This window comes from Cannabis sativa, chromosome 4 (genome assembly GCF_029168945.1).
Source record: "Cannabis sativa cultivar Pink pepper isolate KNU-18-1 chromosome 4, ASM2916894v1, whole genome shotgun sequence".
Lineage (NCBI taxonomy): Eukaryota > Viridiplantae > Streptophyta > Magnoliopsida > Rosales > Cannabaceae > Cannabis > Cannabis sativa.
Genome location: NC_083604.1, coordinates 15,522,199 through 15,594,287, shown reverse-complemented (window position 1 = coordinate 15,594,287; position 72,089 = coordinate 15,522,199). Strand labels below are relative to the sequence as shown.

The 72,089-nt window shown below is 31.7% G+C and overlaps 3 protein-coding genes across 4 annotated transcripts; 1 reads left to right on the top strand and 2 right to left on the bottom strand.

The window, feature by feature from the left end:
* Positions 1–922: 922 nt before the first annotated feature.
* On the bottom strand, positions 923–4,122 carry LOC115712274 (UNC93-like protein 1). 2 transcript variants are annotated; one of them, XM_030640532.2, is made up of 3 exons: positions 3,786–4,122; positions 1,630–2,834; positions 923–1,332 (listed from the first exon to the last, which is right to left on the bottom strand). In XM_030640532.2, exons 2-3 carry the CDS (start codon positions 2,802–2,804, stop codon positions 1,098–1,100), a joined length of 1,410 nt encoding a protein of 469 aa, XP_030496392.2. In that variant the 5' UTR covers positions 2,805–2,834; positions 3,786–4,122; the 3' UTR covers positions 923–1,097. The 2 variants fall into 2 exon arrangements, with proteins under 2 accessions (XP_030496392.2, XP_030496393.2); XM_030640533.2 differs by lacking the exon at positions 3,786–4,122 and adding an exon at positions 3,143–3,215.
* An 18,139-nt stretch (positions 4,123–22,261) lies between these two features.
* LOC115713384 (L10-interacting MYB domain-containing protein-like) lies at positions 22,262–22,951 on the bottom strand. Its single transcript, XM_061113555.1, has 3 exons — positions 22,892–22,951; positions 22,535–22,708; positions 22,262–22,447 (listed from the first exon to the last, which is right to left on the bottom strand). Exons 1-3 carry the CDS (start codon positions 22,949–22,951, stop codon positions 22,262–22,264), a joined length of 420 nt encoding a protein of 139 aa, XP_060969538.1.
* Positions 22,952–43,936: 20,985 nt separating this feature from the next.
* LOC133036808 (uncharacterized) lies at positions 43,937–46,678 on the top strand. The gene is made up of 3 exons (XM_061113554.1): positions 43,937–45,461; positions 45,747–46,324; positions 46,472–46,678. Exons 1-3 carry the CDS (start codon positions 43,937–43,939, stop codon positions 46,676–46,678), a joined length of 2,310 nt encoding a protein of 769 aa, XP_060969537.1.
* The last annotated feature ends 25,411 nt before the right edge of the window (positions 46,679–72,089 follow it).

Sequence of the window (72,089 nt, the reverse complement as noted above, 5' to 3'; positions counted from 1 at the left end):
AACTTTCAGATGATAATCAAGTTGATGCATTGATTTGCATATCAAAGAAATCATATTATGTATCAACCTTTAAGTCGATAGATGGCTCACTTCGAGAGAATTTTGTGAAGAGAATTATTAGAGAAGTTAAATATATTCAGTGATCTACTTATGAGAAATTTTATTTTAACTTGGTTTATTTAATTATCTAGTTGTTTGATAGTTGATAATTGATACATTATTAGTTTATGTATATTTTAGTTATGTGAACTTATTAATATTTTTAAAAGTTGATTGGGTCAAAATTAGAATGAATAAGCATTGAGGTAAAATCAAATTAGAATCGGGTTAATGTTAGCATCTCATATGGTATGAAATAATATTTTTTATTTAGATTTTAATTTTCTAGTTAATAAAATAAAATTGCCTATCAAACATAGTTTAATTTAAATTGAATAAGCTTGTTATTTATTGTCTAATTTTTTGGGAGTAATTTATTTTGCTAAGCATGTCTTTTGACTAAACAATTGGTTATCCTTTGAGAATCGTTAATGTCTACATTGTGTGTTTTTAAAGTAATTCATATCATTTCTGAAAAAAAAAAAATATAGTATAATTTAATATGTTATTTTTTAATAAAATTAACTCCAAACATAGTACTCTATAAAAATAATATTATATCATACAATTTAGTTTTCCATACAATACACATAAGGGTACTTTGTGTGGCCTAAATCGATTAATTCAAAGTTGATAATCATACACTCCTCTCCATAATTATACATCAATTTAAAATTGTACTATAATTTTTCCCATATTGGATTAATCAAGTTGAATGTGATAAAATAAAGAAAAGTGAATAAGTTAAAGCAAAATGTACAACAATAATCTAGCTTGGGAGACATATGGGCTAGAACTTTTGATTTTTAACTCTTGCTAGCTATGTAAAACCTTTTGATTTGTGTGGTTCATTAGTAAAATTACATCACTCTTGTTTGTATTAAAAGTTTTCATAACTTTTGGCTAACATGGTGCAAATATGTGTAAGAGGTAGAAAATAGGAAAACAATGAAAAATCTATGCTAATAACATGAAAATTCCTCAAGGTTCCTTGTTTGTCAATGAACAAGAATGGCCTTATTGGATACAGGAGTGTCAACTATGGCATCTCCTCCTTCAGATTTATTACCATCTTTTACAGCAAAGAACACCAAAATAACCAGAAGTGGATAACTCACTGTAGTGAGTGACCAATTTACAATCAATTGGGATAAGAAAGAAACTTTGTGTGTATCAACTTGCCAAGCAACTGCTGCCCCAGCACTCTGTACTCCCTTATAAAACCCAACATACCTGTGGAACAAGTGAATAAACAAAAGGAAAAAAAAAACAAAAAATTGTTATTTTCTACTTTAAAAAGTTTTCAAAATTTAACTCAGTACTACCCTATTGAAATCACATGAGTAACACTATGTTAAGCTATGACACAATATTGAAATCAATGCCCTTGAAGCCATTATCACATAACTCAAGACTATCTGAATTACCCATGTGCCTTTGTTTATCAAATATAGGTTGCTACTTACTGTACTACAATCTTATTACTGATATATCATAATTTTAAATATAGAATTAATTATATTGTGTTACCTGCTCAGGGTTTCAGAGTCATCAGCCAGAGTTCCAATTATCCAATAAACCATACTTTGGTACATGGCATCCAACAAACCATAGCTAAAATACAGGACAAATGGTCCTGCGAAATCATCACCTGACATTTTAAAATCTAACCGGTTAAACTCGTCTTTGGCTGCATCTTCTCGGTTGTACTCGACCTGCTTGGCAAGCCCTCCACCCCAAATCACAGTGCTAAGAATTGCAACCACTGCAATTCCAAGAAAACCCCTTGTCCTCCTACTCTTGAAGCTAAAATCCATCATGTAACCAATTCCAATTGAGCCTATCATTTGTGCACCCCAGTAGAACACATTGTTCAATCCTCTAGTCCTCAAGTTAAACAACACCCCATTAACATTATTGAACTGATAAGTGTAAAAAAAATTACTAGACCAAGCAGCAGGAACTATTAGAAGCATCTTCCAGTTCAAGAAAAGCTTGATGATCTCAACAAACTCAGTTGAAACATTGGAGTACTTAATGTTACTACATCTAGTTCCATCATCACGGACAACTTTATTTGGGGGTAAAATAGCCAAGGAAAGAAGAGCTCCTACGGTCATGAAGCACATGAAAGCTATGTAAGTAGCATCATTAACAGAAGTAGCCTTAGTTCTGTGGTAGTTTAGAATAAAAGGAATTAGACCACCAATGACACCTCCCATGTTGAAGATGCTCCAAAAAATGGAGATGTATGTCCCTTTACGATCAGGTGGGGGATAAGAAGTCATGATGGCACCTTGTCCAGCCCACAAAAGGCCTGCACCGACACCAAGAAGGGCCCCGGCGGCAATGGCAAATTCCTGGTTCTTGTGGTGATTGTAGTAAAGGAAAGAGCCTGCATAGAGAACATATGTCAAGCAGGCAGAGAGTAAGGTGAGATGGGGCCCTAAGATATTGTATATGCCACCGCCGAGTATGCCAAAGATGGCGAACGTGGTGTAGAGAGCGGTGAGGGCGTTGTCTGAGGCTGTGGGATCAACTTGGCCTCCACCTCCCATGCCTGAGAGGGCATTGAACATGCCAGGGCAGCAAAAGCAAACCAGGCCAATTAAGATTATTTGCACCAGGGGAGAGTTGTATCTTAATAATGATTTTGTTGGAATATCATTTTGGGTGGATGATTCTTGGTCTACTTCAACACCCATTTAGAATTTGTGCCTTTTGCACCTAGCAATCTGTAGACAGCAAAGTTGATCAGAACAATTCGAATGATTAATTAATGGCTTGGGAGTTGGGATGTTATTCTATTGTGATAAGAATATCTAATTATAGAAATTTTACATGGAAGTTAACAAATTTCAACAAAATTTTGTTGGTGTCTTAACCAGCAACTATTAAATAATAATAAAAAAATCAACTACAAGCCAATAGGCTATTAAAAAGAAAATCAACCAAACTCGGCTGACAAGTGAAAATCATAACATTGGCTTTGTTGAAAAAAATATATATGTAAATAAAGTTAACAACTTTACATAGATAGTACCTATTTGAACCACACAAATTTAGAATGAAGTTGAGACAAGTATTGGTGCTTAAAGTGATCAGTCAGTCCCCACAAAAATTGAAACAAAATAAATCAAAGGGACTTTTATTTATACTCCATAAAATTTTAAGTTAATATTAAAAAAAAAAATTAATTAATTTTTAAAAATTATTTTTAATATTTTTTTTTAAAAAAAATTACATTATTTTCTCTTAATATCAATAGTTATTTTAATTTTATTCACATTCTTTTTTAAAAAAATTATGTATATTCTTTTTATTTTTTTTAATAAAATTTCATATAAATATTTATTTTTAATTTTTTGTTTGAATATTTAAAATATTTATTTTATTTTATAAGTATATTTTTTTAAGAATTTGTGAAGGAAAAAAAAATTAAAAACTAGTATAATTAAAAATATATATTTTATAATATAAAAATTATTCACACACAGTGGGTGTGGTTGTGAGATGCAAATAAAACTCTTTGTAAATCAGTTTCTGCAACAGATTTGTAAATTACAGAAAAATCGCATACACAGACGAAAATATTTCGCATAAAATTTCAATTACAGAATGTCAAACTTCCAATTTTTTTCATGTTAAAAAAGGAAATGCAATGGAAAAGAATTCACTCAACTTACCTTTTGCTTTGAAGACAAACTGGGTTTTGTTAGTTCTTCCTTACAGCCTCTGAATTCAGTCTCACTACTCACCTCTCTTTTCAACCAAAAAAAATTAATAACAGTGGAAAAAGAAAAAGAAAAAGTAAGCTGAGAGAATGACAACTGATCACTTTAGAGAAAAAAGATAATAGTTAAAAGAAAAATAGGTAGGAAGGAATCTGAGTGTCAGATTCAATGGGTGTTCATATAATCTCTGCGAAATGATAATGATGATTCCCTTTTATAGAATTCCACATTTCCACCTATAGATGGGGTTGACTATTTTCACTATTTTTTTATGACTTGATTATTTATTATTATAATTTTGTAATAACAGATAATATGGCTCAACTATATAGATCAATTATTATTCCATAAAAAAAATAAAAATATTTAATATATGCCTATTATTCCGAATATTTGTTTGACCAAATTATCACTCCCATGACCAAGGGAGAACCTCATAAAAGATAGTATATTGTTAATCTTGGCTGAGATCTCTAAATGCTAAGTAATCTCCATATATAATTTGGAATAATGCTACAGTACATTAAAAAAACGACTTATATATAGTTATTTTTTTTTTTTACATATGTGTTTGTTTTTTCATTTTATGTACATTAAATATTATTTTCATATTTATCTTTTATATATAATTATTTGTTAAATTAAATTAAAAAAATTGTTAAATTAAATACATATTCTGTTTTTAAAAATATAAATAAATAAATATACATCATTCTGTAAAAAAATGTGCACAATTTACCTAATTAATATGCATTACAATTTGGTCCACATTAGTTATGATAGACTAAACATACTAATTAAGGGTGATTTATTAAAAGATATCACATTAGATGAATTTTTTTTATCTCTGAATGATGTTTAAAAAGTAGAATGACTAAACGTATTTTCTCTTTAAGGAGAAAGCATGCAACCAAACCACTCGAAATGGTACATTTAGATATTTGTGGTTCATTGAGACTAAGTCAAATAATAATGCAACAAAAAAAAAATTGATCGATGTGATTTGAGAGAAAAGAGATATGCATAAGTTTTTTTTTTGCATTGTTTTTTGACTTTGTTCTTATTGAACTTTTGAGTCTCAATATTTATTTTTCTTTTAAAAAGAAATATCAAAACCCTTAGTTTTAATTAAAGTTTTGGGTCCTACTTTAAGGAACAACTTTTAATTATAGAGCGAGAAGGGGAAGAAAAAAAAATAAAGTGATGAATTTTTGACAAATAATTATAAAAAAAGATAAATAAATAAGAAAATAATATTAAATATGAATATATAATAAAACAATGACACACTAAAAAAAAATAACTCTACATATCATCCTTTTTAATACATCTACTTGAGTATTATTTTAAATTTTTAACTCTTTAATTTTATGAACAATTTATTAAGAGATATTATATGATAATAATACCTAATCATTGTTAATGTTTATTTATATACAACCATTTTTATAAGAGATATTGAAATATTTATATCCATACTGGACCCACTACCAACTAGAAATTGAAAGGATTGTTTTGTGATTATATATTAAATAATTAACAACTTTTCTCTCTAAATTTTTAACACTATTTGATCTTGCCTCTTAAAATATACAACTTATTAAAATATTTCTCTAAGATATAACAGTTATATAATCACGCCTATTTTGTTAAATTCTGTTACTTTAATCGTTAAAAATTAATATATTTACCTCTTAATTTTTAACCGATTTCAAAATTTTAATTTTCTATTAATTTTGAAAAAAGTAAAAAAAAAAAAATCTAATAAAAGTGTTAAATTATTTCTAAAAAAGTATTTTAAAACTTTATTTATTTATAAACACATATTTTAAAAAATCAAACCAAAATTATTGAAAAGTCAATAAATAATTTAAACAAACAAATATTTTGTGAAGAGAATAATCAAACTTATTTGTGTTTATAAATTCATATCCTAAAATATAAAGAAAAATAATTAGAAATTCAACTAAAACATATAATTAAAAAAAATAGAAACTATACTAAAAATATTATGTTTATTTAAATAAATTTAGATTTTTGGAGTAAAAATACTCAAATAATTAATTTTTAAATCGCTTTATTTGTTTAAAAATTTTGATTTACTTTTTAATTTTCTTAATCATTCAAAATGTTTATTTTTTTGTAAGATCTAAATTAATATTTTAAGATATACAAAAAAAAATAGTGAATCTTTCTCATTTTTATTTAGAGAGTGTACGATTTAATAGTTATCAAAGTTTAAGTGAAAAAGTTACTAATTTATAAAGACATGTCAACATTTAAACAAACAATAAGACGAAACTTAATAGAAGAACTAAATTTGAGTAAATGTAAAAAGTTCAAAAATAATTTTTAACAAGTTATATATTTTAGAAGACAACATCAATAGTGTCGAAAAATTAAAGAGAAAAAATTACTAATTATTCATATATATTTGTATGAACAAAACACTTCTCAAGGTCTCAACTCAACGTTCACATAAGAAAGTAATTCATAGTATTTTAAACAAGAACAAGAAAACGACACCATAATAATTGACGGACTGCAGATTACTTAGTAAAATAAACAAAACATAAGATTTTATTATCTATTTTGAGTTGTACTCTATTTGACAAAATACGTTGGCAATTTATGTTTATATCATCATCAACTAGTCTACCATGCCGGCCTAGCCGGCTGCAAATTTATTGGTTAGAAATATTATGTGTTTTACTAATAATATATGTACACATTCTATTCTCCACTTTGGAATATAAATTTGTCTACCTCTGATCTTGCTTTTTTTTAATTTTTACTATGCATGGCGTCCACTTTGGAATATCTAGCTATTCTTAGCAAAAGATGTATGTTTACATATAAAAATAATTGGTAGAGATTTTACTACAATCAAATACAACCAAGAACTTACTATTCAATTATAATATAACAATACAAGGACCAAACAACAAAAGATTAAATAAATACAATAGTATTACGTGCATTAATTTTTAATTTTTATTTTAATTATAGATATTTTGAACTATATATATATATATTTTTGGGGGTTTTTTCATTTTTACATTTCAAAATATTTTTTTTTTACATTTTTACAGAATTCTACATAGAAACTAGGGGTGTTCACTAAGTATCCGATCCAATCCAATCCGCACGATCCAATCCAATCCAATCCGCAAAATGCGGATATCCGCACTTGTGCGGATTGGATTGGATTGAAAAATCTAAAATCCGCACTTGTGCGGATTGGATGTTATTTGACCTCAAAAAGTAACCGATCCAATCCAATCCGCACTTAATTATATATATTTTTAAAAAATTATAATATATAATATATATTAATTTTCTAGTAATATTAAAAAAAAACACATACTTCTAATTTATTAATCTTTTTTAGTAATATATTGAGTTAGTGTATTTTATTTGTTTTATAATAAAAAACACTAGAAAAATTATTTTATTCACATAGACACATACACACAAATTTAAATATATATATATACTAACTTATTTATTTTAGTAATAAATACATATATATTTTAGTGTAAATTATATATTGAGATATATGTATATGAGTTTGATTTATATATAAATGGAGATGGAAATAGATTATTATTGGAGATTAAGAAACAATAGTCTTTTTTTTTAATTTTTTTCTATGAAATATTAAATAATTTATTATTAAAAAAATAACCGATCCAATCCGCACTATTGCGGATTGGATTGGATCGGATTTAAACTATTATGCGGATCGGATTGGATCCAAAATATGAAATCCGCGCTTAGTGCGGATTGGATATTGTTTGACCAAAAAAGTGCGGATTGGATCGGATGAACACCCCTAATAGAAACCTCCTAGTGTAGCTAGCGCTGCAACCTAAATTGCAACAAAAAATCGTATAGAAACCCCTATTGCAACTAGTGCTGTAACTAGAGATGGAAATTGGTCGGTTAATGTACGGGGAATGCAATCCCCGCCCCCATCCCCGCTACTTATTTATACCCCCATCCCCGCCCCATCCCCATCTAATAACCAACGGATTCGGGGTAGGGGAATACCCATCGGTTATGGGGAACCCATCGGGTATCCATTAAGGTAAAATGAAAAAACAAATTAATTTAAAATAATTGAAAAAAATAAGTTAAACCAATATTCTCACAAATATTTATTATGCTTTCATAATTCATAGAAGATAAAAAATAAACCTACTTAAAAAAAAGCATAACCTAATAGAAAATAAAAACTAAATATGTGTCAAAAAGTTTGAAAAAAAAACAAAAAAAATTATATATATCTATATCGGGGTCGGATATAGTGCGGATAGTATTATCCTCGCCCCCGCCCCATCCCCGCTTCGGGTATTGAAATTGTCCCCCACCACCGCCCCATTAACCACTAAGATGGGGAATCCCCACCCCATTAGGGGCGGGTCCCCGCGGTTATCCATCCCCGCGGTATAAATTTCCATCTCTAGCTGTAACCACTTCAGAAACTCAAACAGTAAATTTGAAAAAAAGTTAAAAAAAAATAGCATATGAGATAATTCTCTATTTTTTCAATAAATAATTATTATTTTTTATTAAAAGATCTTTAATTTAAGCACTATTTATATAAAAAGTATAACAATATTTAAAATTTGTTGTTAATTATAATTTCAGTTTAATCCTAATATTTAAAATTTTATAATATTATTTTAGAAATATCATACATTTTTTTTATTTTTTTAAATAATAATAAAAAGATATTTTTTTAGTAACGACAAAACGATATCACAATAGTGATTCTTTAAAAACATAAATATTTTTTTTTATTTTATTGTTTTAAAAGAAATAATCATAGAAAGATATCTATTTTAGATATGTGGATTGGGCAAAATAATGAAAGAAAAATATTTTTGAAAAATATACAATGAGTTTAAATTTGAATTGTAATAATAAAAAAATTATAACCACATTTTATATAAGATAAAAGATAAATTGGATATGTGTATTGACTTCAAATTTGAATTGTAATATTTAATAAAAAAAAAACACCACTTTCTATTTTATAGCTACATTTAATATAACACATATATATAAGAAAAGCAGAAGGAAAAGATTACACAAATTATGAGCGAGTTTGGCACAGCTGTGCTGTGGTAAAAAGCAGCTGTAGCTGTGCTGTGAGAAAAAGCAGCTGTAGCTGTGCTGTTAGAAAAAACTGTTAAGTGTTTGGTAAATATGGAAGAGGTTTCAATGGTTACATTTTTATTGTAACCATCATGGTTACATTTTTTTAAGCCATTGGATTAATATTAAATGGTTGTGATTAATTTGGAAATTAAATAAAAATAAATAATAAATAACTTGTAACCTGAAAGTGACCTAATCATTTATTTCCTTATAAAAATTTAATTAAGATTAATTATATTTTAAAATTAAATTAATTATAATTATTAATTAATTTTTTACAATTTATTACTATATAAGGCTCTTTTAACAATTTATATTTTATACTTAAATTATTTAAAATTTTATAGCAAAACTTTTTATAATTTAAAATTATACACATATAATTTCATAATTTAGATTTTATTATACTTGTAATATTAATTTTAAATTGTTACACTTAATTATTTAATTTTTTTATTTAAATATTTAAAAAGTTAAAAATAAAATAAGTTGAAGGATTTTTTAGAAAAAAAATGGCTGCACTTGTTATCGATTGATTAGCTTGAGGCCTCATACTTAGTTCATATAATTGTAACAAAATAATTAAATATCATTTAAAAATAATTAATTATTTGAAAATTTATTATAAGAAGAGAATTTTAATTTGTGTCAAAAGAAGTTTAATTTTTGTAAAAAAAATAAATTTTATTGTAAATATTATAATTAAATGGCTTAATTATTAAAATAATTCAAGTAAGGATTTAAATATAAATATTAATTGCTAAAAGAGTTCTTGTTAAATATTTAATTAATTATTTTAAAAAAATAGTTAATTATAATTAAATAATTCTAAAAAAGGAATGTCTATTATTTAATTAATTATTTTAAGAAAATAGTTAATTATAATTAATTAAATCTAAAAAAGGAAAGTCTACCTATTAGTAACCTGCTATTACAGGTTAAAAAAAAAATGTAACCATATAGTTACAATAAAAATGTAACCATTGAATAGTCACCCGGTAAATATATGTTTAAAACAGTTGTGAGTTAAAAAATTGTATATAAGTGTTTGGTAAGCTAAATGATTGAATAGCTGTTAAATATACAATTACTAAAATAGGTTTGATATTTTTTTTATCTAATTTATTTGAATAAATTCATACATATTAATATATCTATAATTATTTTTTATTTTATTACAAATTACCATAATTATATTCTTATAATATTTAATTCTTTAAATATATATAATAAAATAATTAGTTAGACTTTTACTAATAATAATAATATAAAAATCTACATAAATATTATCTATTAAATATTTTTAAATTATTATAAATTTTCATCATAACAAATAATTATTTAATATGATAGAAGACAATATAACTTAAATAAAACAAAAAGAAAAATACATGAATATATTTTAATTATCTCCTATTAAACTTGCAGCAATCAAATTTCTGATATTGTCCATTTCATTTAAATTTGAAGCTCCAGTTGTCTCATCTTCATCTTCAATATTAGTTTGATCACTTGCACAATAATTTGCATTGTCTCTAATTTTCTCAAAATGTCGATCACGTTTTGCGTGCCTTCGAATGTAATTATGCAAGGTCATTGATGCAATCACTATTTTTACTTGCTTCTGGTACGGATAACTAGGCATATCTCTTAATATTTACCATCTTTTCTTCCATACTCCAAAAGTTCTTTCAATAACACTTCGAAGAGAAGAATGTGCCTGGTTGAATACCTCTTTATAACCAGTAGGTTTGCTACCTCGTTGAAATTGTGGAAGATGGTATCTTTGGCCTTTATATGGTCCTGAAAAACCTGTAATTTGTGGGTATCCCGCATCCACTAAAGAATATTTTCCTGTCAAATAAAATATAAAAACATAATTAAAAAATTATAAAGACTTTAATAATTTATAAATGTGTTTAGATGGCAACCTTGGGGTGGTTTTAGAAAATTTGAAGTTGAATCACGTAAAGCTGAATAGAAAATTCTTGTATCATGAGCAGAACCTTCCCACCCAGCATATGCATATATAAATTGCATATCAAAATTACATATTGCCATAACATTTTGAGTTGGTACCCCTTTTCTACCCGCAAATGGTACTTGATCTTCAGGTGGAATTACGGCATTTACATGTACACCGTCTATTGCACCAATACAGTTCTAGAAAAAGAATACTAGCTAGCTTATAAAATTATACTCTACCTTGAGAAAACAATAAATAAAAAATATCTAATTTTAAAGTATGATTTACCTTAAAATGAGGCATATATCTAGAATCATTCAATATCTCTTCAGGAACATCTTTAAATTCTGGGTCTGGTGCTTTTAATACATCTATACTCATATGACATAAAATATCTAAAACTTTGTTGAAATATCGATTAACTGTCTCGCCTGAGTGTTGGAATCGCTCTTGTGTTAATCGGTTTCCAGCGCCGTGACCTAATGTAAATAAAAACATGCCTAATATTTCAAGAGTACACATCCTTTTTGAACCCTCAAATCCATAATTAGCTTCCAATTCTGTAATATCCAGATTAAAATAGTATTTAATTTTTTTTTCTCTCCTTGGGATATTAATTGTGTGAGGATAATTATCTTATATATTTGTGTTGTTAGTGAGTTGAGATTGTTGCTTAGATTATTGTACCAATTTTCTAGAGAGAGTTAAAGTTATATTAACTACGAAAGTAAAATATTATGGTATTTTTACAAGGTAGGTAATCATTTAATTAAAGCCCAATATGAAAGTTTATTAGGGTTTTATAAATTATTTAGTGGATTTTAATTAATGGTATAAGTGATATTAAATAACATTATTATAGAATTAATGTTAAAAATTCGTAGGTTTGGATAAATTCGCAGGATTAAAAACTGTTTTACTAAAACGATCATATCTAGAGTTCTAGAGCTCGGATTGAGGTGATTTTAGTGGCGTTGGAAAGATAATTCAAAGATCTATCAATTATGTAGAAATAGATTTATCGTAATTTTAACTTTATTGGGGTCAAAATTAAGGTACAAAGTGACGACCTGTTAAGTTTAGTATAGAAACCCTAAGTTTTAAAATTTAAATTTAAAACTTATATCTAACAAATAAGATTTTTATTTAATTATTTTATTTAGAGTTAAATTAGCATCAGATATTATAGGGGTTATTTTATTATTTTCTTTTATAGATTTAATTAGATTGTAAAACCTAAATCTATCACATTCTTGATACATAATATGCAGAGTCTCTAACCCTAAGAAAAATAAAACTCAATCTCAATCTCTTTCTTTCAGCCTGAATACAATTCTTAGAGAAGACACTCATAAAATCCTATACCCTACAAGTTATCCATCTCGCTATCTATCAAAGATTTATAATTTTCCTTCTTGTTTCATTCTCTTCGCCAAACAACTCATGATTTTCATCAACATAACATTGAGATCATCATCACCATTCTAATAATTTGAAATTTCAAGATCTAGCACTGATTAAGAAGAGTCATCAAGAGGTAAGAGAGTTCTTCCACTTATTGTTGTGAACTTTTAGGTTAAACTATGAAATCTCGTTTTTTATTTTTTTTCTGAAAATTATTGTCTTAGTAAAATAGTCATATCTCTCTCAATATTGATCCGTTTCCAGCGATTTTTATATGTTAGAAAGCTTATTCGATGGTCTAAAATTTTTATGAAGAAACTATTCACCATTTCGGTGATATTCTATGTCGAAAATTATCATCTTTCTGATATTATTGTAAATCGTTTTTTTCATATTCCCAGAAAAAGTACTTTCACTTAAAATATCATAACTCTCTCAATTCTTGTCCATTTTTAATGATCTATATATGGTTTCAAAGCTTATTCAATTTTCCATAAGTTTCATGAAGAAACATTTCGTGAATTCGGAGTTATACTATGTCAAAAAGTTAGTTTCCTTCTGTATCATGTAATTCGTTTCTGGAATCTTGTTCTTCCAAAACTGTTTTGGTAAAATTGTAATATCTCTTTGAATATAATTCCAATTTCAGAGATTTTGGTATCATTGGAAAGGGAATTTAATTTCCTAAACTTTCATGAAGATGTTATCTTCTAGTTCTGAACCTTTCAATGCAAAAAGTTTATATTTTTGCTAAGTCGTATAATTCGTTACTCCATATTCCTTCTCAGAAATAGTTTCAGTAAAATAATCATAACTCTCTCAGTTTTAATCCATTTTTAATGATCTTTAGATCATTGGAAAGATAATGGAATTTTCTATAATTTTTATGAAGACAACTTTTACTGAATTAGTGTAGTTGTTGGTCAAAATTAGTAATCTTTCTGCTGTACTGTAAGAGTACGAATTTTAATATTAGGGCCTTGACCCATGTCTTATTATAGGTAGTAGTGACGAGATAACAACTCTTAAGCAGCGTGATTTGAGGTAAAGAAATTAGATAGTTTTGTATGTGTTTATCTGCATAAATTTAAATTCCTTATGTATTGAAATATGATTTATGATTTGTTATTATGAATATGTATATGGTACTGAGAATGTGTGGTATGGACACAATATGAGTTTGTGAATTGATACATAGATTATGGTTGTATGACTTGTATATGTTGTATGTTGTATGTTGTATTTGTATGTTTCAGGTTGTATGTTGTATGATGTATATGTATGTTGTATATATTGTATGTTGTATTTGTATGTTGCATGTTGCATGTTGTATGTTGTATGCTAACGTCTCAGGTAAAGTGGGGGACCATGGTGGGGTATGATACGAGATAAGGCCGTTGAATGTAGAGATACCCTACCCTGCATTTTACTGAGTCGTGTATGAGATTGTTATGGTGGGTATGATACAGTGATGTTACTGTTGAATATAGAGATACCCTATCCTATAACAATGGTAGGGCTGCATAGGCCCATGTTATTATATGGGCATATTAGGCCCAGGATATTGTAGGGTCAGGCTAGGCCCGGGTTATGTAAGTAATGGCTATGATATGTCAATGTTATGATAATGACATTATTATTTATAGTATTGATATAATTATGTTATGAGTTATGATCTCTGTATATGTGTACGGTGTGAACAAATAGTATAGACTTGTATGATAAAGGTTTCCATATGTACAGTTATTTGGTTATAGTTATAAAAGAGCATGTATGATATTGCTAAAACTTAATAAATACATTAATGGTATGTGTGATATTATATGGTATTGTTTGATAAGCATTTCCTTGCGAGCTTTTAGCTCACCCCCTTACTTTCCCCCTACAGTATTAGACGGGGAAGTATGTATAGTGAGCGGGAGTCGGTTCACAGTACGTATACTGTGAGCGGCTATGGGCGGACAAACGATCTAGAACGCCGGGGGTGCCTTAGTTTTATTTTAAGCAGTTGATAAATCTAACACAGTGGAAATGCATTATTTAAAATTATTTACTTACTGTATCTTGTTTTACAAATGAAGGATCCTTCTCTGTTGCATTTTGATTTTTTTAAAATCCACTGTTGTATTTAAATTATTTTTTTTATCTTTTCAAATTATGCATGAAAATAGTATTTTTGTAAAATAAGGCAAAATATCGGGGCGTTACAGTTGGTATCAGAGCCAGGTTCGTCCCTTAGCCCGAAGGATACTCACGGTATACATACAGAAGACTGAAAAAGATCCCTCTCACTATTATGTAAGTGTTAGTTTTAATTTTCTTGGTATTGCCATTAATAGTTTTATATGTGATACATAGATTTTTGTTAAAATATGTTTCCTAGAATTAGTGCCTCATCTGTAGTGGGTGCTTAGAGAAATTAAGAGTATATTACCTGTTATGATTGATTACACTTTTTATGAAGAATATGAATAGGTTTTATTTTTCTTTATTGTCTTGAATTGAAACTAGGAAGGACAGTGTTCCTTTCTTGAAAATTTAGAATAAATTATATTAGGAATTCATAAGACTTTGTTTGATAAATAGAATATTACTAGTTAAGCTTGACAACATTAAGTTTAGATATATTCATGGAATCTTCTCTCCCTATAATTGAACTCTTTTGTTTCTATTAAATTAACCTTTCTTGTAAGAGCTCACACATGAAACTAGAAGATCAGTTAGAATCAATGTGAAAGGAACGACCAATAGAGGTGGGGGCTAAGGATGTGTGTTCCGTTGACCCACAGATGGTTGATGTTCCAGAAAACCCAATAATAGTTAAGGCTAACGATCTAATAGAGGTATTGGAAGGACTACGAGCATGACTAAGACAATTTGTTGAAGAGTTTTCACAGGCTCAGCAAAATATCACCAACACTAGTAGTGGAACTTGAAGCACATAATGAAATGTACCAATAGCCAACTAAGTACCGACGCATATATTTTCACCTATCTATGAATGGTTGAAGAAGCGGTCTCTACACCTAGCCATGAATGGAAGCCCAACATATAGGAAGTAGGGATGACTTAGAATAGTAGACGTTATACCAGACTGGGACAGTATAATTTACGAAACCTACTTATTAAGAAGGATGAAATAATAGATCTTTAAGGAGAAGGTACTATCTTGTTGGATATTCTATAAGTTACACACTCCTAAGTTAGATGGTAAGAAGTATGAGTACTGTATGCAAAGACATTGGAGATAAGTATGTTATAAAAATGAGTCAGGAGAGGACGATCCCATCATATAGAAAGGAGTGTAGTGTGCTGAATAGAATCCAAAATGAGAAGTTAGAAAGAGACATGATAAAATTACTAGAGGTAATAATTTATGAAGGTATCTTAAACACTAAGAGATAAGCAGAGCATCAACAAATATTAGATTACCGAAGGAAATTTGTAAACTTTAAACTCAAGGTCATCTACTTGGTGGAGGAGATAATAGAGAAAAATGTGTATGGTTTCGACAGAGACATTTTCAAAGGAGAAAGACAAAAAAGGTCCAGGCACGGCTAACAATTTGGGTACAACATGAATGAGAGACAACTAAGAGGGTGACTACTCGGAATTGATCACAACTACACAACTAAGAGATTGTGGATGCAGCTTTGTGGCGGGTGTACAACAAACAACTATAGAGAGTAGATCGCAAATTCAAAACTTGAGAAAGAGGAGGAATTAGCATTCAAGGGTGACATCCCTAGATTCCAAATACTCACTGATACAACAACAATGGTGTGGAGTATAGCTCAATGAGAAAATGTTAGGAAAGCCTCACTTAGAGACAGGAGAAAAGTGAGACACAATTAGGACCAAAGTAACATATATTGAAGAATGTCATGGCATGTCAAGGGCTATACAAGTTTTTGATAAGTGTTGGGATTAGAAAATACACTCATGAACATAAAGGAATTCAAGGCACAACGTAAGCAAAGGATACTACAATCCAATTATGACTTATATTATGGGCAATAGTATAAGTATGTTGGAGTGTCATCTAATGAGAAACTAAGAGGAAAACTCACAAAGTCCAGCCCTGCTGAAAAGAGATGGTGTTTCTAGGCCCTATAGTGCCCGAGAAGAAAATGACTATGGATTTGTCAAAAGCTAAAATTGTTAAGAGCAAAAAAAAAAGGAAAAATATTAGATATTTTTCTCAATCTAAAAAGCCAGTAATAGAGATCTTTGGAAGGACTCTCTCAAGCTGACAATAACTAACTTATTGCACACTACTAAGTCTTGTCCAATTGAAAGTGCAAAAGTTAGAAGAAGAAAAAAAAAACAAGATAGGTATTGATAATTTGGTGGCCTTTGGATGTAAAATGAGACGCTTGAACGAATTATTGACTTGTGCTTAAAGGTAGTATGGGAAGTAAGAATAAAAAATTCCTGACTAAGGAATTATAAATAGTGAGTCTCCAGTAATAAATCAAATACAAGTAGGGGTATAGGAGGTATAATAGTGATGGACAGAGTAAGGTCTGTTCGGCATAGTTTGCAAATTATATATATAGTATCCTTACCCTGATAACTTGGATGATCAATACATTATGAGATTGGTATGGTTGACTTATTGTTAAAAGTCAACAAATAATAAATAGTTGGGCTACAATAAGCTATGGTAGGATTGAACTTATTTTAAAAGGGTTATTAGTGTGCTTTCTATGTTTTAATACATAGATGGTATAGTATTAAGTAAATAATCAGTATTGTAATGTATGTTTAAGAGATTTAAAAGTTTTAGAAGTACAATTAAGAAGTTGAGATATTTTTTTTGGTGAATTAAAGAAGGCTACAATATACAGGGCATGAATATGGCTGGAATAATCAATGCTATGATAAGTATGAAATTATGTGATACCTTAGATGGCTAGTATATAGAAGAAGCAATCATTGAACATAACTATCAGAATCTATCGGCATTACAGATTCAAAGTTCACCACTATAGCAAGATAATACCAAAGTAGATAAAAGTTAGTATAGAAAACTAGCTAATCTCATAATCAAGTCAACTTGATTGAAGGGGGTAATGGAGGACCAAGCACCATAGGAGAGATTAGCAAAGAAAATACAATATAGTGATACAAGAAAGAGACTACAAAAGGAACCGACAGTGGTTACCTAGGAAAATGGGAAGGCGTGACAAGTGCAATGAATACATGGATAAAGGATATCAAGAGGTGAATGTTAGACAAAAAGGTGGTCAAAATGGATCATTAAATATTTATATATAGAAGACCTTTTAAAGAGCTTAAATGTTTATTTCCAAGAGTCATGGAACAAGTGTCTATCGATGAGTGGGTAACACCTATGACATTGTAGCCTTATAGTAGAAAATCAAGTAGAGAAGTAAGATTTTTATAGGTAATAACATTCAACTAAAGAATGGGAATGATTAAAGACAAGTTTGCATAAGGTCTTCTACCCTACTCTTTGTGTTTGTTATTTTGTATTGTATAATGTGTTCTCAAGTGACATGTAAGGATGTTCATTTAGAGAATAATTAGTGTTACTTTAAATGGCATGTAAGGATGCTCATAGAAGAATAAATAGTTTCACTCTTAATGGCATGTAAGGATGGTCATAAGAGAAAGAAAAACTTTTCATATATTACGAGCATGTGATTGCAAAACTTAGTATTTAAAGCATGTATATGTAAGTTATTATGATGGAGTACATTTTGGTATTTAAGTAATGTATAGAGAAATAATAATACTTAATTAAGTTGTGTATATTTTATGTGTTATGGAATGACTGATAAGACATAGGTTAAATGCATGTTTATTGGGTCCATATATATTGTAGATAAGGAGGTAATGCAGTAAGTGGTGAAAGACATCAAGACTCAACACCCCGAGTGTTGGGTAGTTAAATTTCGAGGACGAAATTTCTTTTAAGGAGGGTAGAATGTAATATCCAGATTAAAATAGTATTTATTTTTTTTTTTCTCTCCTTGGGATATTAATTGTGTGAGGATAATTATCTTATATATTTGTGTTGTTAGTGAGTTGAGATTGTTGCTTAGATTATTGTACCAATTTTCTAGAGAGAGTTAAAGTTATATTAACTACGAAAGTAAAATATTATGGTATTTTTACAAGGTAGGTAATCATTTAATTAAAGCCCAATATGAAAGTTTATTAGGGTTTTATAAATTATTTAGTGGATTTTAATTAATGGTATAAGTGATATTAAATAACATTATTATAGAATTAATGTTAAAAATTCGTAGGTTTGGATAAATTCGCAGGATTAAAAACTGTTTTACTAAAACGATCATATCTGGAGTTCTAGAGCTCGGATTGAGGTGATTTCAGTGGCGTTGGAAAGATAATTCAAAGATCTATCAATTATGTAGAAATAGATTTATCGTAATTTTAACTTTATTGGGGTCAAAATTAAGGTACAAAGTGACGACCTGTTAAGTTTAGTATAGAAACCCTAAGTTTTAAAATTTAAATTTAAAACTTATATCTAACAAATAAGATTTTTATTTAATTATTTTATTTAGAGTTAAATTAGCATCAGATATTATAGGGGTTATTTTATTATTTTCTTTTATAGATTTAATTAGATTGTAAAACCTAAATCTATCACATTCTTGATACATAATATGCAGAGTCTCTAACCCTAAGAAAAATAAAACTCAATCTCAATCTCTTTCTTTCAGCCTGAATACAATTCTTAGAGAAGACACTCATAAAATCATATACCCTACAAGTTATCCATCTCGCTATCTATCAAAGATTTATAATTTTCCTTCTTGTTTCATTCTCTTCGCCAAACAACTCATGATTTTCATCAACATAACATTGAGATCATCATCACCATTCTAATAATTTGAGATTTCAAGATCTAGCACTGATTAAGAAGAGTCATCAAGAGGTAATAGAGTTCTTCCACTTATTGTTGTGAACTTTTAGGTTAAACTTTGTGAACTTTTAGGTTAAACTATGAAATCTCGTTTTTTATTTTTTTTCTGAAAATTATTGTCTTAGTAAAATAGTCATATCTCTCTCAATATTGATCCGTTTCCAGCGATTTTTATATCGTTAGAAAGCTTATTCGATGGTCTAAAATTTTTATGAAGAAACTATTCACCATTTCGGTGATATTCTATGTCGAAAATTATCATCTTTCTGATATTATTGTAAATCATTTTTTTCATATTCCCAGAAAAAGTACTTTCACTTAAAATATCATAACTCTCTCAATTCTTGTCCATTTTTAATGATCTATATATGGTTTCAAAGCTTATTCAATTTTCCATAAGTTTCATGAAGAAACATTTCGTGAATTCGGAGTTATACTATGTCGAAAAGTTAGTTTCCTTCTGTATCATGTAATTCGTTTCTGGAATCTTGTTCTTCCAAAACTGTTTTGGTAAAATTGTAATATCTCTTTGAATATAATTCCAATTTCAGAGATTTTGGTATCATTGGAAAGGGAATTTAATTTCCTAAACTTTCATGAAGATGTTATCTTCTAGTTTTGAACCTTTCAATGCAAAAAGTTTATATTTTTGCTAAGTCGTATAATTCGTTACTCCATATTCCTTCTCAGAAATAGTTTCAGTAAAATAATCATAACTCTCTCAGTTTTAATCCATTTTTAATGATCTTTATATCATTGGAAAGATAATGGAATTTTCTATAATTTTTATGAAGACAACTTTTACTGAATTAGTGTAGTTGTTGGTCAAAATTAGTAATCTTTCTGCTGTACTGTAAGAGTACGAATTTTAATATTAGGGCCTTGACCCATGTCTTATTATAGGTAGTAGTGACGAGATAACAACTCTTAAGCAGCGGGATTTGAGGTAAAGAAATTAGATAGTTTTGTATGTGTTTATCTGCATAAATTTAAATTCCTTATGTATTGAAATATGATTTATGATTTGTTATTATGAATATGTATATGGTACTGAGAATGTGTGGTATGGACACAATATGAGTTTGTGAATTGATACATAGATTATGGTTGTATGACTTGTATATGTTGTATGTTGTATTTGTATGTTTCAGGTTGTATGTTGTATGATGTATATGTATGTTGTATATATTGTATGTTGTATTTGTATGTTGCATGTTGCATGTTGTATGTTGTATGCTAACGTCTCAGGTAAAGTGGGGGACCATGGTGGGGTATGATACGAGATAAGGCCGTTGAATGTAGAGATACCCTACCCTGCATTTTACTGAGTCGTGTATGAGATTGTTATGGTGGGTATGATACAGTGATGTTACTGTTGAATATAGAGATACCCTATCCTATAACAATGGTAGGGTTGCATAGGCCCATGTTATTATATGGGCATATTAGGCCCAGGATATTGTAGGGTCAGGCTAGGCCCGGGTTATGTAAGTAATGGCTATGATATGTCAATGTTATGATAATGACATTATTATTTATAGTATTGATATAATTATGTTATGAGTTATGATCTCTGTATATGTGTATGGTGTGAACAAATAGTATAGACTTGTATGATAAAGGTTTCCATATGTACAGTTATTTGGTTATAGTTATAAAAGAGCATGTATGATATTGCTAAAACTTAATAAATACATTAATGGTATGTGTGATATTATATGGTATTGTTTGATAAGCATTTCCTTACTGAGCTTTTAGCTCACCCCCCTTACTTTCCCCCTACAGGTATTAGACAGGGAAGTATATATAGTGAGCAGGGTCAGTTCTGGTACGTATACTGTGAGCGGCTATGGGCGGACAAACGATCTAGAACGCCGGGGGTGCCTTAGTTTTATTTTAAGCAGTTGATAAATCTAACACAGTGGAAATGCATTATTTAAAATTATTTACTTACTGTATTTTGTTTTACAAATAAAGGATCCTTCTCTGTTGCATTTTGATTTTTTTAAAATCCACTGTTGTATTTAAATTATTTTTTTTTATCTTTTCAAATTATGCATGAAAATAGTATTTTTGTAAAATAAGGCAAAATATCGGGGCGTTACAAATTCATTGCATAATTTAATAAAAACATATTTCTCCATCCTAAACATTCTATAACATCTACTTTCATTTCCTTGTAATATTTCCATCAACCACATCTGACCAGTTTGAGAAGAATTCATACAAGGAGTCTTTTCAATGTATGTTGTATAATAATGTTGAACAAGGTATGTAGCTACATACACCAATTGTAACTTAATCTCGTCATCGGTGTTTGCCATTATTTTTAATTTAAAATAAACCTGTAAATATAAAATATATATATATATGAAATAGATATCAAATAGCCATAGAGTCTACATAGCAAATACAAGTTTAAAAAATAATAAAGCATATTTATTTTAAATAGTGATAACACCAAGTCTTGAAAGCAAATACAATTGAAGAAATAACATAACAAACATATATTAAAGTCACAACACAAAGTTTAGAAAATAAATACTACTATTCAGAGCTATTTAAGCATTATAAGTATTCCAGAGTATACTCATTCTTGAGCCAAGTGAGCATCAACTCAGGTTCTTCCAAAGAAACAAACATCTCTCTCTTCTCTTTCATGATAAACAAGCGAGTTGCAAATAAATACAAGCTGCTCCCTTTTTTGATTTCAGGCAAAGAATTTAATATTTTCATAACTTCGGCAATACTATTCTCCTTTATAACTATTTCAAAATTTTTACTTCTTGTCTCCACGGCATCAGCAAGGCGACTAATTTGTTCAAATATCATTACAGGCCTTGTCTTTTTCATTTTTCCTTTTTCATTTTTCACCTTTTTATTTTGTTTCTCAAGTGGCTCGGTTGATCTCTTGCTAATTTTCTCTTTAGAAAATCTATCAATATTAGGCGTCTCTAAATCATCATCACTACTCTAAAGTTGTTCATGTAAGGTTTCAGTATCATTAAAAGGTTTTTCAGACTCAGATGGAATTATTCCAGATGAAGTTGTCCAAGCATGCTCTCTTGTAGCAACAATGTTCATAAAAATCCTATCTAATTTTTCCTCTACTTTTGGTTCAATTCCCCGAATGCGAAACTTTGCAGCATCAGGATGAGTCTACAAAAGGAATTTCGTTAATTAAATGTACCATGTATAAAAAAGTCTTTTAGTTTTATATAAATATTTTACAAGATTATAATGTACCTGTAATTTACTATCCCACCAATCTTCAGTTTCATCAATTGCATTCTTTTGCATACTCCATCCTAAACCAGTTTCTTTTCCCTTGAGTTGCTTCCAAAGCTTCCATTCATTTTTCAATCCATCCCACTTATTTTTCAGTTGGGCTCTAGTGTAATCTCTTCCAGTTGCTAAAATCTAAAAGTTGGTGTGGGCCAACTTTAAGTAAAAGCTATAATGAATTTCACGGGAAGCTAAAATTTGGGTTTAATGAATTTTTTAGTTGACCCAATTACCCTCATTCAAATTAAAAAATTATCATTTTACTTATTTTTTTTTTCATTCGTAAAATCAACCTAGAGATAGATTGCGGCTCCTCACCCTCAATCGTAGGAGTCTTCTCCATCCCCGATCACCCACGCCGCCGTTCGCCAACTCCATCATCAACAACTCCTACACAATCAAGGTTTATCTCTTAACTCTTCCCTTCAATGCCATGAAAATATTTTTTTTTATTTTTTTCTCCTGTCGAATCAATTTTTTTCTTCAATTTCCTTAGTCTGGTGTGTAAGAGTCAATTGGGTTCTATGAGAAACCCTCCTTTTTTTGCTTTTCGCGTGTTTCCTGATCTCCACCACTGCAATACAAGTTTTTTCCTATAAATATATAAGCTGGGCGCACTCACTTTCCGTACACTGTTATTATTGAGAAAGAAATTTAGGTTATAAATACATATTGGGATTAGGGGTTTTATCTTGTAAAGACATGGATTAGAAGTTTAATTAACTTATTTTTAAGTTGGGGATTTTAGTTTTATTTGTCTCAGAATTATATCAGGCATTATTTATACATAAGGTGCAAGTAATGTTTAGTTGCTTGAGTTTCTTGGATAGAACAGTTTTGGGTGGAGAATTAATGTTTAAATCTTGTCTAAAGGGCTCTGCTTAGATATAATTATGTGTACAAGTGGGGCCATCATGATATGCAAATTATACATTACATATGTTGCAAATTGTAGCTAAAGCCAACAGTGAAGCTAAATTTTAATGGAGTGTGCTTTTTGCAAGCTTCTGTTTAAAAAAAAATCGGCAAAAAAGGAATACTGGTATACTAGTATTGGTCTCAAAAAAATCAGTGTCTCTGGTATACTGGTATTGGTATTTTAGTGAGTACAGTTTGTGCCAATTCAAATTGTTTAGTGTTACTGCTTACTTTGTTTATTTTCTTTGTATTGACAAAGTCATATTGAGTAATAATAACAAACACTTTAATCCACAAAAAAAGAATACTGATATATCATATCAAGTGTTTACATTACTTTGGTCACTCTTTAAAATTTTTAGGTACCCAAATAGAATAGGATGATGATGATGCTTTCATCATAATTATTGTATGTTTTTCGTGTTAGATTAGTCTTTAGTTTTATGACTGATTATTTTAGTTTTTACTTCTTAATAAAACTTATTATTTTAATTTAATTAGATGGAGAAAGAAAAAAATATTTGTACTAAAAATGATGTAGCAGTACCACGAGGTAAAGCAATATTCATAAATAAGACATAGTCTAATTTTAGAATTATAATTGATTAATTAAAATTAATTAACTGAGTCTTACAAGTAGTATTGTCTCAACTAGTGTGGGGATCATGGGCCTGTATAATCGAGCTTCTAATAAGTAGATCTAGAATTTACCAAGTAAATTCCCTAACTTATTAATTCATCCTGCACCACTATAGATTTGGAATTGCACTCTCAATTATATAGAGCGCTCTATATGTTCCACGATATAGATACGCTATGAAATTATCCATCGTTCTAATTCTAATAATCAAAGATCATCTATAGATGATTTATATCGAGTAGGGATAAATTTACCATTTCACCCCCAAATATATTTTATCCTTAAAATACTTAGCTATAAATGATATTTCAGTAAACTAATATAATTACTGAAATAAGAGCTCTTGCCTCTTCCATTTATCTCTATAAAGCCAAGCTCGAAGGAAATCATCATTTCACTTCTATGTCCAAATAGAAGCTATAGATTACATATCTATGATTAGCGTTCCCACTCAATTGTATTATCATGTTCCCAAGATGTATGTGTTACCCGAACCAATTAGTGCATGCTTTTAATTTCTGTCACATAGAGATTGTTATATGGATGTTATATGATTTTTCTAGTGAAGTTTGAGATCAATTGGTTTAGTTTGGAGCAAGTTTTGGGACTTTGAAAACTTAAAATTTTTTAGTCCCTACTGTTGTGAACCAGAATTTTGAATGGTACAAGGCTGTACCAACTGGAATTCTATTTGGCAGTAATCGAGAAATGGTGATTTTTATATTTTGGCTATAACTTTTCACTCAGGTGTCCATTTTAGACTTTTTATATACCGTTTTGAAGCTTCGAAAGAGCTCTAAAGTGTGAAGTATAAATTAGAGCCAAAATATATAATTTATTATAGGGTGTTTTTACCACGAGATTCAATAGAAAATCTTAGATTGTTTTATGTGAGTATAAGGAAGTGTTTTAGAATAGACACTTATCAGTTTACCGTTGTTATGGTATAGGGCCATGATTTTTCAATGTTTCTCCACTTAGGTTGGCCGACATGTATGAATCTGGATTAAAGGTAAGAAAAATATATTTGTACTATGTAGCATGTTATGTTGAGATAGGATTATTATTCATTGTGAATTAATTAATATTGAGATTAAGATACGGTAATTACTGTTATGTAATGTAAAAAGGGTTGTGTTATTAGACAATGATAAAAAAGATTGTCTTACTAAACGATGATGTAAATATTGTCTGATTTGGCAATGAAAAAGAGGGGTTGTTTTATTAGGCAACAATATTTAGATACCGAAGGATTAAGTATCAAAAGTGATGACTATAAATAGGAACTATTGTTAGGTTTCCTACTTATCAATTGTTTGATTAGATAATGATAGACATATATGGATGCCAGGTTAGGCATCGACTTACTTGATTAGGCGATGTGATATATAGGTGCTAGGTTAGGGCACTGACTTGTCTTATAAGCAATTTAATATATAAATTCTAGGTGAGGACACTGAAGTTATCTTATTAGGCAATAAAAATGATGGTTAATTTATAAATTGATAAATATGACTTGATATGTTATATTACTATTAGAATATCGTTATTTAAATATATTCTTAATTTGGATATTAGGTTATCAATTCTGAATATCAGAGTAATTTTACTAAATAACCATAAGTACATTAGTATGTCAAGTGAGGTATTGAGATTACTTTGATCGATAAGTAGCAAAAATAATTACTTTATAAAGTAATGTCTATAGTTATTATTGTTGGGCTGGTAATTGTATATCTTGTTGGAAATTATTTTACCAGGATCTTAGATCTACTCACAAGTATGTTGATTTAACAACCTAAATATGAACTTCTAAAACGATAGGAAATTAAACACATAAGAGTATCAGAAATCTTACAGTGATTTCAGCGGAATATATGTCTCCTCCCACTCAGATCTCTAACCCTTGATTCCTTTCTGTACCAGAGTATAATCAAGATCTGAGCCCGATAGTCCTTCTTTGTTGTTTCTGAATTCTACACAGCCTTCCTCACTATGATTGAGGTATTACTTGAGGTATTACTTATACATTTCGAAATAGTGAAGGAAGAGAGAGAGAGAGGGTGGCGGCTCAGAGAGAATTTTCTGAGAGAAAATTCTTTCAGAATAATATTGTGAAAAGGTTGTACAGTTGTGTTCAACTCTGAAGCCTTTGCCTTCTATTTATAGAAGACCACCAAGGGCTATGATTGACATTTGGAATTGAAAAAATCAAAGAGAAAAGGGAAGCTAAGTGGCCGGCCTAGGCATTGTGGAAACAAGGCTTGCCACTTTTCCAACTTTCCTTTTCCTACACTGATAGTTTCCTGTTTTGTCAAAAACTGCCAATTCCTTTGTTCAACCACATAAATGTCAAATCTAATTATTTAATAATTAAAATTAATTATCAAATAATATATTGTCATTTATTTTATTAATAATGAAACTAATTAAAGTTTCCTAATTAATAAATATGCCCTTCAAAATCTCTATTTACTGTTTTGCCCTTAATAAGTGATAAATTCTCAAATAGACAAGTCTATCTTGAGAATTTTTAATTGATTAATTAAAATCAATTAAATGAGTCTTACAAGTAATATCATCTCAACTAGTGAGGGGACCATGGGTCTATATATCCGAGCTTCCAATAAGCAGATCTAGAATTTACCACTTAAATTCACTGACTTATTAATTCTTCGTTGAATCCACACATAGAACTCAGAATTGCACTCTCAGTATATAGAATGCTCTATATGTTCCACCATATAGACACATTATTAGTTATCCATTTTTATAATCCTAATGTGATCAATGATCCTCTATATGGATGATTTACACTGTAAAGGGACTAAATTACTGTAACACCCTACAATGTATTTTATCCTTAAAACACTTAACCCTGTATAAATGATATTTCAACTAAGTGAAATGAGTACTCAATCATTTATCTCGTTTGGTTAAGCTCGAAGGAAATCACCCTTTGCTTACTATTCGCCAGATAGAAGCTATAGATTCCATATTTATGTTAGCGCTCCCACTCAATCGCACTACCGTGTTCCCAAAATGTATGTATTGCCCAGATTAAAGATTAGGCTTAACTAACAAATCAAAGAACACGAATAATACTCTTGAAATTGAGCCTAACCATATCAGGATTTCGATCATGTGATCTAGGATCAACTTATGATATTGAATTGAATAGATATTTACGGTAAGTTTCAAAATCTAATTCAAAGTTCAATATCGGTCCATTCCAATGCATACTCCATGCATCCAACCTGAGCTTTACTTTAACCTATGTTCTGGAAAGAACATAACATTTCTCCAAATGTAAGTAAACTCTGTTGTAGATTGTCATATCAGTAAAACCCAGTGTTCTGATAAATCTAGGAATACTTTATTCACATAGTCATGTTTATTTTCCACTGTGTTGACAACACAATAAACATGATCAAGTATGTGAAAAGGGGTTTGGATGAATTTATAAATCAAATAGACAAGCAATTGATTAAGTGAACCAAAACATACACAAGTGAATGAAAAATTACTTCTGTTACTTTATTGATATTGAATAATCTGGATTACATTGAAACAGAGTTTTATTTAGGGCATAAAACCCAACATATTTTTATATTAACATTCAATATTTTTGAATATTTGTAATGATTCAAATGTAAATATGTGAATGATATACGGTTATTTGATTCTAACAATGTGAGTTTACTTGTTGATATTGTGTGGTGAATTATATGATTATTGTTACTACTTTTCTTGCTGAGTCCTTGTGACTCGCGGGTGCTATGTGGTACAGGTAATAGGTAGAGATGTTTGGACAACCATGAGTCAAGAATCTTCTTCAGTAAATGTACATATTAGCTTACCAGCAAGTGGTGCTGAGTTGTGAGGAATTGTATTTCAAATGTTCTAAACTTTTAAATGTATTTTATGTTAAAATTGTAATGGCATGTTTTGTAATATTTTAAATAGGGGATTCCCAATCATAAATGTACATATCAGTAAATGTACTGATATGTTAAAACTGTATTTCATGAGTCAAGAATCTTCTTCAGTAAATGTACATATCAGCTTACCAGCAAGTGGTGCTGAGTTGTGAGGAATTGTATTTCAAATGTTCTAAACTTTTAAATGTATTTTATGTTAAAACTGTAATGGCATGTTTTGTAATATTTTAAATAGGGGATTCCCAATCATAAATAAGGACTATGCCATAATTTTATTATTTAGATTACTTAGTAAAATTTTATTAAATTACATTTTATCTAAACTGCTATTTATAATTATAAACTAGTTTATAAACACACACGTGGTGTCCCTAAGGGTTAGGGTGTTACAAAGGAGATGTAATGGTAAAGAAGGTTGATATTGAATACAACCTGTCAGATCTTATTACAAAGATAATAGTACATACTACACTTAATCTGGACATCAAGATGATGAGATTAATTGAAATACAATTTTAGTTTTATATTAGTGCAAGTGGGAGTTTATTGGGATTTTATGCCCTAAATAAAACCCAATTCAATATAATCAGATTTACTAATTAATAAAAGATCAAAAATCATTTTATATTGCATGATTCACATAATTAATTTTATGATTATATGTTTAATATATAAATTTTTATTAAATCTTAAACATATAGTTATTCATGATTATAGTGTTGTCTATACACTGGAAAATAATCATGATTATATGCTTCAAACTATTTAGTCTTATAATTTATCAATGCACTGGATTTACATTGACGTGATAATCAACAATGTGATTTACTTACACTTGTATAAGTGGAATGTTCTTTCCAATGCATTAGCAAAGTAAAGTAGTATTATATGTATCGGCTATACATCAGACTTGACCGATATTGATAGTAGAAAAGGTATCATAAACTTATCGTTATCTCTTTTTTTTAAGTCAATTTCACTTAGTTGATCTTAGATTAATTGATCTCAATCTTGAGATGATTAAATTCTAGCTTAATTTGACTTGTTTATTATAGCTAACCAATAGGATCAGCCCAATACTTGCATCTTGAACTCGGTAGTTCAATTGAGTGAGAGTGTTAATCATAGATATGGAATCTAAAGCTTCTATTAGAAGTAAAATGATGGTTTCCTTAGAGCTTGGTTTAATGCGATAAATGATAAAGCGCTCATTTCAATAACTATATTAGTTTATTAAAATATTATATACATGTAGCTAAGTGTTTTAAGGATAAAATACATTGAAGGATAAAATAGTAAATTTGTCCCTACTCAATGTAAATCATCTATAGAGAATCATTGACTATTTAGATTGTAACAATGATAATTCATAATATATCTATATTTGGTATATAGAGCGTTCTATGTAATCAAGAGTGTAATTTCGAATCTATAGTGGAGTCAGAAGGAATTAATAAGTTAGGAAATTTACTTTGTAAATTCCAAGATCTTCTTATTAGGAGCTTGGTTACATAGGCTCACGGTCCCCACATTATTTGGGATAATATCACTTGTAGACTCAACTAATTGATTTAATAAGTTGATTAGAATTCAAAAATAGCCTATGTCTTATTTGAGCATTGTCACCAAGTTTGGGTATTTTTTAGAAGAAAAAAGAAATAAGGGTTCATTTGTTACTTAGTACAATTGGTGGGTCTAATTAATAAATATAATTAAATTGTATTTTATTTGACATTATTTATAATTATTAAAATAAAATTGGTATTTAAATAATTAGAAGAGAAAAGTGCTAAAATTAGAAAAGACACTTTTATTTCATTAGTTAAAATAAAGTGGTAAAAATCTAACTCCAAAGCTCATATGTATATTCGACCCTAAGAGAAAGATTTAGCAAAAGTCTTTATTCCAAGTGTTGGGATTTTATGCCCTAAATAAAACACATTTCAATCTAATCTGATTTGTTATCAATAAAAGATTAGAAGTCATTTATGTTTGCATGTTGTTTTCACGTTTGTGGTTTAATATATGTACAAAATCTGTTAAGTCTAGAACATATAGTCATTTACAATTACAGTGATGTCAACACAGTGGAATGTGATTGTGATTATATGCTTCGAAAGACAAAGTCCCTGTTTCATCAGTGCATTGGATTTACACTGATGTGACAATCAGCGATGAAGTGTACTTACACTTTGCATAAGTGTTATGTTCTTTCAAAACATTGGCAAAGTATGCTAGCTTCGAATGTATAGAGTATACATTGGACTGGACTGATATTGATCTTGGTTAAGATATTATAATCTTACCGTTGTATCTTTCTGAATCAATATCACTAATTGATCTTAGATCAAAAGATCTTAATCCTGATACGCTTAGGTTCAATCTCAGGAGTGCTATTCATGTTCTTTGATTTGTTAGTTAAACCTACTTTCTGGTCAGGGTGATACATACATTTCAGGAACATAATAATATGATTGAGTGGGAGCGCTAAACATAGATATCGAATCTATAGCTTCTACAGGTACTTAGAAGTGAAACGATTATTTCCTTCGAGCTTGGCTTAATAGATGTAAATGGAAGAGCTCTTGTTTCAGTGATTATATTTTAGTTCACTGAAATATCATTTACAGGAAGCTAAGTGTTTTAAGGATAAAATACATTGAGGAGTGAAACGGTAAATTTATTTCTACTCTGTGTACATCATCTATAGAGGATCTTTGATTATTGAGATTATAACGATGGCTAAATGTGATAGCGTATCCATATGGTGGAACATATAGAGCATTCTATATGACTGAGAGTGCAATTTCAAGTTCTATGAGTGGATGCAACAAGGAATTAATAAGTTAGGGAATTTACTAGGTAAATTCTAGTTCGGCTTATTGGAAGCTCAGTAATATAGGCCCTGCTCCCCATTCTAGTTGAGACCATACTGCTTGTAAGACTCAAATAATTGATTTTAATTAATCAATTATAATTCTAAAATTAGACTATGTCTAGTTTATGAATTTTCACTAAGCAAGGGTTAAATTGTGAAGAAAAGAGATTCTAGGTTTTATTTATTAATTGGAAGACTTTATTATGTCTAATTAATAAATACATTAAATGAAAATATTATTTAATAATTTATTTTAGTTATTAAATAATTAGTTTTGGCATTTAAATGGTTAAAATTGGAAAATTGGCATTTTTGAGGAAATGGAAATAAAAATTGTCAAAATTGCAAAAATACCCAAGTGGGGCCCATTAACCCATGGCCGACCACTTTATGAGGTTTTTCCAATTAATATTTTCATTATTTTAATGTCTAGTAATTCCTAACCTAAACCTAGTGGTTACCTATAAATAGATAGTGATGGCTCACACTTAAAGAGAATGAAATTAGATCAATTTTTGCCTTCAGAAAAAATTAAGCCTCCTATCCTATTGTCTATAGCCGAACCTCTCTCTCCCTCTTTTCTTCTTCAATTTTTTGAAACCTTGAGTGATAGAGTGAGTGCCCACACACATCAAGTGGTATCTCAATCATAGTCTGGAAGATTGTGAAGAATCCAAACTGAAGAGAAGGACATTCGGGCTCAGATCTTGGTGATACTCTGCGACAGACAGGATACAAGGGTTAGAGATCTGAGTGGAAGGAGACATATTATTCCGCTGCACCCAATGTAAACTTTATATGTGTTTATTTCATTGTTTTAGAAATTCATATTAGGATGTTAATGAAACATACTTGTTAGTAAATCTAGATCCTGGTAAAACATATTCCAACAACTAGCCTCAGAGCCATGGTAATGATTTACTTTCATGAAATATGAATTAAAACGATGATTTGCATTGATTTGGATGGTTTCATGTGGTTTATGTGCCTATGTGATGATAGTTTAGAAATCACAATGTATGGTACTGAAATATTTTTTATTTCGATCTAAAATTATTTTTACTGGAAAGTAGACAAAAAATTAATAAATTTAGGCTTTTACAAAACCTAATTTAGATTTTTTATGAATTAGATATGATTTTTTGAATTTGAACGAAAATATTAGGATTTGAGTCACACACTCGCGCGCACGAGCCTTGGAGCCGCTCGGACACGCTAGCCCATTCAGACAGAATTGGCCGAGATTTCTCGAATACACCTCTATCTAAAGAGGCTGCATGCGCCGAGGTTACTCGGCCACTGAGGCTGCACGCAGCCTCGTTTCTCGTCTGCTTCCTTGCTTCCGCGTGCACAAGGGTATGCATTGCATACCCCTCAAACTTGTTTTCTTCATATCTTTTGATTCAAAAATCGTTTTTCATTAAAACAAAAGCCAATTTTTGGTAGAATTTTGTGTAGAATCTGATTTTTCAATTAAAAATCTACTTGTCAGAATAAAATTAATTTTTTTAATTAATTAAAATTAGTTTTAGATATTAGTAGGCTTTGAATTTTGAAAATTTGATTTCTCACAAAAATAGTCTTATGGTTAATTTTGAAATTTTAGATTGTTTTATTTATTTTAATTATAAGATCAGATATTATTTTTTAAATTTGAATGATCTTACTTTGATATTAAAATATTATCTTTTAATTAATCTTGCTCAAATTTTCAAAATTTCCTAACATATCATATCTTTTTCAAATTTGTTATTTTTAGAATCTATTTTATTAATTAAAATTATAAGATTAGGAATATGTTAGGTTTAACAGTTTATCTTATTAGATATTTTTTTATTAAAATTATATTTTGGCAAAAAAATAACATGAAATTAAAAAAATTGGTTAGCTTAGGTTTGAATAGAAATTTTAGGGTTTCAAAACCATAAATTTTGAAACTTGTTTTATTTTATTATTTTTAATAATATATTCTAACCATACTAAAATATCTATTTTTTTCAATTAGTTTATTTATGTAATATTTAAATTTATTAAACTATAAGACTTAGAATATAATATTGAAATATCTAAATTTAAATTTCAAGATATTTTATTATATTATCTTATTAGAAATTTTAAATAAATTTAAATTTTGAATAAACTTGAAATTTAAAAATTGGTTAGATATTTTTTTTATATTTTTTGTTAGAATTTAGGAAATTTAGGAGTTTGTTAAATTTATGAATTTTTTCAAATATTTACTAGCAACCTAAATTTGAATTCTAGTTAAGTTATTTATTTTAAAATTTAATTTTTTTAAAATTTTAAAATTGAGATATTTTAGCTTACTTTCCAGATATTCCAGATCAGTTACTTGTTTGTTTTTATTGTTTGATTATTATTTTATATTTTTTAAAAAAAATTTACAAACCTATTATTTATCTGATCTAAATTGCTATGATTAACTTGTTCACAGATCCAATGATCTGATTTTAATCACAGTCTAATTGTCAATAGATTATAAATAATTTGTAACAGGTAAATTTTGCATTTCTTTCATCTGTGTAAACCTAGTAACATGATAGGGCCCATCCAAATTATTTGACCTGTGTGAGCCTATGTGTTAGCTTATTAGGCTTAGATGCATATAGGAAGCCCATTTAAGTTTTACTAAGTAAATGGACTAGGTTGCTAAAATAAAATTTCACTTAGGTAATTTTATTTAGGCCCAATTAGAATTGGGCTTATCAATTAATAACAATTGTTTACTTAAAGGTTACATACCTCTCCTTTGGGCCTTGTGTGAGAGTTAGGGGGCCAATAGCAGTGAGTACGACATACTGAACCCAACCCTCCCTCACATGAACCACCCCAATTATGAAGGCACATTTGCCTTATTTGAATAATTGTATTAGGTTAATTATATTAGTATAACCTAATTAAAATTGAATTAGCAACATAATTAACTTTTAAAATATATGAAATTTATTTTTCATTTTAATATTTTAAAGTTAATTTTAGAAAAACACTTAGTTAATTGAAATATATTCTAGATAGTTATTTCTAGTATTATTTATTTTAATTAATTTTGGACCAACTTAATTTTTTTAAAAATATTTTTCTAGTATTAAATTAGAATTAATAATTAACTTTCGCTCATACTTAATTATTTAATTCTTGTATTTAATACATTTAATTAAATTGAAGATTAAATATTTAAGTTGATTTTCATCATGATACTTAAATATTATAAATTTCATGAAATTTAATTAAATAAAAAATTATTTTAAGTTGGATATTTTTTTTTAAACAAAAAACAACTTAAATTTGATTAATTTTCAAATATATTTTATTTTATTTTGTTAATCATTATTTTCGAAATAGCATATATTATGCAAGAAATTTTGATTTTTTATTTGAAAAATAGATTAAAGTTGAAAATTAATTATTTATTTTAATTAATTTTGGACCAACATAAATCAATGATTTTTTCATTTAATGATTAATTAAAATAAATGAACTAAAATATATTATAATTAGAAAATTAATTAATTAGTCAATGAAAGTCTAGATAGCTATTATCTGCTTTGCTTAAAGTATTTTTCTAGTAAGATTTAATTAAATAGAAAATTAATATTTAAGTTGATTTTCATCATGATACTTAAATATTTGAATTTTTATTTATATTTAATTAAATAGGAAAATTATATTTTAGTTGAAAATTAATTTTATTAATTAATTTTGGACCAACATAAAATTAGAATAATTTTTTCAGGATTTATTTTTATTTTATTTTAGAGCATTTTCGAAAATTGTATTCTTATATACTTTAATTTTTCGAAATGCAATATATATATTTATAGAAAATTAAATTTGAGTTGCAAATTAATTTAAATTAATTTTGATACAACTTAATTCGAATAATTTTCTAAATATTTATTGAAAATTATTACTAAGATGGAAATAATTTATTTTATTTTCTTATCCATCTATGTATAATTTTATAAATATTAAATTAAAATTTATATTTAGAATTTTATTCTAAATTTGAAATTTTAATTCAATAAATATATATTTAAAATAAATAGATTAAAATAAATATTAGAAGAAAATACATTTTAAATAATGAGTTTTATTATTATTAGGGTATTCGATCTCCTTTGTTGGTTCTACATAGTTATTGTTTTAGTGAGTAATCGCCCCTAATGGAGGAACGTTCATTAGCAATTTAACGCCGTAGAATCTCGAAAGATAAGTATTTTTTGAAAGTGTTTATTTTTAGTATGGATCACCCTAATGGTGGTGAGTATTAATAGGGCTTATGAAAGTATGAAACAATGGTAGATGCTCATAAGATAGAATAGCCTTGACTCTCGCCTAAACGGGACAACGCTGAATTCTCATCTTGATCAAATAAAAGGTTGCTAGAATGTTAATCATTTTAGATGAGCTGACAACTCTATTCAATGGATGGTAACTTTGACTCTCGCCTAAACGGGACACTGATATCAGTTTGTTGAAAACCTTGGAAATTATTTAGGATTGTATGTTTTAGTATTTTCGCTTGACATTCCTACTTGCTATGTGGTAATAATTTCTTAATGAGATTTTGTTTTGAACCTTACTTGATTTCTATTTATTGTTATTTGTAGTATCCAACATGACAATGACCAACCCCATGGTGTCACTATTGACTGATAATAAGCTGAATGGATCTAACTTTCCCAAATGGAAAGAGAATATTAATATTGCTCTCATTGGTGAAAATGCCATGTTTGTGTTAACTGAACCGTCTCTTGAGCAGTCGGGTGATAATGCAACCAAAGCTGTAAAGGAGAAGTACGAGCGTTGGCAGAATGCCAACAACAAAGCTCGATACTTCATGCTTTCCAGCATGGTTGACACCTTGAAAACAAGGTTTGACAACACTGACACGACTGCACAAATCATGAAACAGTTAACTGACCTATTCGGGATGGCATCAATTCAATCTCGCTTTGAAGCGACGAGGAATTTTATCAATGCCTGGATGAACCCTCATCAGAACGTGCGTGATCACCTTCTCCAAATGACAAGTTATTTCCAAGAAGCTCAGAATCATGGAGTTGTTATGGATCAGACAACTCAAGTGAGTCTAATCTTGAATAGTCTGACTCCAGCCTTTCTGCCTTACACTTCAAATTATGTCATGAATAAGAAGGAACAAGACTTTCACGAGTTGGTTAACGACCTTCAGACATTTGAAAATTTGAGGACCGCAAAAGAAAGGATCTAAAGCCCATTAATTCTGGAAATGCTAATGGGGCGGCTAAGGCCGAGGCAAACTTTCCCTCTACTTCCAAACCCAAGAACAAGAAGAAGTGTAATAATAGCAAGAAGCCTGTTCAAGCTGTGAAAACAGTTAAAAAGAAAAAGGTTGTTACTCCTGGTGATACACCAAAAGGAAAATGCTTCTATTGCAATGAAAAGGGCCACTGGAAATCCCAATGCCCTAAATTTCTAGCAAAGAAACAAGCTATTTCTTTTCATATAAACTGATGAGTTTTAGAGAATTATTATCTACTTCGATTATTAATTCTGGACCTACTAACCATGTTTATTTGTTTTTCTTCTTATTTCAACTTCAGCTGCTTAAACTCGGATGCTATCTTAGCGAGTTGAATTGGATGGTTGGACAGATGAGTGGAGCTAGTCCAAGATGAAAATGAAGCTCAAAATCTTCTTCTATTATTTTTTAATTAATTGTTTTAGTTTAAGAACAATTTGGATTTCAATTATTAGTTTGAGATTTTTATTCTCTATTTTTCATATTCTTACAGACAATTCTTTTTTTTTTTGGAGAATTTTATAATAAAGTTTTCTATTTTGAGAATGAATTGTATTTATGAATTGAGCTTCATTTACTTTATCTTGTGTATGCCAGTACCAATTATATTTATATATTTTATTATTTATATGTGTATATGTTCTATTATTGACAAAGTTCTATAGTATATTCAACTCTGGAAAGAGTTAATACTACATAAACACTTAGAATCTTAATTCTATGTTTATGAATAATTGTTAATTCTAAAACAATTATTAAGAATTTGTTTGATAGAAAGATCTTTTGATCTGATAGGGGTGGAAAAAGTTAAGAATAATATGTAGTTCAACGATCTTTCATATCTATTGAACTCTGGATTATATTCATAACTCCACATGATCCCTATAACACTTAGGGATGGACCATGATCTCTATATCCCTTAGGGGTGGATCATAATCTCTATATACTTAGGGGTGGACTATACTATTGAAATATGTAGTTCATTTTGAACTCTGTACTATACTCAATACACCACAATACTCTTTATGACACATATTTTAAACATGGATGAAATATAATGAATTAGCAAATTATCAGAATATATTCTTGATCTTGATTTATGTTCCATTTAATATATTACTGTTGTAATAAAAATTGATACCCATAATTTTCTTTAACGTTGTATCACACTACCTTATTTCAGTGGTAGAATTTTAAAATTCTAAACCCATTTTTATTTGGTTGACACTTGTGATAGGAACTTTAGAACACAACTGAGAAAGTAAATCTAACCATTCATATGGATAGAAATAACTTATTAGAATTATGAGAATAAGATAGTAGAATTCTTGCAAAGTCTATTCGAATGACTTGGAAAAAAATTCCTAATCGTCAAAAACTTTTATGGTATCTCTATTGATTACTTAATCTCTAGCAAGTATTTTACACTCAATTTAAAATACTAGATTGCTATGTTGATGACTTAGTCTAGAAGGAACTTACAGTTTCAGACTAATATGTCACAAGTAGATATCCCTCAAACAATAGTAAGAGGTTAAATGTACTTTTATGTATGAATTCAACCAGACTCCTACTGTTGAGTGGGAGCCATCTAAGATGTAATCAAACAAGGAACATTAAGGGACAATTAAGAAAGATTTTATGAAAGTGACCTATATATTAGATAGTAAGAATGTATATATTAATAGTCCTTATATCTACACCAACTCATAAAGTATCTGAGGTGGTGATTACTCTGGGGGTGGAGGAGTTATTCTAGAAGAGTGTAAAAACCCATTTATAATAATTCTAGCTCCATCAGTACAGATATATAACTTTGTAAATTTGAAATTACCAGAAAGTTATTCAACTGAAGAAAATTCTACACTGTATTATCTCTATTTCATTCTTTAAAAGAATGAGAGATATGTTTTCTGTTTATTCAGATATACTTAATAAGCAGTAAGGATTTCAGTATCCCTTGATGAGTAATGCATATAGTAAAGGATGTTGCATAATGTTTTCTGCTCATGGTTCCAGAAATTTAGGTTGAGTCAAATATACTACACTTGATTTGAAGATCAATACAATAGATTGATTGAAATGCACAACTTATTTTATGTTAGTGCAAGTGGGAGTTTGTTGGGATTTTATGCCCTAAATAAAATCCATTTCAATCTAATTTGATTTGTTATCAATAAAAGATTAGAAGTCATTTATGTTTGCATGTTGTTTTCATGTATGTGGTTTAATATATGTACAAATCTGTTAAGTCCAGAACATATAGTCATTTACAATTACAGTGATGTCAACACATTGGAATGTGATTGTGATTATATGCTTCGAAAGACAAAGTCCATGTTTCATCAGTGCATTGGATTTACACTGATGTGATAATCAGCGATGAAGTGTACTTACACTTTGCATAAGTGTTATGTTCTTTCCAAAACATTGGCAAAGTATGCTAGCTTTGAATGTATGGAGTATACATTGGACTGGACCGATATTGATATTGGTTAAGATATTATAATCTTACCGGTGTATCTTTCTGAATCAATATCACTAGTTGATCTTAGATCAAAAGATCTAATCCTGATACGCTTAGGTTCAATCTCAGGAGTGTTATTCATGTTCTTTGATTTGTTAGTTAAACCTACTTTCTGGTCAGGGTGATACATACATTTTGGGAATATGGTAGTATGATTGAGTGGGAGCGCTAAACATACTATAGCTTCTATAGGTACTTAGAAGTGAAACGATGATTTCCTTCGAGCTTGGCTTAATAGATGTAAATGGAAGAGCTCTTGTTTCAGTCATTATATTTTAGTTCACTGAAATATCATTTACATGAAGCTAAGTGTTTTAAGGATAAAATACATTGAGGAGTGAAATGGTAATTTTATTTCTACTCGGTGTAAATCATCTATAGAGGATCTTTGATTATTGAGATTATAACGATGGTTAAATGTGATAGCGTATCTATATGGTGGAACATATAGAGCGTTCTATATGATTGAGAGTGCAATGCCAAGTTCTATGAGTGGATGCAACAAGGAATTAATAAGTTAGGGAATTTACTCGGTAAATTCTAGTTCAGCTTATTGGAAGCTCAGTAATATAGACCCATGGTCCTCATTCTAGTTTAGACCATACTGCTTGTAAGACTCAAATAATTAATTTTAATTAATCAATTATAATTCTAAAATTAGACTATGTCTAGTTTATGAATTTTCACTAAGCAAGGGCTAAATTGTGAAGAAAAGAGATTTTAGGTTTTATTTATTAATTGGAAGACTTTATTATGTCTAATTAATAAATATATTAAATGACAATATTATTTAATAATTTATTTTAGTTATTAAATAATTAGTTTTGGCATGTAAATGGTTAAAATTGGAAAATTGTCGTTTTTGAGAAAATGGAAATGAAAATTGTCAAAATTGCAAAAATACCCAAGTGGGGCCCATTAACCCATGGTCGGCCACTTTATGAGGTTTTTCCAAGTAATATTTTCATTATTTTAATGCTTAGTAATTCCTAACCTAAACCTAGTGGTTACCTATAAATAGATAGTGATGGCTCACACCTAAAGAGAATGAACTGAGATGAATTTTTGCCTTCAGAAAAAATTGAGCCTCCTATCCTATTGTCTATAGCCAAACCTCTCTCTCCCTCTTTTCTTCTTCAATTTTTTGAAACCTTGAGTGATAGAGTGAGTGCCCACACACATCAAGTGGTATCTCAATCATAGTCCGAAAGATTGTGAAGAATCCAAATTGAAGAGAAGGGCATTCAGGCTCAGATCTTGGTGATACTCTGCGACAGACAGGATACAAGGGTTAGAGATCTAAGCAGAAGGAGACATATTATTTCGCTGCACCCAGTGTAAGGTTTCTTAAACTTTATTTGTGTTTATTTCATTATTTTAGAAATTCATATTAGGATGTTAATGAAACATACTTGTTAGTAAATCTAGATCCTGGTAAAACATATTTCAACAACCCCATCTCTTCTAAACATAACCCTATGTGAATACCTATGTAAAGAAAGAGAAGAGAATTGAAAAAGGCTAATGTCACTTCTTCCTCTTCTCTTGATTTTTGAATTCACCATGAAATTTCTCTCTCAAATTTGTTCCAAAGGTAATTTGAGTATTAGCCCACACTATTCAAGGTGATACTCAGGCCTTTGTGGAAGACTGTAATGAACACAATCAAAGGAGGAGAAAATCCAAGTTTAGATCTTGATATTATTCTATTACAGACAGGAATCAACGGCTAGAGATCTGAATAGAAGGAGTTATATTATTCTACTACCATCAATGTAAGGATTTATTTATCTCTTATGTGTTTATTTATCATTTTTAGAAATTTCATATTTAAGATGTTGGATTATGGAATTATAGTCAACATACATGTTAGTAAATCTAGATCCTGGTAAAATAAGTTTCCAACAGCAGGTTCGAGTAATTTCAGCTACTAGGGATTGGATTAGGTTGCTCCATATTTTCGTGGTACAAAATACTAAAAGATTGTGAGTTGGATTCAAGTTATTGAAGTCCAAACTTCCATCCCAGAGCTTTTGAAGTCAAGGGCTAGGGTCCTCTGTAATATCCACTTTATATACATATATTAGTATTTGGTATATTAAGTGTGATACAATTATATTGTTATTATTATTATTATTATTATTATTATTATTATTATTATTATTATTATTATTATTATCATTATTAATAATATTTTATTGTTGTTGTTGTTGTTGTTGTGCGTGTGTGACTGGGAAAAAAAAAGAAAAAAAAATGATATATATATTAAATAGTGAGATAAATAAATAGTGAGGCATTAGATTAGTTAGTTTAAAATTTAAAATTTAAATCAGCATAATTTTATCTGATTAGTTAGATTTTTATTTTTAAATTTAAACCTATTATACGATATGTTATATACGTATATACTCTAGAACCCTAGCAGCCAGATAGTATCGTATTCATTTATTCTCACCATCTCTCAATTTTTTTTTTGATCCTCTCTATTGCACCAAATCAATTGTTTTAATCTTAAGAGCTTCGGGGTCAGCAATCAACCGATCATCGTTCTGTGTCTTCGAAATCTTCAGGTAAAATTCGTAGTTGTTTTTATTTTCGTTTTCAGAGAAATAGGCTTTTATAAAACTATCATATCTCTCTCCTCGTAAGTCCGTTTTCAGTGTTTTAGGTACCATTTTAAAGATAATTTAATGATCTATATTTTTTATGAAGAAACTCTTTCCTAATTCTGACAATTTCGATGTCAAAAAATTCATGTTTTACACTGACTGTCGATTTACAGTTTTTTTTTTCAAATTTCTTTCCGATATTGCCTTAGTAAAAGTGTGATATCTCTCTCGATATCTATTATTTTACAGTGATTATTGTACTGTTATAAAGATAATTCAATAATCCATATTTTCTTTGAAATAACCTTTCCCTAGTTCGGAGTTCTTACCAGTCAAAAGTTAGGATCTTTACTCGGTTATGGTATTTCGTTTTAAGTTTTGTTTCAGAAAAAGTGTCTTCAGTAAAAATTCAATATCTCTCTCACTTTTGATCCATTTTAAAAGATCTTTATCTCATTTTAAAGCTTAGGAAAATAGCTACATTTTTTATGAAGAAAGTATTGTCTAGATCGAGGTGTAACTATTTTTAAAACTTTTATTTTTGGGCTGTATTCAGAAATCGGCATGATTCAGGATTTTAAAGAAACTGTTTTGAGAAAACATGCATAACTCCTAGGTTATAGCTCCGATTTTGATGATCTTTATACCGTTAGAAAGGTCTTTCAATTTACTAAAAATTTTGTGAGCAGTAGGACTTCTAATTCAAACGTTTTATAAGTCAAATTCTAGGCTAAAGTTGCTGTACAGTAAGAGTAATAAATATATTGAGTTTATCGGTGGACTAAATGTTATAGGGCCTAGAAGGTATCGTAGGAGTTAATTACAGCGGAGTTGAGGTAAGGAAAAACAATTATACTTTATACTTGCTTTTTATATGGTTTGAGTACCTAGTATGACTGCTTGAATAAATTGTATTGAAACTGTGGAATGTGATAGTTTCGGTAAAATATTAGTGTTTTGTCGATGGATTGTATATGGATGTTTAATCATGTTCCAGGTACTTGGAAGTAGTTGGAAACCACACATGTATGGTGATGTGATAAGTGAGGCAGTGTACGTAAGGGTGCACTGGTTATTGGTACTGCGTTCCGGTTACGAACGTAAGACACTCCAGATTTGTATGGAAGCTGGAGTGTGAGTGTGTGGTATTTCAGTATTTGTGTGGCTGCCTCTATTTATACTTATGATTAGTTTGTTGTATGTTTGATGTATATGTTTGTGCTATGATGTGTGAATGCTGGTACATGGTATTTTGTTTTTCCTTACTGGGCTTTGGAGCTCACCCCTTATTTACCCCCTATGTGCAGATAAGTAAGCCTGTAAGCTTTCGGTGACAAGTTGAGCCTGGGCAGCATGGGGTGTATCTCGTGTGATCATGTAACTGCGTGTGGTCTTGGCCATCTTCCGCTGAAAGTTTTTTTTTTTTAATTTATTAAACTTATCGAGGATGTTGTCGTTTAAATTTTCTATTACTTTTCCCTAAGTGGTAATACTTTATTTTCAACTGGGTACCCATGTTTTGAAAATTGTTATTTTTTTTAATAAAGGCAACATTAGTATCTTAACGCCAGTTTATTTATGGCATCTTATTTTACATAAGTAAGGGCGTTACAAATGGTACTAGAGCCACAATTACATTGATCTTGAATTCACGCGACATGCACACCATCGCTGCAAAGGATCAACTTTTCATCAAGTATGTATGCTTTATATATGTTATGTCTTATATGTTAAATTTAGTTTAGTCTTTATCTTTTGATTTTCCTTTAGTTAGCCAGAAGTTTAGTGGATGGTTAATCGAAACAATTAACTGATTCTTCGGAGTTAGAATTTTAGTATAACTCAAACAATTTTCTTATTAGTGTAATTTTTTTTTATGAGTGAAGATTATTTATTTATTTATTTATTTTACATGGTGAATTGTTGCTTGATGATTTACGTTTTTTTTTTAAGTTTATATAATTTAGTGTATATATATTTCCTTTTTGAGCGAGATACATCTTTCGTTATTTTTCTTACCGCTACCATCTCCTTTCTTTTGAAGAACAAGTTAAGGGATTTGATGGAAAACGGTGAACCCAGAAGATCAACCTGGTTGAATGAAAGAGCGGCTGTAAGAGACCGAGCTAGAGGTCGGGGGCGAGGAGGTGCTCGCGATCGAGGTCGCGGTCGAGGCAGGGGAAACCAGCATGTCCCTACCGAGGCGGTGATCCAGGAGAATCAAAATGCCCCTGTAAATGGACAACAACCAGGTCAAGGTGGGGGCAACCACGAAGTCCCTACTGGGGTAGTTGGTCAAGAACACCAAAACGCCCCTGTAGTGGTGCCACCACAACAAGAAGATTTGGCGCAAGAAGTTGCTCGTCTCAGGGAAGAAATTAGGAAGCGAGATGAAGAGGCTCACAACCGTCAGGAACAACCCAATCAAGGACAACATCGATTTTTTCCGGTGCAATACATGCCTGTGCCGGAGGGTCGATGGGAACCAATATATGAAAGGTTCCGCAAGCAACACCCACTAAATTTTGAAGGGGCTCAGATCCAATGAAAGCTGAGGAATGGTTAAGAACAGTGGAAGGTATTGTTGAGTACATGCGGCTCGGTAACGGAGATAGTGTAGCTTGTGCTGCTAGTTTATTGAAAAAGGATGCCCGCATCTGGTGGGATGTTATTAAACAAACACGGGATGTGGCCACAATGACCTGGGCTGACTTTGTACAAGTTTTTAACAAAAAATACTACAGTGAAGCAATACGCTCAGCTAGAGTTAATGAGTTCACGAACCTGAGCCAGGGTAAGTCTATAGTTACAGAGTATGCTCGCCAATTTGACAGATTAGCAAAGTTTTCCACAGATCTGGTTCCTACTGAGTTTCTGAGGATTCATCATTTTACTGAAGGGCTCGACTCCCGAATAAGTCGGGACATAGCGATGTCAGGAGTAAGGGCAACCACGTATGCTGAGGTACTGGAAAAAGCCCTAGAAGTTGAGTTGTGTGAAAGTCGTATACAGAAAGACAATATAGCAAGGTGGGAGGCCAGAAAGGCCAGTAATGGAGGTGGTGATAACAAAAGGAAACTGCCAAGTAACCAACACAACGAAGCCGACAAGAGAAACAAGATAGGGTCCAATAACTACAAAGGGAAGAAGCCATATGTGGAGTACCCCCTATGCCCAACATGTGGTCGTAAGCATCCGGGAGAATGTCGACTGAAAGGCAAGACTTGTTACAAGTGTGGGAAACCAGGCCACTATAAGAAGGACTGTCCGCAAAAGGGTGATCAACTCAAGGATGACAAACTTGTCCCAGCTCGAGTATTTGCACTAACCAGAGGGGAGGCTGAGACTAGTAACACTGTGGTTGCAGGTCAGATTTCTATCTCTGGAAAACTATGTACTGTTTTATTTGATTCTGGAGCTACGCACTCATTTATTGCTTTAAAGATGATAGATAAGTTAGAACTACCGTATGTAAACTTTAGTTATAAGTTCATGACGGAGTTGCCCTCGGGCGAGGTTATGATATCATCTAGAGGAGTGCGGGATGCGCCAATATGGATTGCAGACAAGGAACTTAGTGGAGATCTGATAGAGTTGGAGATGAGGGATTACGATCTTATCTTGGGTATGGATTGGCTATCACGACATGGAGCAACAATAGACTGCCGAAAGAGGACAGTGACTTTCACCCCTGAATGTGGAGAGGTATTCATATTTGAAGGAATCAAAGTCAAGTCAAGCTTACCGCTAGTTACAGCCCTGAAGGCACAAAGGATGATACGTGCGGGATGTCAAGCATACTTGGCCAGCATAGTAGACAAGTCAAGAGAAACCACCCTCAAGCCAGAGAATGTCCACATAGTATGTGAATTCCAAGAAGTTTTTCCGGAAGACCTACCAGGGCTACCCCAAGATAGAGAGATAGAATTTGTGATTGAGTTAGCGCCAGGCACAACACCAATCTCGAGGGCTCCATACCGCATGGCTCCCAATGAATTGAAGGAATTGAAGGCTCAACTACAAGATCTTTTAGACAAGGGGTTCATTAGACCAAGTTACTCACCTTGGGGTGCGCCAGTGTTGTTCGTCAAGAAGAAGGACGGTAGTATGCAGATGTGTATAGACTATCGAGAGCTGAACAAAGTGACTATAAAGAACAAGTATCCCTTGCCTCGCATCGATGATTTGTTTGATCAGTTACAAGGGGCGATCGTCTTCTCAAAGATCGACTTGAGATCTGGGTACCACCAATTGAAAGTCCGAGAGGAAGATATAGCAAAGATGGCATTTCGAACACGGTATGGGCATTATGAATTTCTAGTGATGTCATTCGGGTTAACCAATGTCCCAGCAGCCTTCATGGATTTAATGAATAGAGTATTCAAGGAATATCTTGACAAGTTTGTGGTGGTATTCATTGATGACATACTCATTTATTCAAGGACAATGGAAGAGCACGAGGAGCACTTAAGGCTAACTCTAAGTAGACTCAAAGAGCACCAATTGTACGCCAAATTCAAAAAGTGTGAGTTCTGGTTGGAGAAAGTGGCGTTTCTAGGCCATATAGTGTCCAAAGATGGGGTAGAGGTGGACCCTGTGAAAATTGAAGCAGTGAAGAGCTGGCCAAAACCAAAAACTGCAAGTGAGGTTCGGAGTTTTCTCGGACTAGCTGGATATTATAGGAGATTCGTTGAAGAGTTCTCAAAAATAGCCACACCGTTGACGAATCTGACTCGAAAGCAACAAAAATTTGCATGGACAGATAAATGTGATGAAAGCTTTCAGACATTGAAAGATAAACTCATAACAGCACTCGTCCTGTGTGTTCCAACTAACAAAGACAAATTTGTAGTATATTGCGACGCATCAAAGCAAGGGCTCGGCTGTGTGTTGATGCAAAATGAGAAGGTGGTAGCCTATGCCTCTAGGCAGGTAAAGGAGTATGAGACAAGGTACCCAACTCATGACTTAGAGTTGGCAGCAGTGGTCTTTGCATTGAAAATCTAGAGGCACTACCTCTATGAAGAGAAGTGTGAAATATACACATATCACAAAAGCCTAAAATACTTCTTTACGCAGAAAGAGCTCAACATGAGACAGAGGCGGTGGTTGGAACTGGTAAAAGATTACGATTGTGAGATACTGTACCATCCTGGAAAGGCTAACGTAGTGGCGGATGCACTTAGCAGACGCAACTATGCAAGCTTATCAATGTTAAAGGCATTAAAAGTGTCGTTGCAACAGGAAATCGAGAGATCTGGAATAGAATCAGTAACAGATAGCTAACCTCACAATTGAATCAAATTTATTAGAGAATATCAAAGAAGAACAAGCCCAAGATGAGTTTTTAATCAAGAAGCGGGTCGAACTACAAAATGGGAAAGCCGGGGACTTCTCAGTTAATGAAGATGGTATTCTACTATACAAGGCAAGGGTGTGTGTACCTAATAAAGCGGAGTTGCAATCAAAAATCTTACAAGAGGCGCACACTACACCCTATTCTTTACACCCATGATCAACCAAAATGTACAATGATCTAAAAGGTAGGTATTGGTGGCCGGGTATGAAAAATGATATAGCAGAATTTGTAGCAAAATGCCTTACATGCCAGCAAGTTAAGGCCGAACACCAGAGACCTGCAGGGTTGTTGCAATCTCTTGATATTCCTGAGTGGAAATGGGAAGATATTGCTATGGATTTTGTGACGGGGTTACCGAAGAACAGCAAACAACAAGATTCTATCTGGGTGATTATCGACAGACTCACTAAATCAGCACATTTTCTGTCTGTGCGCACTAATTACAACGCAGAGCAATATGCTGAACTGTATGTAAAAGAAATTGTAAGGCTACATGGAGTCCCAAAGACCATTGTATCTGATAGAGGTTCAGTTTTTCCCTCTAAGTTTTGGGAAAGTGTGCAAAGTGCTTTGGGCACAAAACTGAAGTTGAGTACATCATTCCATCCTCAAACTGATGGACAATCGGAACGAACTATTCAAATACTAGAAGACATGCTACGAGCTTGTGCGTTGGATTTCCCAGGTAACTGGAGTAACTATTTGCCACTAATGGAGTTCTCGTACAACAATAGCTATCAATCTACAATAGGGATGGCACCCTATGAAATGTTGTATGGGAGGAAGTTTCGATCACCACTACACTGGGATGAGGTTGGCAAAAAGCGATACTTAGGCCCAGACCTAGTAAGAGAGACCACTGAAGCAGTAGAAAAGATTCAAAATAGAATGGCAACTGCACAAAGCTACCAGAAAAGTTATGCCGACGCAAAGAGACGGAATGTGAAATTTGCAGTGGGTGATAAAGTGTTCCTTCGAGTGTCACCTATGAAAGGGGTTATGCGTTTTGGAAAGCGAGGAAAGCTAAGTCCAAATTTATAGGTCCTTTTGAGATATTGGACAGAGTGGGACAGGTAGCTTATTGACTGGCATTGCCACCAGTATTAGCTGAGACGCATAATGTGTTCCATATTTCTATGCTACGAAAATACGTGTCGGATCCATCACACGTGCTGAACTATGAAAGAATGGAGCTAAAGCAGGACTTGAGTTATGAAGTGCGACCAGTTCGCATCATAGAGAGAGGAACGAAGAAGTTAAGGTCCAAAAGTATTCCTCTACTAAAAATTCTGTGGAGCAACCGTTCAGAAAGGGAGGCAACGTGAGAAATGGAGGGAGACATGAAAGAACAATACCCCGAACTTTTTGGTAAGTCTAATTTCGTGGACGAAATTTCCTTTAAGGAGGGTAGAATGTAATATCCACTTTATATACATATATTAGTATTTGGTATATTAAGTGTGATACAATTATATTGTTATTATTATTATTATTATTATTATTATTATTATTATTATTATTATTATTATTATTATTAATATTTTATTGTTGTTGTTGTTGTTGTGCGTGTGTGACTGGGAGAAAAAAAATGATATATATTAAATAGTGAGATAAATAAATAGTGAGGCATTAGATTAAATAGTTTAAAATTTAAAATTTAAATCAGCATAATTGTATCTGATTAGTTAGATTTTTATTTTTAAATTTAAACCTATTATACGATATGTTATATACGTATATACTCTAGAATCCTAGCAGCCAGATAGTATCGTATTCCTTTATTCTCACCATCTCTCAATTTTTTTTTTTGATCCTCTCTATTGCACCAAATCAATTGTTTTAATCTTAAGAGCTTCAGGGTCAGCAATCAACCGATCATCGTTCCGTGTCTTCGAAATCTTCAGGTAAAATTCGTAGTTGTTTTTATTTTCGTTTTCAGAGAAATAGGCTTTCATAAAACTATCATATCTCTCTCCTCGTAGGTCCGTTTTCAGTGTTATAGGTACCATTTTAAAGATAATTTAATGATCTATATTTTTTTATGAAGAAACTCTTTCCTAATTCTGACAATTTCGATGTCAAAAAATTCATGTTTTACACTGACTGTCGATTTACAGTTTTTTTTTTCAAATTTCTTTCCGATATTGCCTTAGTAAAAGTGTGATATCTCTCTCGATATCTATTATTTTACAGTGATTATTGTACTGTTAGAAAGATAATTCAATAATCCATATTTTCTTTGAAATAACCTTTCCCTAGTTCGGAGTTCTTACCAGTCAAAAGTTAGGATCTTTACTCGGTTATGGTATTTCGTTTTAAGTTTTGTTTCAGAAAAAGTGTCTTCAGTAAAAACTCAATATCTCTCTCACTTTTGATCCATTTTAAAAGATCTTTATCTCGTTTTAAAGCTTAGGAAAATAGCTACATGTTTTAGGAAGAAAGTATTGTCTAGATCGGGGTGTAACTATTTTTAAAACTTTTATTTTTGGGCTGTATTCAGAAATCGGCATGATTCAGGATTTTAAAGAAACTGTTTTGAGAAAACATGCATAACTCCTAGGTTATAGCTCCGATTTTGATGATCTTTATACCGTTAGAAAGGTCTTTCAATTAAATAAAAACTTTGTGAACAGTAGGACTTCTAATTCAAACGTTTTATAAGTCAAATTCTAGGCTAAAGTTGCTGTATAGTAAGAGTAATAAATATATTGAGTTTATCGGTGGACTAAGGGTTTCGTTAAATGTTATAGGGCCTAGAAGGTATCGTAGGAGTTAATTACAGCGGAGTTGAGGTAAGGAAAAATAATTATACTTTATACTTGCTTTTTATATGGTTTGAGTACCTGGTATGACTGCTTGAATAAATTGTATTGAAACTGTGGAATGTGATAGTTTCGGTAAAATATTAGTGTTTTGTCGATGGATTGTATATGGATGTTTAATCATGTTCCAGGTACTTGGAAGTAGTTGGAAACCACACATGTATGGTGATGTGATAAGTGAGGCAGTGTACGTAAGGGTGCACTGGTTATTGGTACTGCGTTCCGGTTACGAACGTAAGACACTCCAGATTTGTATGGAAGCTGGAGTGTGAGTGTGTGGTATTTCAGTATTTGTGTGGCTGCCTCTATTTATACTTATGATTAGTTTGTTGTATGTTTGATGTATATGTTTGTGCTATGATGTGTGAATGCTGGTACATGGTATTTTGTTTTTCCTTACTGGGCTTTGGAGCTCACCCCTTATTTACCCCCTATGTGCAGATAAGTAAGCCTGTAAGCTTTCGGTGACAAGTTGAGTCTGGGCAGCATGGGGTGTATCTCGTGTGATCATGTAACTGCGTGTGGTCTTAGCCATCTTCCGCTGAAAGTTTTTTTTTTAATTTATTAAACTTATCGAGGATGTTGTCGTTTAAATTTTCTATTACTTTTCCCTAAGTGGTAATACTTTATTTTCAACTGGGTACCCATGTTTTAAAAATTATTATTTTTTTAATAAAGGCAACATTAGTATCTTAACGCCAGTTTATTTATGGCATCTTATTTCACATAAGTAAGGGCGTTACATCCTCTCCCAAGTCGACTACTATGACTCAGGTCTACTCAACTCTGTGACGTTATCCTTCTTTTCACGTGTCAAACATTAATGTCCACATCACCAGTGAAAGTTTCCACGTTAATAGGTGAAGGATGCCTCGATGTTAGATTCAATTTCTTTTTCCAACCCAAGAATTAGAGACAACAGTGTGAATTATTGGCAGATTTTTATTCAAAGGGTCTCAATCACTTTCAGATCAAGCTAGGCAGACGACGATAGTCACAGTGACTGAAGCGCACACACATAAATTTTGTTGCTTAACAAAAAAGTGGTTATGCTGATCAATTATGCCACTCCTCGACTTATCAATGGAAATCTTTCATGATTGAAATCCTAATATTAGGATTCTTCCTTTTTTCTTTTTTTAGCACTAATCATATTACAATTAGATTAAGTATTCTCTATAAATAGTCTTGTCTATTGACATGCGTTAGGTTTTTTCCTAGTGTGTTCGTGTGATTCAAGTGTGTTGCGTGTGTTCCTTTTATTGGGTTTTTTTTTGTTAAGATCTTTCTTAGGAGTGAAGGCTAGGGCTTTTGTGGAAGTTTTGTGGTCACTTTGGTCGTGAGAATTCAGAGGGGTTGTGGGAATTATGTTGGTTAGACCCGCCCTGCATCATGATCTATCCTCAGTTGGAATTGTCGTGGGCTTGGAAACCAATGGAATGTTCAATTCCTTAAAGACATTGTTCGTAAAAGAGGCCTATGTTTATTTTTCTTTATCAAATTTTATGAAAGAAAGATAAAATGGAATGGATTCGTAAACCACTAGAGTTTGAAGGAATGTTTATGGTGGAGCCGAGAGGTAGAAGTGGGGGTGTAACAATGTTATGGCATAAGGAAGATTAGGCAAACTTAATTAATTTTTTTCAAAACCATATTGATGTTATTACAAAGGTCGACGGTATGGAGGCTTGGAGGTTAACTAGGCTTTATGGTGAGTCTGGTAGAGCACAATGTGGGAAGACTTGGGATTTGCTTCAAACTTTGGTGCATAGCACTAGCTTGCCTTGGTGTGTGATTGGAGACGTGAATAATGTGGTGGATCAAATAGATAAGCAGGGTGGGGCACCGTATCCTGGGTGGTTAGTGGACAGGTTTAATAAAGCTCTTAAAGATGTGGGGTTGAGAGATATGGAACTGGTTGGTTATCTGTTTACTTGGGATCATGGTAGGGTTACTTCCAAGTTTATGGAAATTCGTATTGATCAGGCTTTAGTTACGTCAACTTGATATGGCAAGACTTTATAATTTGGAAGACTCATCTTTGGATCACAGTCCTATTTTGTTAAAGCCCAAAAGATTTGCATTGGCGGTAAGTGGGAGGTGGTTTAAATTTTAGAATGCTTGGTTGGTAGATCCAATGTGTTTTCAACTAGTCAAGGAGAGTTAGAAAGGAAGTTATTTAATGAATTTAGCAAAAGGTGCAGGTGTGTAGTGATAAGCTACGAGTTTGGGGGAGAAATATTAAAACGAACTTTGGGCGAAAGTTAAAAGCTTGTAAAATCAATCTTAAAAAGCTTCACAATAAGAATGATTTAATTTTGTGCCTATGATTCCAGTTGATTCAGAAGAAACTATTTACTATTCTTGATCAGAAAGAGATTTATTGGCGTCAGCGATCAAAGTAGTTGTGGTTGCAATCTAGAGATCAAAATAGTAAAATTTTTCATGCAAAAGCAAGTTCTCGGCGTCGTATCAATCACATTCATAAGCTAAGAACTAATCAAGGTGATTGGGTGGAGTGGGACATATTGGGATTTTATGCCCTAAATAAAATCTATTTCAATATAATCAGATTTACTAATTAATAAAAGATCAGAAATCATTTTATGTTGCATGGTTCATGTTAATTCTATTTTTGGCATATTTAATTGACAAAAATATTTTATTATTTATTATTATTTTCGGCTGGTATGTTTAATTTGGTTTCCTTATTGTGTGTATCCAAACTTGGAAGGAAAGTTGTCTAGCTTTCTTATTTTTGGAAAAAAGGTAAAATGGTAAGTTTGATTTGCCTTTAATATTCTTGGTGACTGAGTCAACTTTTTTCCTGCGTAACCGGTATGACCTTATTCCACTAGTTCATTAGTTTGATAAAATAATTTATGACTATTCTTATGAGTTTGATTTTTTCATCAGGGACAAAGACAAGGGGACACTCTGTACTTTTTGTTGGCAAAAATATCAAGGTTATTTTTTTAAAAAAAAATAAAAAATATGTGTGACCAACATTGTCAATTGAGCTTTCTTAAAAAATCTTGTTATTTTTCTTGTTATGTTTCACTATTTTCTTAGGCACTATTTTTTCTCTTAAGTGTTTATTGGTGCTTTATGTGTCATTATGTGTTGTCTTGTTCATTCTGTGCAAATTAATATGGGGGGGCATATTTTGAAAAAATTAAAGAAAAATTGGGGCATAATTTTTCGATTTGGCTATTTTTTCTTTTATGGAAACATGTTTTCATTGCATTTTATCTAGTGTGTTTCCTTTATTTTTGGAGATTTGGTCTTTTTTGGTGTTTTAGGAAACTTGTTTTTAATTAATTAATTATTTTGTGGTTTCCTTTTTGGTGGCATTTTTGGATTTGGTTGGGTTTTTTAATTATTAGATTTTGTGGGGATATGTTGTTTCTTTATCCATTTAAGGTAACCTTTGACCAAATTTTGAAACATTTTTTAATTTCTTTTTTTATCCACACATGGTGCTCAAGGTAAGAAGGTAAAAGTTTCCTTTTTCTTCTTTTTTATTCTGATTTTGTGGATATTGATTTTTATTTTCTTTTTTTTTCTTGCTACCCACATCTCTTCCCCTTGATAATATATTCACCCATGTTCTTCACTATCTCACTCTCTCACTCTTATTGATTTCTCGAGTGTGAATGATCTTTTAATGTGAGAAGTTTCTTTACTTTTGTCCTTGGCTTCTTTGATAGACAAAAAGGGGGAGAAGTGTTTATGTGTCTCGTTGTCAACTACTCAGGGGGAGTATTTGTATTCAACTCAGGGGGAGTTGTTTGTTTTGTTTTCGGTTTGTAAGCTTTTCCGTCCAAAAAAAGTTCTTTGTTTTATGTGTTAGAGTGCTTTCATGCAGGGGGAGTATTTTCTATACTCTTTTATCTTTAAAAAGCTATTTGCTTTGGTTTTTATGTTTTGTCATAATAAAATATTTTGTCAATCAAAGTGTCAAAGGGGGAGATTGCTAATTCCATTTTTGGCATATTTAGTTGACAAAAATATTTTATTATTTATTATTATTTTCGGCTGGTATGTTTAATTTGGTTTCCTTATTGTGTGTATCCAAACTTAGAAAGAAAGTTGTCTAGCTTTCCTATTTTTGGAAAAAGGTAAAAATAGTAAGTTTGGTTACTCATTTCTTTTTTATCTAACTAGCTGGTATATTCTGATCTTGTGTGAGTTTCCCATTTTCTTAGATTAGATTTTTTGAAGAAAAAATCGAAGCTTAACTTTCCTTTTCTATAAAAGGAAAGTTGTACTTACTGCCCACGATTTTGTAGGTACAAAAATGGAAATTCCTGTGCTGATTGAAGAATTATTTTAGGGAAGTTTGTAGTGGGCTGGGGTGTTGTTAAGACCACGTGTAAGCTGTCAATAAGGTGTATATTAATCAACTAGGTTTTGTATCTCTTTCATACACTTAGAATTGTATTCATATCTTGAGGAAAGAGTGTCTTTGTTGTACCTTTCTTGGTAACTCTCTTGTATCTTTGAATTTCTCTCGTATCTTTAGAAAAGAGAGTCTTTGTTTTGTAGAGAAGAGATGTTTGACTCTTACTTTGTTTATTTGTAGTTTGTATTGCCTTGAGATTGTATTCAAGTCTACAACAAATAAGAACATCAGTGCAACCTTCGGGAGAAGGTGTTACAAAGCTTTCAGGAGATGCTTTTCAAGTCTTGCATCGGGAGGATTCAAGCACTCAACCTTCGGGAGAAGGTTTTACAAAGCTTTCGGGAGATTGCTTTTCAAGTCTTGCATCGAGAGGATTCAAGCACTCAACCTTCGGGAGAAGGTTGTACAAAGCTTTAGGGAGATTGCTTTTCAAGTCTTGCATGGGGAGGATTCAAGCACTCTTCAAGTTGATCGAAGGGATTTCGAGCTCTTGGAGTTTTATCAAGATTCAGTTAGTAGGTGGAATACATCAAGCTTGCGGCATACTAGAGGGAGTCTATTTATGCATAAGTAAATTACTTTGTATTTTTGAGACCGATCTAATGAATCTTATCTCTAGGCGTGGCCCCGTGGACTAGTAACAATCTGAAAGGATTGTTGAAACCACGTACAAAAACCTTGTGTGTTTTTACTTTTCTGCACTGTTTGTTTTTCTGGTTTATTCTGGAGTTACAGAATTGTCTTCTGTAGCTACAGAAAAACTGTTTCAGTACCAGTTTTATTATTCTGCACTTAATTAAATAATAAAATTAGAAATATTAAATACGGAATTTCAGTTCACGTGATTTGTTTTATGATTATATGTTTAATGTATAAATTTTATTAAATCCAGAACATATAATTATTCTGGATTATAGTTTTGTCAAAACAGTGGAATATAATCATGATTATATGTTTCAAAGTTAAAGTCCCATGATTTGTCAGTACATTGGATTACACTGACATGATAATCTATGATAAAGTTTACTTACACCATGGATAAGTGTTATGTCCTTTCCAAGACATTAGAAAAATATGCTAGGATCATATGTATGGAGTATACATCGGACAAGACCAATATTGACATTAGATAAGATATTATAAACTTACTGTTATATTTATCTAAGTCAATATCACTTAGTTGATCTTAGGTCAATAGATCTTAATCTTGAGATGGTTAGACTCTAGCTTAAATGTATTATTTATGTTCTTTGAGTTGTTCGTTAGAGCTGACCAATTGGATCGACCTAATACTCACATCTTAGGAACATAGTAGTACACCTGAGTGGGAGCGCTAATCATAGATATAGAATCTATAGCATCTATAACTTCTAGAAGTGAAATGATAATTTCCTTTGAGCTTGGCTTAACGCGATAAATGATTGAGGTCTCATTTCAGTAATTATTTTAGTTTACTGAAATATGATTTACAATTAGCTAAGTGTTTTAAGGATAAAATATATTGAAGGGTAGAGCGATAAATTTGTCCCTATTCGATGTAGATCATCTATAGAGGATCTTTGACTATTTGGATTATAACAATAGATAATTAACAATGTATCTATATCTTAGAACATATAGAGCATTCTATATAATTAAGAGTGCAATTCCAAATCTATAGTGGAGTCAGGAGGAATTAATAAGTTAGAGAACTTACTTGGTAAATTCTAGATCTACTTATTGGAAGCTTGATTATATAGGCCCATGGTCCCCACACTAGTTTAGATAATACTGCGTGTAGACTCAGCTAATTGGTTTTAATTAATCAATTATAATTCTAAAATTAGACTATGTCTTATTTATGAATTTTCACTAAGAAAGGGTTTAATTGAGAAGGAAAAAGGTTTTTGAGTTTATTTGTTAATTAAGAAATTTTGTAAGGTCCAACTAATAAATAAAATAAATGATAATTTTATTTGATAATTAATTTTAATTATTAAATAAAAAGATTTGATAATTTTTTTTATCAAGAAGAAGAGACTTCATTAATCACTAGCAAAAAGCCAAAACAATACAATAAAAGGCACAGCCGAAAGCTGCCCAAAAGGAAACTAAAGGTTACATTTTAATCTTACAAGAAAGTTTCTTTCACCTAGAGCTAACTTCCTATTATTTACATACTATAATCAATACAGAACAACCTGTTTTATCTCTTTGACTATAGTGCCAACAAGTTTTGAGCAGCCTTTAAATATGCATTTGTTTCAGTTAGACCAAATGTGGTAAATACAAGCAGCCAGTGTAGCTGTAATAACAGCAGCAATAATGCCAGACTTCTTGCTAGCTAGCCAGGTAGTCTAACTCCCATAGTTCTTAGACCAAGCTGAAAAACCCAGCCACAAGAAGACCTCATCGGTAACTTTTCTAAATAAGCTACACTCAAAGAACAAGTGGGTATGACTCTCATTAGAGAGCCCACAAACTGCACAAAAAAGCATCTCCAAGGGAATGTTAAACCGGGTGAGGAGATCCCTAGTGATAAGATGAGAGTTTAAGGCTTGCCATAACATAAATCTATGTTTGGGCAAGTTAACTCTATTCCACACATTACCCCAACACAAAACATGTTGATGAACAATGATACTATTGTAAAGTAAAGAAGCTTTAAATTTACCTTTACAACCAGTAGCAAGAATTTGACTTTCGGAGAAACTTTGTCTCAACGCACAGAGCTTTCTCCAATACCAGCTTGAGTCGAACTTCATAGGAGTATCCCAAAAGTCCCTTTTCCTCAGATAAGTTGAATGAATCCAGTGAACCCAAAGCACATCATGTTTTTCAGAAATAGCCTAGATATACTTGGCTATTATGACTCTGTTCCAGGTAGGCCCATCTAGAAAACCAAGGCCCCCAAATTTTTTTGGCAAGCAAACTTTTTCCCAAGAAGGGATATGGATTTTGCATCTATTACCTTCAATTCCCCAAAGAAACCCATGACACAATCTTTCAACTTCTTTTATAACACTCTGAGGCAAAAGGAATATACTCATCCAATAGTTCCAGAGACCCAACAAAACAGAATGAATAAGCTAAACTTTCCTTGCAAACGATAGATGTTTAGTAGCCCAAGTACGAAGTCTCATCTTTATTTTCTTTAAGATAAGTCCACAGTCTTCTTTCCCCCATTTAAAAAGGTTTAAAGTTAAAATATGGTATTTGTGACAGGAAAAGATGAATTAATGAAATAAAATGGAAAAATTGTAACTAGTGGGGTCCACATGAGTAGCCAACCACTTAAGGAATTACCTAGCCATTATGTATCTTTTTCTTAATCCATATAATTTAAAGCTAGCCCTAGATGAAAGCCTATAAATAGAACATGACAGACTCATAACCTGATAACTAATCATTAGTCTATTATGTCAGAAAATTGAAAAGAGAGGCTCCTCTCTCTAATTTTTGAGTTCTCTTCTTCTTCTCTTCTCTAAATTCGAAGCCTATAGTGATAGAGTACATGCCCACTCATATCAAGTCAAGTACTCAATCATAGTGTGGAAGATTATGAAGAATCCAACACCTGAAGAAGATCCAGGCTCAGATCTTGTTATTACCTGCGACAGAAAGGAACAAGGGTTAAAGATCTGAATGGAAGGAGCCATATTATTCAGCTGCCATCAATATAAGGATTTCTTAATCTCTTATGTGTTTATTTTATCGTATTAAGAAGTTCATATTTAGGGTGTTAGATTATAGAATTATAATCAACATATATATATTAGTAAATCTAGATCCTAGTAAAATAACTTCCAACTGGACAATGGTCTGTAGGAGTTGGTGGTGAATTATTTTTCAAATTTTTTTTTGGCTTCTAATGCTAATTGGCGGGAGGTGTTTTAGTGTGTTCCAAGTACTATTTTGACTGCTCATAATTCAGAGTTGATCCAGCCTGTGTTGGAAGAAGAAGTGAAGCATGCTCTGTTCAAAATGCACCCAGACAAGAGCCCGGGACCGGATGGCATGACTCCTAATTCTTTTCCAAAAACATTAGTAGATAGTTGGTCATGATATGTTGAGGAGGGTTCAAGATTTTTTTTTATTGTGGTGTTCCCCCGAAGGGTATTAATGAAACTAGTGTGGTTCTCATTCCCAAGAAGAAGAACCCTTCTGTGTTGGGGGACTTGCGGCCTATTTCTTTGTGTAATGTGTTGGTCAAAGTAATTACTAAGGTGAATGTTAATAGAATGAAAGAGTTGTTGGATGTTGTTGTTGAAAAACCGAGTTTTTGCAAATGTCAATAATATATGTGAAAATATAAAACTGTATACGCCTGCAGAAGCAGAATGTAATTCTGTTACCGCAGAAACCAGTTTTGCAGCGACAAAACAGAATAGACAAAATATAAAAATAATTGTAGAAAATTAAATAACTTGACACAAGAGATTTGTACATGGTATCAGTTTTCTCCCAAACACTCCTAGTCCACGGGGCCACGCCCAGAGAATGAAATCAATTAATAAAGTATCAACAATTACAAAGACAATTGACTTATACAAGTTTAGACTCCCTCTAAATTATTGTCGCAATCCTTTGTAATGCACTTTATGAATCTGACTTTTGAAACACCTTCAAGCCCGAACTCCTTTCGTCTTTGAAGTGTGAGTGCTTACTTCCTCCCGAAGTAAGGCTTCAACAAGTCTTCTCCCAAAGACCAAAGAGCTTACTTCCTCCCGAAGTAAGGCTTCAACAAGTCATCTCCCGACGACCACTCTCTTATTCAGTCAAGTCGTTCTAACAAACTCTAAGACAGAGTAAGAACTGATATATAAAATACTAGAACCTAGATGAACAACTAGGTTCTCACATAACAAAGAAACTCTCCTCACAAAAAGAAAAATGCAAAAAAATGAATAATTGAAGAGCTAATTCGAATGGCTGCTCTCTAGACTCTATTTATAGAACATAGAAACCCTAGAGACAGTCACAAGATCGAATCTACAGCTGTACAAAGATTTCCTAAAATAAACATGATCTGGAACATCATAATTGGAAGCTGTCGCAGCAAATCTGACCAAAAAAAGGAAACTTGCTATAATCGGGTTCGATCTTCTGTTAAGACTTAATTCCTGCCATAAACAGATTATATATTCTGATTGTATCAAGATACAATCGAATTCAATAAGGAAAAGACAATAATCAAAGTTTCCTTTAAAAACCAACTTTCCATAAGAGAATTGCTTCTCTTACAAGAAGTTTCCATACAAGAAAAGTTCAGCTGTAAAAATGCATCTTTCCTAACATAGAAAAGAGCAATTGAAACCATATAAACAAGGTAAGAAAATTGGGTATGAATGCAAATCGATCTTACCATAAAAGAAAAATATTTTGTCATCTAACTTGCCAAAAAAGAAAAAACTTTACAATCTCCCCCTTTGGCACTTCAGATGAACAAAATATTTTTTAACACATAAGTACCTGCAAATTAAAGTTAGCAAGAACAAATAACAACTCCCCCTGAGTAACACAATCAAAAATCAAAAACAACAAAATAACATGCTAACTTTTAATCCAAAAAGTTCACAAGTACCAACACAACTCTCCATGGAAAAAAAAGGGTCCAAAGTTGAGACAACAAACAGTTTAAAACAAAATATTACTCCCCTTTTTTGTTTATCTAAGGGCTAAAGATAAAAAACATGAAAATATAGAAATATAGAAATATGTCCAACAAAATCATAAAAAGAAAGAAAACTAAAACCCCATAAAGCTTGATGAATGAGGACAGCTGCTTGAACATCTCTTGCTAGACCTCCTCCATGGCAGCAAGTCGATTGTTCACCAGTTGAACCTCATTCTTGACCTCCTGGACGTCTGCAGAAGCAGAACTCGAGCTTGCACTAACAGCACCAGCTTTAGGACGCTTTGGAAAAGCTCCATCAAAATACTCCGAGGGTTGGAAAATGGTTCCAGTCAGGGAGGCTCAAGTGTTTCATGAGATTGAGCCACATTTTTCTGAGCAGACAAAATTTTATAGATTAAATTAGGAAACACAAGCTTAAAAGTTTGCTTTTTTACCTCTCTGAAATGAAACAATCTGGTCTAAGATTGAAGAAACCAGATCAATAGATGCCCCCGAGGTGATTCGAAAAAGAAAGGATGCCAAATCTTGAGACATCACGGTTGCCAATTGCTAAGAGAAAATCTCATGAGTGATGCATGAGCATATGTGAGATTTGGAATTCGAAGACTCTCCCCAGATTTCCATTCAACCTGTGCACCAGTAAGTTCAGTGAGCATCAAATGGCAATCCATAGTCATGATAGCATTAGGCACACCTTCGGGTAATTGCAAAGCCATGCAATATCCTTGACAGTAAAAGAAAACCAATGTCCTCTAACATAGACTTTACCAAAGAACTCAGAATTCTCATCAAGCATGTCATTAGTCAAATTGGCATAAAATTCTTTGACAATATTTTCAATATATCCTTCAAAACCAGTGGGAGTATTTTCCCATTGGTGGTATTGAACAAACTTAACAATACCATATACCCTATGAGCATGCAAATCATAATTCCTTTCCTTCTCGATAGATGCTTGCTGGGCACGAGTACGAGTGGAAGGACCTGTTGGAGTTAAAGCAGCAACTCCCTTCCCTGTTGCAGCAGGAGGCAATACAGTAGCAGGTGGAGGAGATCCCTTTGAAGATGAAGACGATGAAGTCCAACATTTGTAGGGTCGCACAGATTTTCGAACCACTTGTTTAGGAATTCTTTTCGGTTTGGGCTTCTTAGGCTGAGATTCACGTTGAGGAAGCGATGAATCTCCTGGGTTCAAAGCAGTTGCAGCAGCAGGCAGGAAGATTGGAGCAGCAGGAGGAGCGTTCGAGGGGTCTTGTTCGGAGTCCACCATTGTTCTTGGATGCCCTAGGTTCTTAGTCTTAGCCATGGATTTCTGAAAGAGAAATGAAAAACAAAGAGAAAGAATACAAGGAAATAGGAATCGAGTAGGTGGTGAGAAAAATAACACAAAGAAATCGGTTTAAATAAAAATGGGAAAGTTAAGCAAAAGGAAACCAATTTCAAAATTTTGAGTAACCACCAGCCCACAAACACAAAAAGGAAACCGCCCACTCTTTTTCAAAATTATTTTTTTAACAAAAAATTAAAGAAAACAAAAATTACCAAGATATTTTCCAAAAATCCAATCTAAGAAAATTCTTCAAGATCAAAGACAAAATACAATGGATATGATATCAAACTTTAAAAGGAAACAAATCAAAAGAAACCAATTTCGAATAAATGTTGAAACTTTCCAAACAAAGCACAAAATTTTCTTAGCCCATGATTCAAGTCACCAACGCCTCCCTCTTTTTTTTTTTTTTTTTATTTTTGAAAAACCAAAAAATAATACAAAATAGAATTAAATATGTACAATAGATATAAGGTATTCTAAAGCAAGCAATTTAATCAAAATTCATCACAAATGACACATATACATGTTATGCTTTCAAAAGATAATAATTAATTAGTATCTCAAGAACAAATCATACTTAGTAGATGTTGAGGAAAAAGATATGCATGTTACTAAAAAATTTGAACTAGGATTTTTAATTTATTTTAGTAGAGGAGACTTACAAACTTTTACACATTTGTCAGACATAAGTGTGTGCAGTGAAAACAGAATCATTGTCCTTGGCAAGATTTTTCATTTTCATCTTTTTCAATTTGATCCCGCAACTGGATGCTATCACACCATACTGAAGGTAGCCCTTTTCTATGGTAGTGCATCCTCATCATAGTTGCTAATTACAATGTTCAGCATACTCAAAAGATGGCTTTCACACCTCAGTATGGGTAGCTCTATTCTAGCAAGGGTCCTGACAAGTAATTGAAACAAAATACGCTCAACTCTGTATAAGAACATTATGCAATCCCAGACACATATAAGAAGTAACATAAACCTTTTAACTCAACCTCAAAATGTATGATAAAAATGAGATACTAACTAATTATAATCCAAAAGCATAAACATGACTTGTCAATTTAGAATGAAAGAAGATTAGATGCAAGTAAAGAATAACTTAACAATATTGTACAAACAAAAATAAGAAAGATTAGACAATGCAAACTCCCAAAGATTTTCTGAGGGAGTCAAAGTGACTTGAGTCTAGGGCCTTGGTGAAAATATTAGCTAATTGTTTTTTAGTATCAACATATTCTAATTGCAAAGATTTGTTTTCAACAAGTTCCCTGATAAAGTGATGCCTTATATCAATGTGTTTTGTTCTAGAATGTTGAACATGATTTTTGAAAATATTTATGGCACTAGTGTTATCACAAAAGTAGTTAAAACACACAATTCAAATCCATAGTCAATCAACATTTGTTTTAACCATAGTAACTGAGTACAACAACTACCAGCAGCAATATATTCAGCCTCGGCTGTGGACAAGGAAATTGAATTCTGTTTCTTGCTATGCCAAGAAACCAAATTATTTCCAAGAAAGAAACAACCTCCACTTGTGCTTTTTCGATCATCATCATTGCCTGCCCAATCTGCATCACTAAAACAAGCTAGGTTATAATTAGTATCTTTAGAATACCGAATTCCATAATCAAGAGTACTATTAATATATTGAATAATCCTTTTTACAGCAGATACATGAGATTCCATAGGATTACTTTGATATCTAACACAAACTCCCACAATGTAACAAATATCATACGACTAGCAGTTAAATACAACAGACTACCAATCATACTACGATAAAGAGTAGTGTCTACCTTCATTCCATTCTCATCTTTTGTCAATTTCAAAGTGGTGCTCATAGGAGTACTTACCTTCTTAGCCGACTCAAGACCAAACTTCTTGACAAGGTTCTTAGCATACTTACTTTGAGATACAAATGTACCTCCTTCCATTTGTCTGACTTGAAAACCCAAAAAGAAAGTAAGCTCACAAACCATGGTCATTTCAAACTCACTTTTCATTTGATCAACAAACACCTACACTTCATGGTTAGATGTAGAGCGAAAACTATATCATCAACATAGATTTAAGCAATGATAAAATCAGATTTTATATGCTTGATGAAAAGAGTTTTATCCACACTACCTCTTTGATAATCATGAGAAATTAAAAATTGAGTTAACCTTTCATACCATGCACGAGGAGCTTGTTTCAAACCATACAAATTATTTTCAAGTTTGTACACATGGTCTGGAAACTAAGGATCTTCGAATCCTTTTGGTTGCTCAACATAAACTTCCTCACTCAAAATACCATTCAAGAAGGCATATTTCACATCCATTTGGAACAATTTAATATCAAGAATACAAGCAATACATAAGAGTAAACGAATTGATTCTAATCTTGCAACAGGAGCAAAAGTTTCATCAAAATCAATACCTTCTACCTGTGTGTACCCTTGGGCCACCAATAGAGCCTTGCTCCTCAAAATTGTACCGAATTCATCATTTTCATTTTTAAAAATCCACTTTGTTCTAATCACATTGATACCTTTTGGTCTTCGAACTAAAATCCAAACCTTGTTGCGAACAAATTAGTTGAGTTCCTCTTGCATTGCATTGAGCCATTCTTCAAAAGTCATGGCTTCCTTCACATTTTTCGGTTCAAATTGTGAGACAAAACAAAGAAAGCTAATCAAATTAACATACCTTCATCGGGTTACCATGCTTTCTTCAGGATTTCCAAGAATGAGATCTTTAGGATGATTTAGTTTTACTCTGGTGCTTGGTTCCTTCTGGATAGAATCAGTGATGATGTTTGGATGAGCCGAGATAGGTTGTTCTGGTTCTCTAGTATTAGTTGCAGCGGTAGGTTCATCATTTGCGTCGGTAGAAATTGAATCTGCGGCATCAGAATCTACTTTTGCTGCTTCTGGTGGAGTATCCATGAAGCTATCTATCTCGGCTTCGTGGAAAATTCTGAAAAATCTTTAAAATCATCAACAACCACATTAGCTTATTCCAAAACAGTTTGAGTTCTCATGTTGTAAACACGATAAGCTCTACTGTTTAAGGAATATCCAATAAAAACACCAACATCACTTTTAGCATCAAATTTACCTATATCCTCACGATCTCTAGAAACATAACAAACACATCAAAACATGAAAATGACTTACATTGGGACGTTTACCTTTCCAAATTTCATAGGATGTTTTTGAGGAACCTGGACGAATAAACACTCTGTTTATAATATAGCAAGTTGTGTTAATGGCTTCTGCCCATAATCGCTTTGTCAGCTTCTTGCTATTCAACATCACTCTTGCCATCTCCTGCAATGTTCAATTCTTTCTCTCAACAACTCCATTTTGTTGAGGAGTTTCGGGAGCAGAGAATTCATGAGATATACCTGTAGACTTACAAAAATCATCATATACTGAATTCTCGAACTCCTTACCATGATCACTTCGAATTCGAACAATTTTCCCAATATTACATCATTTTTCAACCCTTAATCTCAAATAAAGAGTTTTAAAAGCATCAAAAGTGTTAGACTTTTCTCTTAAGAAATCTACCCAAGTAAAACGAGAGAAATCATCAACACACAAAAATATATCGTTTACCATTTAGACTTTCAACTTGAATTGGACCCATAAGATCCATGTGAAGCAATTCCAATACTTTTGAGGTATTGATATCAAACACACGTTTGTGATTGATTTTTAATTGTTTACCAAGTTGACATGGTTCACACTTACCAACACTTTCTTTACCAAGCTTGGGTAGGCCTCGAACAATACCTGCATTTGACAATTTTTTCAAATTTTTATAATTAATATGTCCAAGTTTGGCATGCCACAAATCTGTGGTGTTGTTGATGGCTGAATGACAAGTAAACAAAGGAGTTAGGGTATAACAATTATCATGGGATCGAAATCCTTGCAAAATACATTGATTATCATCATTAAGTACATAGATCACTGTCAAATGAGACAAAATACCCTTGGTCACAAATTTGACTAATGCTAAGCAAGTTAGCCCTTAGTCCTTCAACTAACATCATATTTTTCAATCTGGGTAACCCTTCAAAATTGAGAGTTCCCATAACAATGACTTTTCCAGCTAAGCCATTGCCAAAAGTGACTTCTCCACACTGCACAGGCCGGATGTTAGTCAAAAAGTCCTTGTCACCTGTCATATGTCTAGAGCAACCACTATCAAAATACCACATTTGAGATGCAACACTTTTATCAGAAAAACCAGCTAGACAACTTTTCTTAACCCATTTTTGTTTCAAACCTCTATGTTTCTTTTGAGATTTTTCTAAATTACCAAAATAATTTATTTTAAACATATTTTGCGACGTGAAACATTTAGGCCTGATATGTCCTTTTCTACCACAAAAACGACAAGTATGAATAAATCTTCTTACCTCAGATCTTACTCTTTTTGTTAATCCTGGGAATTTTGCAGCAGCAGAAACAGCTTCTACAACGACACGTTGTGAAACTATTTCAGCAGACTTCACATTTGCAGCATCAGGAAGATTCGTCGGAACACTAGATTTTAAAAACTTCGTGACTCCAGAACTTTCCACACCATTTGATCCAATGTCTGCAAAACCTCTTTTCTCAGCTTTTTCAAAAATAATAGATCTAGGATTAAGCATTTGAACAATTTTCTTAAAATTTTCAAATTCCTTCTTTAAAAGAGTGATTTTTTCATCTTTCACACAAAAATTTGTCTCATATTCTTTTATTTTTAATTCAAACATTTCAATTTGATGAGACAGTTTTTAATTCACTTTAATCAACTATCTATTTTCAGTAGTAACCTAAATCCACTTTTCATACATGACTTTGTAGGATTCAGCAAGAGACTCTACACAGATTTCAGAATCATCAGAATCTGATTCTTCCTGTTTAGTGGTATTATTCAAACATACCAGTCTAGTTTTCACCTGTGAATCACACAGCACATTAGTCAAAATAGAAGTTAGGGCAACATTCTCAGAATTTTCTTCATCACTTTCGGTTTCATCATAACTCGATGTGACATTGAAACTTTTCTTAATCTTTTTTAAAGTGTTTTCACACTCAAATTGAATATGCCCAAAACCGTCACATTCCTTTTGAAAATTTCGAATTATTCTTTTTATTACCCATCTTTTTCATATATTTTTGAAATTTTTTGGTTAATAAAGCAATTTCATCATCACATTCACTATCAGAATTTTCATTATCAGCAACTTTTAAAGCGATACTTTTACCTTTATCAGCAATGGATTTGGATTTGTCCTTTTGTTTAATTTGTTGATTCAATTCAAAAGTACGCAAGGAACCCATTAATTCTTCCACCTTCATTGTGCTAAAGTCTTTAGCTTCCTCCATTGCCAAAAGTTTAGTATCGATTCTCTCTGGAAGAACTCTAACAATTTTTCTCAAAAGAACAGAATCATCAAGTTTTTCACCAAGAGAAAAATATTCATTAGCAACATCAGATAGTTTTTCATAGAATTCAGTTAGGGTTTCATTATCTGACATCCTAAGCTCATCAAATTTTGTTTGAAGCATAATAAATCTAGAGCGCTTAACATCAGATGTTCCTTCAAACTGAGTTTGAAGGATCTCCCAAGCTTCCTTGGCAGATTCACAAGATGATATAAGTTTAATATAACCCTCGCCTACACCATTAAATATAGCATGCAACGCTTTGCTATTGTAGGCAGAAAGTTTATCATCTTCATCTTGAGACTTGATGAAGGCGCTCATTCTAACTTTCCAATAAGGATAATTAGAATCATTAAGCAACGGTGGTCTAGAAATCGAACTTTCTTCTGCAAAAAATGACATTTTACACAAAATCGTTAAAGGACCACACTAAGAGTTTAGTGTCCTACTCTGATACCAATTGAAAAATTGAGTTTTTGCAAATGTCAATAATATATATGAAAATATAAAACTGTATACGCCTGCAAAAGCAGAATCTAATTCTGTTACTACAGAAACAAGTTTTGCAACGACAAAACAGAACAGACAGAATATAAAAATAATTGCAGAAAATTGAATAACTTGACACAAGAGATTTGTACGTGGTATCAGTGTTCTCCCGAACACTCCTAGTCCACGGGGCCACGCCCAGAGAATGAAATCAATTAATAAAGTATCAACAATTACAAAGACAATTAATTTATACAAGTTTAGACTCCCTTTAAATTATTGTCGCAATCCTTTGTAATGTACTTTATGAATCTGACTTCTGAAACACCTTCAAGCCCAAACTCCCTTCGTCTTTGAAGTGTGAGTGCTTACTTCCTCCCAAAGTAAGGCTTCAACAAGTCTTCTCCCGAAGACCAAAGTGTTTACTTCCTCCCGAAGTAAGGCTTCAACAAGTCATCTCCCAACGACCACTCTCTTGTTCAGTCAAGTCGTTCTAACAAACTCTAGGATAGAGTAAGAAATGATATATAAAATACTAGAACCTAGATGAACAACTAGGTTCTCACATAACAAAGAAACTCTCCTCACAAAAAGAAAAATGCAAAAAAAATGAATAATGGAAGAGCTAATTCGAATGGCTGCCCTCTAGTCTTTATTTATAGAACATAGAAACCCTAGAGACAGTCATAAGATAGAATCTACAGCTGTACAAAGCTTTCCTAAAATAAACACGATCTGCAGAATCAGAATTGGAAGCTGTCCAGAAAAAGGAAACTTGCTATAATTGGGTCCGATCTTCTATTAAGACTTAATTCCTGCCATAAACAGATTATATATTCTGATTGTATCAAGATACAATCGAATTCAATAAGGAAAAGACAACAATCAAAGTTTCCTTTAAAAACCAACTTTCCATAAGATAATTGCTTCTCTTACAAGAAGTTTTCATACAAGAAAATTTCAGCTGTAAAAATGCATCTTTCCTAACATAGAAAAGAGTAATTGACACCGAATAAACAAGGTAAGAAAATCGGGTATGAATGCAAATCGATCTTACCATCAAAGAAAAATATTTTGTCATCTAACTTGCCAAAAAAAAACTTTATAGTTGTGTCTATACTCAAAGTGTATTTATTTTGGGTCGTCTAATCTCCGACAATATAATGGTCTATTTTGAAGTCATGCACTACTTGAAAAGAAAAAAGAGAGGTCAGGAGGATAGTATGTCTCTTAAGTTGGATATGGGTAAGGCATATGATAGGGTGGAATGGGGTTATCTTTGTGCGATTTTTCTTCAAATGGGATTCACAAAGAGATGGGTTGATTTGATTCTTACTTAAGTCACTTCAGTGTCTTATACTATTGTATACAGTGGTAGAGAGATGGGGCCTATCTTTCCAACTCGTGGCATTCAACAAGGAGATCAATTGTCTCCATATTAATTTATAATGTGTGTCGAGGGTCTTTCCTCATAGATTCGAGTATATGAATCTCAAAAGTGGATTAAAGGAATTAAAGTTTGCAGGCAAGCTCCTGTTATCTCTCATATGTTTTTTGTTGACCAAAAGTCAATCACTCACTTATTTTGATGATAAATAAATATTTAATTATTATTTATTACTAATCTTTTCTTTATCATTTTGCAAGCAAATTCACAAAGTATCAATATTTGCTCGATAAAGTCAAACATAATCAATGAAGTAGATTCATCAAGTATATCAATTACTTCATACTTCATAAGTACTAAAGTTTCATGAATAGATCAAGAATTTAAGACACTATCCAAAAGAGGACTTCAAAAGCTCAAAGTCAAAAGTCAACTCTTAGAAAGAGTCAACTTGGATCAAAACATGAAAATCAAGTTAGGAAGCTCATCTACATCAAGACTACACACAATCAAATGGTATAAGTTTAATTTAGTCTTGTTAAAGTGATTTGCATAGTACACTAGGGTTTATAAGTTTAAAAGTTTGGCTCATTAACTTGTGCTACAAGTTATTTCACAAAAATGATATCTAAATTTTATTAAATTAATTTTTAAGATTACATATCATTTAACTAAGAGAATGCAACTGGAATTTTTGAAATTGGATAAATGAGTAAACAATTATGCACATTTTAGTTTAAAAAAATGAACCTTTTACCCCAATTAGCCATCGAGAATTTATGTTCCCATCCGGAATTCTAGTTCCTAAAATGAATTCTGATTGTAACCAATCTAGAATTCTGGATCACGACAAAATTGGCCTCAAAAAATGTGTTAATGGCTATAAACGGCTAGTTTTCATTCCTACACTATATAAACACATTTTTCACTCAAAAATTAAGGTTAGTTGAGCTTCTATTTATCATATAGCATCATTCTAAGTGTTCTAAACTAAAGAATTATCATCTTTTCAAACACACCAACCACACACACTTGAGCTAAACTTGTTCTTATCTTCTCTAGTGTGCTTGTAATTCTCTCTAGGATTCCACATTGTATTTCATCTTATTAAAGAGAGTTTGCTTTGTATTTTACAATCAAATATCCATTGTATTGAGAGGTGAGATTGGCACTGATAAAAAAGAACTCAGTTGTAGGTGAGGTTGACACCGATCTTTGTAAACAATTTGAGAGTGAGATTGTCACTAACATAATCCGAGAGTGAGATTGGCACTTTAACAATTCGAAGAGGTTGATAGTCCTTTAAAAAACTATTGGTTGAGGTGAAGTTGGCACCAGTGGAAAAACAACTCGGTTGTTGAGATTGGCACTTCAACAATTAGGTGAGGTTGATAGTCCTTGGAAGAAAGCTATTGTGAGAGGTTTGGAAAATAATTTGGTGAAAAATTCCACAGTTGTAAGGGTTAGTCAAGCTCATTAACTTGGCTCCATAGTTGAACTCAAAGCTAGGTCCATAGCTTTGAAGAACAAGGACATAGGTGGCTTAGTTCTACCGAACCTTGTAAAAATCGAGAGTTTACAATTTCTATCCCTAAACTCTTTACATTTCAAGCTTGTTATTTGTTTATACTTGTGATTATCTTTGTTATTGCATTAAGCTTGAGTATTTGCATGAATAGTCTTTGGGGTTTTTAAATTTCTGAAGTTAGCTTAAATTTCCAATTCACCCCTTCTTGGAAACATATCTTAGGCTAAATTTTTTTACTGATGATAGTTATATCTTTTGCAAAGCTTCCCCTAAAGATGCTACGAGACTTTTGGAGTTGCTTCATAAGTTTAAGGAGGCATCATGTTAGCAAGTTAATTTGGAAAAATCTAATTTCTTTTTTAGTGCCAATGTGGGAGAGTCGAGTCGATTGGATCTTTGTAATGTTCTACAAATGGAAAAAGCTTCTGAGCACAAGACTTATCTTGGTTTGCCTAATACCTTGGGTTAGTCTAAGTCTGTGATTCTGGGCATCTTGAAGGATAGAATTTGGAAAAGGGTTCAAGATTAGGATGGGAAGCTTCTTTCTTATGCTAGGAAAGAGGTTCTAATTAAAACGGTTGCTCAGTCATTGCCTACGTATTCCATGAGTGTTTTCTTGCTCCCAATTGATGTGTCTAAAGATTTGGAAAGAACTATGAGTAAGTTTTGGTGGCATTCAAATTCTTCTCACGATGGCGGTATTCATTGGATGATTTGGGAAAGAATGAGTAAATATAAAACTATGGGTGGAATGGGCTTTTGTAATCTTCGTGACTTTAATTTGGCAATGTTGGGAAAGTAAAGGAGGTGTTTACTAACAAAACTGAACTCTTTGCTGAGTAGGTTATATAAGGCTCGCTATTTTCCCAAGAGTAATTTTCTTTCAGCATCCCTTGGGAATAATCCAAGTTTTATGTGGAAGAGAGTATTCAAATCACAAGAGCTTCTCAAGTTTGGGGTTCATTGGGCAATAGGTTCTGGTGTGAAGGTTGATATTTTGCATTAACCATGGCATCTGGATGAGGTGTGTCCTTTTGTTACTTTAGATGCCCAATGTTTGGTGGGCCATAAGGGGAGGTCGTTGATGTGTACTGATAAGAGGGAATGCAATTTAGATATTATCAAAGATCTTTTTAACGAGTGTGATCAACAACATATTTTAGCAGTTCCATTGAGTCTGAATGTAGCTGATGATCATTTTTTCTAGTGTAAGGAGCATCACGGTTTCTACACTGTGCGTAGTGCATACAAGTTGATACAAGCTCAGAAAGGAAATTGGATTGCAACTGATTCTCTTGGGTTCTAGCGCAAGCTTTGGAATTCAAAGGTACCACCGAAAGCTCTCAATTTGGTATGGCAGGCTATTTCAAATTGGTTGCCCACCTTGACTCAATTAAGTGGTAAGAGGGTCCCAATTCAAATTATGTTTCCCGTTTGTCAAAAAAGTGAGGAAACTATTTTCCATGCACTTATTTCTTGTTCATTCGCTGCTCAATGCTGGCAGAGGCTTTTGGCTGGGGTTAGGCCAATTGTTGCTGCTAATATTAGCAGCTGGTTTGATCAAGTTTTACAAAGGTGCAGTAAGGATAAGTGTGGGGAGACTGTTATGTTGTGCTGAAGGTTATGAAAGGCTCAAAACAAGTTGGTTTGGATGTTGGGTTTTGTGCCCTAAATAAAACCCATTACAATCTGATTAGTTATCAATCTAAGAAATTTGAAGTGATTTATGTTTGCATGAATTTTTCATGCTTATGGTTTAATATGTTTAATATATGCACAAAATCTGTTAAGTCCAGAACATATATTTATTCACAATTACAGTATTGTCAACACAGTAGAATGTGATTGTGATTATATGATTCAAAAGACTAAGTCCCTGTTTCATCAGTGTTTTGGATTTACACTGATGTGATAATCAGTGATGATGTGTACTTACACTTGGAGTAAATGTTATGTTATTTCCAGGACATTGGAAAAGTATACTGGTTTCGAATGTATGGAGTATACATTAGACTGGACCGATATTGAACTTCGTTAAGATATTATAAACTTACCGTTGTATCTTTCCAAGTCAATATCAGTAGTTGATCTTAGATTAAAAGAATCTAAATCCTGATATGCTTAGGCTCAACTCAGGAGTGCTATTCATGTTCTTTGATTTATTAGCTAAGCCTACTTTTAGGTCAGGGTGATACGTATATTTTGGGAACATGATAGTATGATTGAGTGGGAGCGCTGAACATACATATGGAATCTATAGCTTCTACTGGTGTATAGAAGTCAAGTGATGATTCCCATCGAGCTTAGCTAA

Bases quoted from the DNA above. Each gene is read 5' to 3' on its own strand.
- LOC115713384 (XM_061113555.1), bottom strand. From the start codon at position 22,951: ATGGAGTTGGCGAACGGCGGCGTGGGTGATCGGGGATGGAGAAGACTC. The intron at 22,709-22,891 runs GTGAGGAGCCGC...ACCAACTTTTAG, and splicing joins GAAGACTCCTACGATTGAGG to ATTTTAGCAACTGGAAGAGA. The intron at 22,448-22,534 runs GTACATTATAAT...TTCCTTTTGTAG, and splicing joins GGTGGGATAGTAAATTACAG to ACTCATCCTGATGCTGCAAA.
- LOC115712274 (XM_030640532.2), bottom strand. From the start codon at position 2,804: ATGGGTGTTGAAGTAGACCAAGAATCATCCACCCAAAATGATATTCCA. The intron at 1,333-1,629 runs GTAACACAATAT...CTTGTTCCACAG, and splicing joins GACTCTGAAACCCTGAGCAG to GTATGTTGGGTTTTATAAGG.
- LOC133036808 (XM_061113554.1), top strand. From the start codon at position 43,937: ATGAAAGCTGAGGAATGGTTAAGAACAGTGGAAGGTATTGTTGAGTAC. The intron at 45,462-45,746 runs GTGCGCCAGTGT...ATGTCCCAGCAG, and splicing joins ACCAAGTTACTCACCTTGGG to CCTTCATGGATTTAATGAAT. The intron at 46,325-46,471 runs GTAAAGGAGTAT...TTCTTTACGCAG, and splicing joins TAGCCTATGCCTCTAGGCAG to AAAGAGCTCAACATGAGACA.